The sequence below is a fragment of the Coffea arabica genome, chromosome 6c, assembly GCF_036785885.1.
Source record: "Coffea arabica cultivar ET-39 chromosome 6c, Coffea Arabica ET-39 HiFi, whole genome shotgun sequence".
In the NCBI taxonomy this organism is placed as follows: Eukaryota; Viridiplantae; Streptophyta; class Magnoliopsida; order Gentianales; family Rubiaceae; genus Coffea; species Coffea arabica.
In genome coordinates this window covers 15,342,491-15,401,293 of record NC_092320.1, presented here as the reverse complement: position 1 = coordinate 15,401,293, position 58,803 = coordinate 15,342,491, and the positions used below count along the sequence as shown (strand labels likewise).

The following is a 58,803-nucleotide window of genomic DNA, read 5'->3' as shown; positions in this document are numbered from 1 at the left end:
TTTGAATCCTGTTTCTAGCTCTTGGGAGGAAGATTGTGGAGAGGGGCGTGAGAGAAATTTTTTTTTTAAAAAAAAAAAGTATTTTTTTGGGAGCATTTTTCCTTTTTTCCAAATTCAAAAAAAGCTAGTATTGCATAATCAGAAACACCACCTCCAATTCCCAAGAAAGCATATAACAACGGAACGGAAGGAACAAAAATTACCACATAGGCGTCAGGAAATGTTAACCCCTTCAATCAAAGTCTAGGTTGCAAACACCTTGAATAATTGAATTCATGCATAAAACCGCGTGCCTTTTTTTTTATTTTGTGGACTCGAAATGATTTGGGTAAACTGATGGCAGCTTTTTTTTTTTTTTAAATCATAAATTGTGTAAATACAGATTAAATTTCAAAACCGATGTTAATCGTATTGTCAGCACTTTGAATATAGACTGAGGTATGCACACATGAGGGACGGTAGGCAATTGCCCCTAAAGTTTTGAAAAATTGCACAATAGGCTTGATATTAAAGGATATTTTCAATTTTGTGTCTTATTCGCCCCCTGTCCCCTCAATTTTGTAAACTTCATTCCTTAACCACTTGACCCCTTTAAATTTTAAAATGTCCATTCCTTTGTCTACACTTCCTTTTTAAATTGCATAGGATTGTCTTCTCCATAAAAAATAAAAAATAAAAAAACGCATAGGATTGTCTTCTCCATAAAAATAAAAAAAAAAACTTTGTGATCAATAAACCAACAAAAGTATTGGCGGCCATGCTTGGATTGCTTGTTTCCGTCGGAAAATATTGTCATTTTCCGTGATCACATTTTCCTATCATATTTTTTTCTCACATATATCAAATCGCTACAGTAATTTTTCCATGAAAAATGACGGAAAATGCAATCCAAACACAATTTATTTTCTATCAAACATAGACTTGTCTTTTTGGGGAAGAAAAGATTCGACCCTTTTTAACTTAGACAATGTAGTCACCAAAATAATTAAAGCCAAAGGCAATAAATACTAGAATACTATATAAGGCCTATCAGAGTGAATCATTGAAAAATACGCAAGGCAAGCGATGATCATGTAAATCATCCGAGTTATCAGTAAATGCCCTTTTCGATGAAAATACAACCAACCCTGAAGATCTCTTGTTGCTATCATAGAAGGCATCTGGCCTTGCATTAACAATCATAAAAGCAACAGAACAATTGCAGCCCTTAGTGAAGGAATTTTGTGCAAAAGTAGCACAGGTTATGAACATTCTCGGAACTCAAATAATTCAAGAAATTAAAGATATAATTGGATCGGTTTTAATAATTCAAGAAACTAAAGATAGCATGCATTTCAACGTCTTCACAAACAAGCGACTGGAGAACAATTCTGAAATTGTGCAAGCAATACTACGATCATGATGGCCTATATATGGCGATTAAATATTTTACGTAGCGAAATATATATATATATATTTAAACTTGAAAAGAAATTATCCCCAGGTTTCTTGAGTGCTTCTTCAAGTTACGAACCCAGTTTGCCTTTCTGCGTGAGTGTTTGTTTTGGTAAGCATGTTGTTTTCATTATCTTTTGAAGATCAATTAATTCTCAGTTGGCTGAATTGATTAGAAATTCTGCTTAAATGCCTTTAGAGGGTTGGATGATTCCATCTTCTTAAAGGCCTTTCAGAAATGGATGGAACTTGAAACTGTCATTTAACAGCATAAGACGTAACTTGGTGTCCTGCTTTTCCATCAATTTGGCTTATCTCATTTGTCTCCAGTAACAAATATCAGAAAAAAAAATTTACAGGTTCTTTGTTTTTGCGAAAATAAATGGAGATTCATCTTAATTTTTTTTTTAGATTCATCTTAAATTATATGTTATCAAAGAAGCAGCCACGACAGCTTTTCGGGTTCCATTCGAACATGAGATGAGCCCATCTATCTATTCAAGAACATAAATTTACGTCTGGGGATTGTGATCCTGGTAACATTCTACCTTGTGCTTTTTGTATTACATTTTCAGGCTTGTTACAAACTGCTTAATATCAAATTGGCCCATTTTATTAATTTAAGGGATGGCCAGGAAAAAAAATAAAAAATAGAACCCTGTTGTCATGGAGAACATTATATCAATAAATTAATAAATCTAATATTTTTCATGGAGAAGAAGAAAAGAAATTCCTGTTGTCAAAAGAAATATGAACGTCTACATTTGGCTTAGGCACTCGCATTTGCATTAGCTATCTCTTTGAAATTGCTTTCGGTCAAAGTCAACCGCTACCGGTAGCGACTGACCATTTTATAATTGTCACTCGCATTTTCATTGGCTATCTCCTTGAAACTGCTTTCCGTCAAGGTCAACCACTACCGGTAGCGACTGTTCATTTTTATAATTGTCACTCGCTACCGTGCACAGTCAGCACGGTCGCGGCAGACTAAAAAAAAAAAAAATCCATGCGCTGCAGGCTGCAGCGATTAAAAAAAAGATTTTTACTGTGCTAATTGGGCACGGCAAGAATAATTTTGTATCATCCGTCCGTCAAACTTTTTTTTTCTGTGCTGATTGGACACGACAGATACTCCCTCCGTCCTACTTTGATAGTCTTGTTTTTCTTTTTCATCCGTCCCAAATTACACCCCAGTTTCCAATTGAAGAATGTAGTTGTATTTTAATTTTTTTAAAATATCTTTATTGAATATAAGTTATTGTTATTATAAACCTACCCCATTTAATGAGAATTAATTTTTTTTTATCATCAATTAAAGTTTTCATAAAATTATATTTTAATTAATGTGAAAATATTTTAAAAAAAATAGTTACCTAAATTGATTGTTTCAATAAAAGTAACTATTTTTTCTTAAATTATGTGAAAAAGTAACAGTATTATTAAAGTTGAACGGAGGAGTATAATTTTGTACCACCCTCTGTCACGCATACATTTGACGGAATTTTTTTTTTGGTATATTCTGAGAGATTAGCCCGGTTGACTCCAAGTCGGCCCTGAGTTCTCGATAACACGGTTAGTTAGACTGGTCAGATTACCTACCTAACACTCGTTCCCTCCCTTCTATCCTTCTCTTTTATGCAGTTTCTGAAGACGAAGAAAGAAAAAATCTCGTATCTTGTTGTTTAGCCAAGATGGCTGTGGCGGCTGTCAGTTTTGCTGCGGAAACAATTGGCAACCTGTTGATTGAAGAAACGAAGTTCTTACAAGGGGTGAGTGACCAGGTGGAGCAACTTCAGCTAGAGCTAAAGCGGATGCAGTCGTTCTTAAAAGATGCAGATGCAAGGCAACATGAGGAGGAAAGGGTCAAGGTGTGGATTTCACAAGCAAGAGATCTAGCTTATGAGGCCGATGACTTGATTGAAAGATATGCTTTCAAAGTCGCGTCACGAAGGAGGAAAGGCATTAGAGGCATCACAAAGAGATGTGTTGGTATCCTGAATGAGTGCTATGCTAGGCACACCACAAAAACGGGTATTCAGACTCTGAAAACGAAAATCTCTGATCTTACCAAAAGTTTTCAGGAATATGGGATCGCAGCTGTGATGGAAAGACAGGACGGCGCAAGTAGTTCATCGCATCAACAATTGAGGCGGACATATTCCCATGTTGTCGAGGATGACTTTGTTGGATTGGAGGATGATGTTGAGATGCTGGTAAAGCATCTGTTGAGGGGAAGCGATCATGATCATGCGATCGATCAACACTTTAGAGTTGTCTCCATCTGTGGGATGGGTGGCTTGGGAAAGACAACTCTTGCCAGAAAGGTATACAATCACCCTGAACTGAGGCGCTGCTTTGATGGTCTTGCTTGGGTATGTGTCTCGCAAAAGTGGCAAAAGGAAGACATTTTGCAAAGGATCTTGCTAAGCCTAATCCCAGAAAAGAGAAAAGAGATACTGGAGTGGAGGGATGAGGAGCTAGTCAGGCAACTTTTTCAAATCCTGCAAAACAAGAAATGTCTTGTGGTTCTTGATGACATTTGGGCCACAGAACCATGGGAATGTATAAAGCAAGCATTTCCAATTAGAAACGACGGAAGCAAGATCTTAGTTACCTCTCGCAATAAAGACGTGGCTTTGCATATTGATCCCAGTGGTTTTCACCACCAACCGCGCTTTTTAAGTGAGGACGAAAGTTGGCAGCTACTTCAGAGGAAAGCTTTACGGGGCAGGTTTCATGGAGGTACATGACTTCTTAAAACACTTTTTATTTTATTTTTTATTAGTTTGCTAAATTGATCTAGGGATGATAAACTGTAGATCTTGAGGGTTTGTTTGTTGTGGCTATCCTTTTTAGTACATGGTAATTAAAGAAAGGAAATTAATCAACTACCTCTTGAGTTGTTGGCTACCATCAATATACCTAAGATTTTTATCGGGCCGTCGGGGTGAGAGGTGTTTTAGTGCTCTCAGTTGGATCTGTCCCCTCTTCTATAATATAGGTGTATGTATATATTGTTGACCTTTGATAAAAAAAACAAAAAAGAAAAGAAAAGAAAAGGAAAGAAACTACTAGAGGATAACAGGAGGAATTACATTGCCATGCAATTTTAATTACTGTATCTAAAAGCCAAAGGCAAGAGAAGAAAAGATGAATATTAATACTGATTTCTGCCAAAAGGGTCCGTTTGAATTGCATTTTTTATGATTTTTCATGAAAAAATTACTGTAGTGATTTGATGTATATAAAAAAAATTGTAATAAAAAAAATGATCACAGAAAATAACGTAATTTTCTAAACAATCCAAATAAGACCGAAGATTGCATGGGAGTCAAACAAGAATTATTAGAGCACAAAGTAAAGTTTTTTCTTTTTCTTTTTCTTTTTTTTGGTCATTGTGAACTGCGGTGTCTAGACCGGGTCTCACAATGGTTGAGGGACCTAAAAGTGGACCCCGCCTTTTTGTGAGATGGTCGTATACTTTGTACATTCACTGCGGTCTATAGGAGAACGTCACTTTAGTTGAGTGAATGGACTATATGAGTGTTTGATAAGGAGTTCATAATTAATGGACTATAAAGTATGGGAGTATTTTCCCCTCTTTTTGGTCTATGCTCTTTTTTTTTTCCCACTTTTTTGTTAAGCTCACAACTTTTATTGATTTAAGCACACAATGTACAGGAAGAGAGAAATTCCCTAAACACGGGCAAAACTTCTGTTTCTCCCAAAAGTCTAACATCCCTTTACATATCTTCTGTTTCAAATTTTATTGACTAAACAACAACAGTAGATGATCCTTCCTCAATGGAATTGGCTAAATTTTTCTCAAAGCTTCTTAATTTTTTCCTCTAGAATAGTTTCAATTAATTCAAAAAAATTGGACAAAACAATTTTACATTAGAATGGGAAGCAACTCAGTTAGGTTTTACTTTTGTTTTCTTTTTTGGATTATTCATAGTTTTCATACGTGAAATGCTATGGGTTGGATTTAGAGATTTAGGGTAGAGAGCCATGTTTTTAAATTTGGACCGGACCGGTCGAATTGGAATCAGCCAAGTGTCCGGTCAGAGTTATCTTAAAAACTTGAGTTGGTAGATAAATACTCAATCAAACCCGGTCCAAAAACCAGAAGAACCGATAAAAATCGAATTTTTTTAGTTTTCCTTTTTGTTGAATTTTTTTTCTTCCTTACCTCTAGCCCCAAATCCTCGTGAGCTCTCCCCTCCTCTGCAAATCCATTTTCACTCTTTCATTTCAATTCAACTATCAAAAATCAATGATTTAACCTTTTTTTTAAAACAAGATCTAATCTTGAATCTTGAATTCAAAAGAAGAAAAGAACCAAAAAATGCAAAAAAGGGAGTGGAGGAGAGAAAAGTTTGAAAAAAACAGATAAAATCTTGATGTTTCATGAGTTTCAGAATAAATAACCAACAAAATAAGAATGAAAATCAAATTAAAAAAAAAGTAGAAGAAGAAAGAAGTTGCAGTTTGGCAAGAGAAGGAGGAAGATGAAACTCTGGTAATTCTGCTCTAAGGAATGCGTCAGGGGTAGAGAAAGAAATGGGAATGTGATGTAGGGTTAAAGCATTTTTAATATTATGTTTTGACCCTTAAATTGTTAAAAACTATTAATATATCTCAAGCATTTCATACTTTATAAATGTTGTCTTAAAGTTTGTTGTTACTTTTCAATTAAGTCCATAATTTTAATTCTAAACTTGTCAATGTTTATTGAATAATATAAATTGCTACTTGATCGTTCTAATTTTTTTATATTTTCTTGTTCAATATATTTAAACATCAAATGTATATGAATATACCTTTTTGATATTAACATGCTCTTAGGTATTTTACATATAATATTTTAATTTTTCAATAATTTTTATTTATAACGTCATCCGATTCGATCTTGATTGAATCCATTAACCCTTAACTCCTGAGGTTGATCGAAACGATACCCAATCCGAGTCTGAAAACATAGGTAGAGGGAGGAATGGAATCACGTTTAACTTGAGTTCTATCTCATAATTAAAGTAGGGCGCTTGTTATCATGCTGGGATGTATAACTTATTATACTTTTTGGTGTAACATAAGATTCATAGTCCTAATCACGTACAAAAGAATAACAAGAGTGAAATAATCTAACTAAGATATACAAGCATCAGGCAAAAGTACATAAAAATAGAATTCATCTCATCATATAGCTTCAAATAGGGCGCAAACGAGTCGAGTCAAGTTGAGATTTGATCTAATCGAGTCGAGCCTTCAGTTAATTTTATGAAACTCGAATTCGAATTCGAGCTCGTGTTCGACGAGTTCAAAATATCAAGCTCGAACTCGAGTTTAAAAAAATAATTATTTTATTTTTAAAAATAAATAAAATAATAAAATTTCTTAATAAATAATAAAATATTAAAAATATATATGTAATTTTACTATTAAAATAAAAATAAAAATAAAAAAATATATAATCGAACTCACGAGCCGCTCGCGAGTCAATGAATTTAATGTTTTTGAGCTTGAACTAGAGTTCGAGCTCGACTTGATTAGCTTGAGCTTGACTTGAGCTCGATATTGACCGAACTCGTATTCGAGCCGCTTGCTAGCGGTCCTGGCTTCAAGGCCTCTGGAGAGTTTCCTTGCACCGTTTCTAGCTAACAACAGTGGCCTCAGCATTCTTCTATCTGCTCCACTTCTATTTGAGGATGAGCCACAAGCTGTTTGAACGCATCCAAATTTCTAGCTTGTGAACAATAGCAGAAAAATAGCGACCTTTCTCATTAACCATACAAAAAGAATCCGATGAGCAGATAAGCAATTCAAAGTCACCCCACGCAATTTTTCATCGAAATTAGTTGCTGCTCTGTACACCAAAAATTGTCTTTTACACAACCTTCTTAATAGCAACAACAAACAGAAAATAGAAAAACATCCGTGATAAAGATTCTAGAGCAAAGCAACAACATTGACAATCGGGATCAACTGTCAACCCTTAAAGAGCAGTATCCTCTTACGTTGTTTATTAGTATAACTCTGCCTTCTCAGTATCCTAAGAGTTCTATCTCAACATGAAACGCTAACAAGATAACCATTATTTAGAATGTTTATTTATGCATAAATATTTATTTTCAATGTGCGCATATATATACTCATGATGCTAGTATAAACTAGGTAAACAGACATGTTAAATTGTTAATTAGTTGGTACACGAGTTAATTCAATGTAGTGCACATACATTGAGCAACTCGACACTTCTATAAGTAATAAGACTAATAGAACTCATCATCTCTCTTTGACAGAACATGAAGATTTCAAAAAATTGGAAAACTTAGGGAAGGAAATGGTGAAAGCATGTGGGGGTCTTCCATTGGCTGTTATAGTACTCAGCGGAACTCTTGCCACCAAGAAGGACCTGAATGAGTGGGCGACTGTCAATAGAAACATTAAAGCTCATCTTGGAAGAGGAAACAACTTGATCAAAGAAGAAGGAAATCTGCACAAGATATTAGCTTTAAGCTACAATGACTTGCCCTACAAATTGAAGCCTTGCTTCCTTTACCTGAGTAGATATGAAGAAGACTCTGACATAGGCACAGAGAAATTGTACCAGTTATGGATTGCAGAGGGTATAATATCAACAAAAGATCAGATTGGTGAAGAATCAATGATGGATGTAGCAGAAAGATACCTGGGAGAATTAGTAACTCGGTGCATGGTTCAAGGTAAAGCCCCTGATGATGATGATGTGATGCTGTCCTCCGTTGGAAGATCATTTGCATCGTGTCGCCTTCATGACTTAATGAGAGACCTAAGTTTGCTCAAGGCTAAAGAAGAGAATTTCTTGTTATCCATAAGCCATTATCATGATGGAATTCTCGATGAGCATGGCAATAATGATCACTCACAAGTTTACCGTCTAGCCGTCCATTTTTCTAAGGAGGATGTAAGGAAATATGTCCCTCCAGCTGAGAAGAGAAATACTAGGCACCTGAGGTCACTGGCGTTGTTGCTCTTAGGTAATGAATTCTATGAGGGGCGTCTTCCTAAGAAAATGAAGTCTCAATTCAATCGGTTCAAAATGCTCAGAGTGTTGACCATTGAAGGGATCCGTCCTGCTTTCTCGGAAGATCACATACTTAAAACTGTATTTCTCCTAGTAGCAGATCACTTGAGGCTCCCAAAAGCTGTTGGGGAGCTGATCCACCTGCGATACTTGAGTTTGAGGAATTCAGTTTTCGTCTGTTTGCCATCATCCTTGGGCAACTTACAAAACTTGCAGACACTTGATTTACGAGCCGGAGTGTGTAGAATACCTAATGTGCTTTGGAAGATGAGACAGCTTAGGCACTTGTATCTTCCGGCTAATTACGCTGACCGTATGGTGGGCAAGTTTAGCTTAAATTTGTGCTGCAAGAATTTGCGACTCAAGGGATTGGACAAGCTAGAGATCCTGGAAAACTTCTGTCCTCCGACTTGTTCATCTCAAGATATATCCACATTGAAGAACCTTCGAGTACTATCCGCCGTGGTATTCATGGGGAACTTTGATGACGAGTACTTCCCTGTAGAAATCCATAGATTAATGGCAAACTCAGACCACGTGCGTTGCACATCCCTACGTATTTATTCAGCAGCCAGTGCCGCCTCAAACAAGGAGAAATTGTCGGATGCTGTTGGTCAATGTTTCTCTAGTCGCAATCTTCAAGTCTTGGAGGTATATGGTCCACTGGCCAATTTCCCCAAGCACGAAGCCCAGTACATGTATGCAAGCCTTCTTAAATTGAAACTAACCACAATGGAGATAGAGGAATATTCCATGGAAACTCTGGAAAGGCTCCCTAATCTCCGGTCGCTTCACTTGCAAGATCTATATATTCTCGGGAAAGAGATGAGGTGCAAGGCAACAGGTTTTGGCCAACTTAGATTTCTTCGTTTTGAATTTCTACGGAACTTGGAGAAGTGGAATGTTGACGAAGGAGCCATGCCCAACCTTTCGGTCTTGACAATTGTATATTGCACGAAGCTGGAGATGGTTCCCAATGGATTGAGATACGTTAAAACGCTGAAAGAGTTGAACATTGCATCGATGCCAAAGGAATTCACAGATAGAATCCAAGCAGTAAATGGTGAAGATAAGGGACAGGATTTTGACAAAGTCTCCCATATACCCACCATTAGCGTGCGTGATATTTTATCCTGACTCAGCAGATGAGGTACCTCTGATTAATTTCTTTTTGTTTAGCATCTCAATTTTCGGAACATACATCCATTTGATTCGTCAAGCCTTGTGTGGTACTTAAAACTGATCCTAATTGATTTTAACTTGTGCTGTTAGGATCAATTTGACGGGCATGATTAATTCACTGCTGGAATATGATGCTCTCAAACCTTTTCCATTTCCGTATTAATTATGTGTCTCGTGTCTATGATTTTCACTCAGCTTATACTCTGCATATTTCTTGATGTAATTTGTCTAATTAGAGTTTGTGCTGTAATTTAATGCAGATTATATTTTTAATTAATGAATTTTTTTTTTATAATACCTTTTTGTTTAAACAACAATGGCTTCGCAACTGATATCGTGGGAAGGAAAAAGAAAACTTAAGGCTTTGTTTGTTTCAGGGGGGAAACCGTGTAAGAAAGTATGCCGTGGGAAGAAATGAAGTGCAGCCATGTAATGGAAGGAAACTAATTTTCCCACATGTGTTTGGTTAACAAGAAAATGATGCAAGAAAATACAAATTCTTGCATTTGTTTAACCGGAAAGTCACAAAAAAAAATTGGGTAATGTATTCGTTAATAGAAAATATTCAATATTAAACTTCTTTTTGGTATTTAATACATGTAAAAATATGTAATAAACATAACATTTTGCATAATGGAAGAGTTGTTGTTACCTCAAAATCAATCACATTCTTTAACCACAAGTTAATATATAGACATAAAAGAGGGAGCATAAAATGCAAAACAAAAAAAAGTACTAATGTCATAAAAAGTCAACAAATTACTAATTCATTAGTTGTTAAAATAAGAATAAAATGTCTAATTACAAGCCAATTTTTTGAATTGTAAATTCTAAGATATTCTAATTTAGAAAGAAAGGAGTTGTAAAAGATAATTAGTTGAAACTTTTCCCTGAGTCACTTCCATATAAATTTCAGCAAGGAAAATTTTAAGGAAAATGAGTGGAATGTAATGGGTCCCATAAATTTCCTAAGAAACAAATATTCAAAACTGGCGTGAAAGTCATTTTCGTTCCCTTTTCTTGGCAAACAAACACTGGATATCAAAGACCAATTTTCTTATGCATCCCAACTTGGCAACAACACAATAATAGGTTATCTCACTGGTGGTTTGCTTTTCCATTTTAGTCCATTATCATTGTTTAATGTTTTAGGTACAGATTTTTTTTTATATTTTTGAATTTTGCTGACTAGCTTATGCCATTATGTTCAAGTTGTCCATAGTCTCCAGGAACTAAAATAAAAAAAAAAAAAAAAAAAGAGTACGAATAAGTTCATTTGGGCGAAGATTGGATTTAGAGGCTAAAAAGCCCCCAAAGGTACATCCCCAAAAAGTTTAAAAGTTCAATGCATGAGGTCTTCTAGGTTTTGGTCATTGAATGTTTAATTTTCTATGTGGTAAATTGTTGGGTTGGATGTAAAAGTGGGCATTCTCTCTCTCTCTCTCTCTAAAACGGATTTCTAGAGGTTGTCAAAATAACTTAAAAATTATGTTCATTTTTTGCAAGATGATTTGCACTTAGAAATCAAGAAAGTCTTGATCTAATAGTTAAAAGTTGAGACGTTGCGATTCAAAGGTATCTCCTCTTCATCCTCTCCATTTTTTAAACTCCAACTTTCCCCTGTTAAAATTAAAAAAAAAAAAAAAAAAAAGAAGTTCTGCACTTAGAAAGCAAGAAAAAGCGTGGAAAATTAAATGCTATTAGATCAGAGGCCCTGAAATGAAACGTAATTAACCATGGGGGGACTTGCAATCAACTCCTTTCGTCAAGAATAGTACAGTTGACAAGAAATATCCTCTACTTGTGCTAGTTTTGTTTTGTTGCCACTAACTTTTTCGCGTAGTTCATGCATGGAGTAAGACAACTATTAGGACAGGGATTAAGGGATAGAAGGCACGCAGAAGTGGTATGTAAAGATCGGCAGACGAATTTTGAAATAAAATCCATTGCAGAATTTATACTCTTGCTACGCAGCAAAAAATGCAATTTGATTGGCTTTCATTGAGAATATGTCTGTGGAACTATACGTGCATACATAGAGTTATAACAATCGCATTAGCCACATGGCTATAGATCGCAATCCTCACTAGTAAAGAAATGTTTCAACCAAAGTATTCAATAGAGAAGAGGGTCTTCTTGCCTTCTTTAGATAGCTGGATGAGGTATGGAACATCTGGTCAATATGAAATAGAGACATGGATATAGGCATAAGGAATTTAATTTGATACTATTTATACTTTCCTTCGTTATCGTACTTGGTATCAGAAAAATCCGCTATTAATTTCTTTCAAAAGGATCTGAGATGCATTTCTTTTCTTTGATAAATCACAGTATCTATATGGAAGAGGATGCTTTTCTTCTGTGGGGAAAAAGCTTATTGCATCCCGAATCAGGGACAACTTATTGGGCTGTCTAAGAAACTTGTAAGCAATGTATTACCTAATTAATACTCTTTCCCTCCCTCCAATCCTTCTAGTTTATGTAGTTTAAGAAGATGAATATAAGTAGGAGGTGTCATCGCTTCCTCAAATGTACTACCCTTAAACCTACCTACACGCTTCCTTGAAAAAAAAAAAAAAAGAATTCATCTTTTTGTCTAGCAAAAATGGCTGAGGCCGTTGTCAGTTTTGCTGCGGAAACAATTGGCAACCTGTTGATTGAAGAAACGAAGTTCTTACAAGGGGTGAGGGACCAAGTGGAGCAACTTCAACTAGAGCTAAAGCGGATACAATCGTTCTTAAAAGATGCAGATGCAAGGCAGCATGAGGAGGAAAGGATCAAGGTGTGGATTTCACAAGCTAGAGATCTAGCTTATGAGGCCGATGACTTGATTGAAAGATATGCTTTCAAAGTCGCGTCCCGAAGGAGGAAAGGCGTTAGAGGCACCACAAAGAGATGTGTTGGTATCCTGAATGAGTGCTTTCCTAGGCACACCACAGGAACGGGTATTCAGACTCTGAAAACGAAAATCTCTGATCTCACCAAAAGTTTCCAGGAATATGGGATCGCAGCTGTGATGGAAAGACAGGATGGCGCAAGTTCATCGCATCAACAATTGAGGCGGACATATTCCCATGTTGTCGAGGATGACTTTGTTGGATTGGAGGATGATGTTGAGATGCTGGTAAAGCATCTGTTGAGGGGAAGCGATCATGATCATGAGATCGATCAACACTTTAGAGTTGTCTCCATCTGTGGGATGGGTGGCTTGGGAAAGACAACTCTTGCCAGAAAGGTATACAATCACCCTGAACTGAGGCGCTGCTTTGATGGTCTTGCTTGGGTATGTGTCTCGCAAAAGTGGCAAAAGGAAGACATTTTGCAAAGGATCTTGCTAAGCCTGATCCCAGAAAAGAGAGAAGAGATACTGGAGTGGAGGGATGAGGAGCTCGTCAGGCAACTTTTTCAAATCCTGCAAAACAAGAAATGTCTTGTGGTTCTTGATGACATTTGGGCCACAGAACCATGGGAATGTATAAAGCAAGCATTTCCAATTAGAAACGACGGAAGCAAGATCTTAGTTACATCTCGCAATAAAGACGTGGCTTTGCATATTGATCCCAGTGGTTTTCACCACGAACCGCGCTTTTTAAGTGAGGACGAAAGTTGGCAGCTGCTACAGAGGAAAGCTTTACGGGGCAGGTTTCATGGAGGTACATGACTTCTTAAAACACTTTTTATTTTTTATTTTTATTATTTTGCTAAATTGGGCCTTTTTTACTTGATCAAGGGATGATAAACTGTAGATCTTGAGGGTTTGTTTGTTGTGGCTATCCTTATTACTTATTAGTACACGGTAATCAAAGAAAAGAAACTAGTAAACAGTCCCTTGAATGGTTAGCGGCCACTAAAACTTAAAGATATTTGTGGAATGGGAGGTGGTTTAGTTCTCCCAATTTGATCTGCCCCCCCTTTACTATAGTGTAGGTGTATGTATATATTGTTGACCTTTAATAAAAAAAAAATAATGAAAAGAAACTACTAGAGGAATTACAATGCCATGCAATTTTAATTTTACTGCCTCTAAAAGCCAAAGGCAAGAGAAGGCAAGACGAATATTGATATGAGTCAAACAAGAAATATTAGAGCATAGAGTAAAGTTTTTTTTTTTTTTTTGGGTTTCTTATGAACAGCGGTGTATAATAAAACGCAACTTGAGTAAATCTGACAGGCAAATCCTTTTTTTCACCCGAAATGTGAGTGGTTGATGAGCAGTTCATAATTAATTGGACTATAAAGAGTGGTTAAGTATTTTCCCCTCTTTTGGGGCTATACTCTTTTTTTCTTTTTGCCCCCTTTTTGTTAAGCTCACAACTTTTATTGATTTAACGACACAATGCACACGAAGAGACAAATTCCCGAAACACAGGCAAATCCTCTGTTTCACCCGAAAGTATAAACATCCCTTTACATGTCTTCTGCTCCAAATTTTATTGACTAAACAAAAACAACAACAGATGATCTTTCCTCAATGGAATTGGCTCAATTTTTCTCAAAGTTTCTTATTTTTTGTTTCTCAATGGAGAAGTTTCAATTTTTCTCAGAGTTTCTTATATATACACACACATATATTCATGATGCTAAACAGAAATGTTAAATTGTTAATTCAATGTACTGCACATACATTGAGCAACTCGACACTTCTGTCTATTAAGTAATAAGACTAACAGAACTACTCATCATCTCTCTTTGACAGAACATGAAGATTTAAAAAAATTGAAAAACTTAGGGAAGGAAATGGTGAAAGCATGTGGGGGTCTTCCATTGGCTGTGATAGTACTCAGCGGAACTCTTGCCACCAAGAAGGACCTGAATGAGTGGGCGACTGTCAATAGAAACATTAAAGCTCATCTTGGAAGAGGAAACAACTTGATCAAAGAAGAAGGAAATCTGCACAAGATACTAGCTTTAAGCTACAATGACTTGCCCTACAAGTTGAAGCCTTGCTTCCTTTACTTGAGTAGATATGAAGAAGACTCTGACATAGACACAGAGGCATTGTACCAGTTATGGATTGCAGAAGGTATAATATCAACAAAAGATCAGATTGGTGAAGAATCAATGATGGATGTAGCAGAAAGATACCTGGGAGAATTAGTAACACGGTGCATGGTTCAAGGTAAAGCCCCTGATGATGATGATGTGATGCCGTCCTCCGTTGGAAGATCATTCGCATCGTGTCGCCTTCATGACTTAATGAGAGACCTAAGTTTGCTCAAGGCCAAAGAAGAGAATTTCTTGTTATCCATAAGCTATTATCATGATGGAATTCTCAATGAGCATGGCAATAATGATCACTCACAAGTTTACCGTCTAGCTGTCCATTTTTCTAAGGAGGGTGCAAGGAAATATTTCCCTCCAGCTGAGAAGAGAAATACTAGGCACCTGAGGTCACTTGCCTTGTTGGTCTCAGGTAATGAAGGTTATGAAGGGCGTCTTACTAAGAAAATGAAGTCTCAATTCAATCGGTTCAAAATGCTCAGAGTGTTGGCCATTGAAGGGCTCTGTCCTGCGTTGTCTGGAGATCAAATACTGAAAAGTGTACTTATCTTAGTAGCAGATCACTCGAGGCTCCCAACAGCTATTGGGGAGCTGATCCACCTGCGATACTTGAGTTTGAGAAGTTCAGTTTTCCACTGTTTGCCATCATCCTTGGGCAACTTACAGAACTTGCAACACTTGATTTACGGCATGCCAGAGTGCTTAGAATACCCAATGTGCTGTGGAAGATGAGACAGCTTAGGCACTTGTATCTTCCGGAAAACTACAGGCAAGATATGGAATTTCTGGGCAAGTTTAAGTTGAACTTGTTCTGCAGGAAATTGCGAGTCAAGGGATTGGACAAGCTTGAGATCCTAGGAAACTTCTGTCCTCCGACTTGCTCATCTCAAGACATATCCACGTTGAGGAACCTTCGAGTACTATCGGCCGTGGTGTGGTTAGATGACCTTGATGAGGACTTTCCCACAGAAATCCATAGATTAATGTCAAACTCAGACCACGTGGGTTGCACATCTCTACGTATTTACTCTGACAAAGATTCAGCAGCCACTGCCGCCTCAATCAAGAAGAAAGTGTCGGATGTTGTTGGTCAGTGTTTCTCTCGTCGCAATCTTCAAGGCTTAGAGGTAAGTTGTCCCATGGACAATTTTCCACGGTACGAAGCCCAGTACATGTATGCAAGCCTTCTTAAATTGAAGCTATCCAGTCTCGAGATAGAGGATGATCCCATGGAGACACTGGAAAGGCTTCCTAATCTGCGGTCACTTCACTTGCAATATAGATCTTTTCTCGGCAAAGAAATGAGGTGCAAGGCAACGGGTTTTGGCCAACTTAGATATCTTCGTTTTGAAGGTCTACATAACTTAGAGAAGTGGAATGTTGATGAAGGAGCCATGCCCAACCTTTCGGCCTTGACGATTGTATATTGCCCAAAGCTGGAGATGGTTCCGAATGGATTGAAAGTCGTTAAAACTCTGAAAGAGTTGAACATTGTGCGGATGCCAAAGAAATTCACAGATAGGATCCAAGCAGCAAATGGTCATGAAGATCAGGGACAGGATTTTGACAAAGTCTCCCACATACCCACCATTAGTGTCCGTAATGTTTCATTGTAACTGAGCATTGTTGATCAGGTATCTGGCTCTTGTCAACATTTCTAGTTTCATTCTGGAATTTTACTTTAATTTATCCTTAATCAATTATAGTTTCTCTCTGGAATTTTATTTCAATTTATCATTCAACCAATGATGAATGACCTTATATTCAACCACACCATGCTTACAAAGTCACAAGTTGCATATCTCTGATTTTAGGAACATTTATTTGACTCAGTAAGCCCTATATAGTACTTAAAACTGATCCTAATTGATTTCACTTGTGCAGTTAGGATCAATTTGACGGGCAAGATTTATTCACTGCGGGAATGTGATACTACCAAACATTTGCCATTAATTATGTGTCTTGGTGTACGATCAATTTTTTTTTTTTTTCCGTCAAAAGTCGAGTCTCCAGTTACTATACTTGGACTTGTATTAATTATGTGTATCATAACCATCATTTTCACTCAGCTTATAGTTTGCAGGTTTCTTGGTGTAATTTGTCTAATAAGAGTTGTACTGTAATTCAATACATATTGTATTTTTAATTAAAGAATTTTTTTCACACTTTTTTTCTACAACAACAGCTTTAAACCCATCACGTGGATGCCCTAGATAGCTCAGTTAGTAACAAATTTGTATTACGCACGTATAATACAAGTTCCTATGCATAATTAAATTTTTTTTTTTTTGTATTTCATATAAAACACTCTGAAATACATTTGTCATATAACAAGAATTCAAATTTGGAATCCAAATCATGTTAGTATAAAAAAATCACTACATTTTCAGTGGATAAAACGTTAATCCTTGAAAGATATTCATACTTTTTCGTTAATCATACAAAACACGTAATAATCTTTTTGCTATTGTACTTCACGAATAATACTTTAATTATTGGTAAAACTTAAAATTTGAGTAAGCATGATGTTATTATATATACAAAACAACCATGATATATAGCATAATTTTTTTTTTCAAATTTGTATATATAAAACTAATGAGACTTTAAATTTTTGGTCAATCTAATATCGCATGTATAAGGAGAGAGCTCTTAGACTTTTCGTCGCGGTCGGATTCAGGATTCAAATCTTGCTTCTAGCTTTTGGGAGGAAGGGTGTGGAGAGGAGTGTGAGAGAAAAAAATTTTAAAAAAAGTCTTTTTTTGGAAACATTTTTTCTTTTTTCCAAATTCAATAAAAGCTATTTCATATTCAGAAACACCACCTCCAATTCCGAAGAAAGCAAATAGTAACAACGGAACGGAAGGAACAACAATTACCACACTGGCGTCGGTAAATGTTAACCCCCTCACCAAAGTCTAGGTTGCAACGCGGTGAATAATTGAATTCCGTGCATAAAATCGCGTGCGTTTTTTCTTTTTCTTTTTGATTTTGTGATTCCTTGTTTGGTCAATTTTTCAGCACCTTTTTGTGGACTCTAAATGATTTGGGTAAACTAATCACAAATTTTTTTTTTAACTCATAAATTGTGTAAAAAGAGCTTAAATTTCAAAACCAATGTTAATCATATTGTCAGCACTTTGAATATACGCGGAGGTATGCACACATGAGGGTAGGTAGGCAATTACCCACTCCTCCCTAAAATTTTGAAAAATTGCACAAAAGGCTTGATATTAAAGAATATTTTCAATTTTGTATCTTATTCGCCCCCTGTCCCCTCAATTCTGTAAACTTCATTCCTTAATCACTTTGCCCCCTTTCAATTTTAAAATGTCCATTCCTTCGTCTACACTTCCTTTTTGAATTACATAGGATTGTCTTCTCCATAAAAAACCAAAAAAAAAAAAAAAATTTTGTGATCAATAATCCAACAAAAGTATTGGATTTATTTTCTATCAAACACAGACTTCTCTTTTTGGGGAAGAAATGATTCGACCTTTTTTAATTTAGACAATGTAGTCATCAAAATAATTATTGTTTCCAATTTCTTACTGCGGTTATCTGTTTTGCAGGAAAAACCAACTTCCAGACGCCTGCCCTGGCTGGCCACAAGTCTAAATTTAGTGTTTTACTTTTCTCTGGTCCACAATCCTACTTCCACACTCTTACTACATTTCCTTATTTACCAAAGATTATGGTTGTCAAGAACCCCTTCTTCTGGTCACCTAATCCTTGAAAACTTACAAGGGACCGGACCAACTTGGTTATGCATCCCAGCTTGGCAACCAGGGATTTATTTTTTCAAAAAAAAAAAAATTAAAGAAAAAGGAAAAAGACAATAATGGGTATCATAATAGTCAAGTTCCTTTGGTGAAATTGTCAGTAAAAGAGTTAAAGGCCCCCAATGATTGATGCTAATCCCCAAAAAAGGACAAAAGACAATGAGGCCTTTTGACGTTCTGGTCATTCGGAAGGCCCAACCGCCCACTAAACCAAAACAAACCAAAACACAACTCCGCCTTTTGACCCCTCCCATCAATTCATATCCGAGCAACTTCCTTGATAGGATTGTCAGAATAGGTTGAACATTTAGGCTCAATTTTTGAAAATTAAACAGGAGGGAGAGTTAAATGCCTATAGATTGGAAGGCACTCAGATGAAATGAAATTTGACCAAGGGGACTTGACAATCAACCCCATTCGATAAGAATTACAAGTACAATTCATGAGAAATTTGGTTGCGTTTGGATTGCATTTTTCATGAATTTTTCGTTGGAAAATTACTATAGCGATTTGATGTATGTAAGATAAAAAGGTGATAGGGAAATGTGTTCACGGAAAACAAGGCCATTTTTCGATAGAAAATGGCAATCCAAACAAGCCTGAGTCTGCTTGTGCTTAGCTTTGTTGCCAATGGCTGAGTAACTGAACCATGTATCCTGAAATCTTCCTTTCACCTTAACCAATTATGCAGGTTTGTAATAAAAACTCTAGCATGCCAATTCCTCATGCAACAGATTTGTGGTTCAAACAGATGCAAGAAATGATTCCTCAATAGATCAGACTACTGATTATCATCCCACTAATAACTAATAAATCCATCTGCAAACTTTTGCAAAGCAGTGAAGTACCTTAATATCCTTCATTTGCTGCAACAAACTGCAGCAAGAAAAGAATACGAGGCACAATGGTTCCGCACGCATGTGCAGCTATCTAGACATGCCTGCATACGTGAAAACAGATTCAAATTGTTCAATGAGAGAAAACCAATCTTTTCACAATGTTTCGTGTGTAGAACTTAGTACCTGTACAATATTAGCCAAAAACATCAATGCAGCCAAAAAAATCCAGAGAGAAGATGCAAATAGAACTTCATCCATTTTCCCCAAGCCTTTATTTTGTACCATCTCATTTCATGCAAAATGTCCCAGCACAAACTATATGATTGAACAATTTGCACTGTAGGAAGACCGAGCTTCAAAATAATTTTTTTCCTATATCACAAGCAAGCATCGGTGACTGTACAGACTGTGTCACTGACATCATGAAAGGTCAAAAATTCATATATCAAAAAAGCCAAAGAACCTCAAGGTCTCTAAATCAAACAACTAAAGTGAGCCTTGCAATTAAGTTATCTGAAGTAACAAACAGGAAGAACACTTGTATGTTACCTGAAATCTCCACTGGGGCAAATCTCCCAAGTTCTTCTGCAGTTTAGTCAATCTTGAAACAGAAATATTGGCCAGAAAGAGCAAAGATCTTCTTGTACTTTACCTGATATCTCCAGGCAGGAGAATCTCTGCACTCATAGAGTCGTTTGCACCTGAACCTATGGCAATAATCTTCCTTTTTTTTTTTTTAATAGCCAACCACCTGGAATTTTTTCATACATGCTTCATTGCTGTACACAAACGTGTCGAGCAAAGCAATGAGCAGGCTTCAAGAAGATTATACAAGGGATGCTAAACCAAAAGAAGCTACTTAAACCATGCCAAAACAAATTGCCATCACAGAAGAACTTGCACCTACGTTGGATTCAGCTTGCTTCAGACTTCAAGTGCAAAAGGAAAAGATTAGACAACATATCTGACATGATGATCTGGTAATTGGTAAAACCAAAGGCTTCTTGATATCATCACAGAATATTGATTGATAATAAAATTTTCAGTTGAGACTATCAAACACAACAAAATACGAGACAAATGGCAAAATAAAATGGAAAGCCAAATTTTGTGCTCTCCAATAATGAGCACAAAATTCATCTGCACTCCACACCAACTTCAGCAGCCCGACGAGGCTTGTTCTTTCTTCTGCTGCCATTCTGTCTGAATCCAACAGACTTCACTGCTTCATTAGTGTTAGTCTTGTTTCCCACACCATTTTCCTCTTTGATAGAATCTAAGTTTTCCTTGACTTGCGAGGCCCTTTTCCTCTTCCGGCCATTCTCAACGGCGGGTTGATTCTTACTATCTTTATTTAAAACAGAGCTCTTTGCACTTTCACTGTCTTCTTCTTCTTCTTCTATCTTCTCAACATCTTCATCTTCCTCAATGTCATCCTTCAGTGGTTTCTGTGGCCTTCCCCTTCTCCTCACCGGTAATTTCTCCTCCTCACCACTTCCGGCATCTTCACGAGCAGCAATACTCAATTGTTTCTTACCCTTTCCTCTCCCTCTACCCATTTTTCAGAAAAAGCAAAAAAAAACTTCGGCAAAAATTAATTATCTCTGCAGAAGAACCTGCCCGGAAAAAGAAAATCAGATAACTTCAAACAACTCAACAAATTTCACGACTTTCTATTGAAACTATAAATACTGAGAAGGATCAATCACAATAACTCAACAAATATAACCACACACTAGAAAACGAACCAAAAATAAATCTTGGAAACGGATATCTCCTCAGATTCACCAATAAGCAAACGACTATAAGAAAACCCAAAAAGCTCTGTTTCCTGGCAAGCATACAAATCCATATTTGCTCTCATGCCCAGGAAACACATAAAGGTTGGAACTTTGACTACTTAGTGTAAAAGCATCATGTGTATTCGGATGTTATAAAATAGCGCCTAACTAATAAGCAAAGCTGTAAATCCGAAACTTCAGAGCCTAAAGAAAACAAGCCAATGGCAGTTTCAAGAAAATCACTACATAATCAATCCAATACAACAATAACATCCAAGACAAAAAGCAGATCATCCTATGATTGAAACCACATACTGAGAAAAACAAAGTCTGCATAGCAACCATACAACAAAAGAACTTAAGACTGCTTTACTTAAACATGCTTGAAAACAATCAAAATGGAATCTTTGAAGCTCAAAACAGACCACCCAAACAAACTGAAAAAGATCAAATCTTTCCAATAAATCCATTGCACAACCTTTCATACAGAATGAAACATACCAACTGAAGCAGACCTCATAAGAAACGGAAACAGCCACCATTTGCATCTTCAACCAAAACCCTCTTTTTTCAGCACATCTTTATCACAATTCCAATCAAAGAAAACCAAAATCGAGATGGGTTTTCCTATGTGCAAAAGTAAACAAAGTAAAGAAGCAACAAGAAATTGTTCAACTGATAAGAAAATGAAAAGGCTTTGATCTGACAGAGAAATAGTAAAAGCCCAGATCAAAAAACAATCAAAAGTGAGGAATGATTCAAGAACTGGATTGAGATTTGATGAGGTTAATAATCCTCACCATTTGAGGTTAAGAAGTTCAGGCAAGGGAGAGAAGCTGTGAGGCAGAGAAGGGAGGCAAAGGTAGAGAAGACTGCAAACAAAAAACAAGTGAAGTGAAGAGGAGAAGAGAAGAAAAATATGGATGTGGGATACTACTACTAGTATAGTTGCAAGTGGGGTAAGGATATTTAGCATTTAGGGGATTCTTATGGGCTGTTTGGGAAAATTATGGTAGAGGTATTGATGAAGGTAAAATAAAACACAACTGATTGAGGGGGGAAAAAAGGAGAAAAACAAAAAATGAAAGCACATATCTGGCAGAAATAAAAGAGAGGGAAAGAGAAAAAAGAAAGGAAAAGGCGTGGTGCTTGAGCTTGACATCAATGATCAATGTGACGCTGGCTCAGAAAGTCACCTCTTGTGTGCCAAAAGAAAAAGGTGTTAAATTTTTACTTCTAGAGCCTGCTAAAAGATGTTTTGTTATTTTAAGGACTATGAGAAATTATATATCCCATTTGGATTGTTTTTATATAAAAGTTTTATAGGAAAATATACTGTAACGATTTTATGTATGTGAAACAAAAAGATGATTGAAAAATATATTTATAAAATTATAAAATTCTTTTTAAAAAATTACAATTCAAACAAAACAAAATGTGTTTGGATAACATTTTTATCTCAAATAATATTTTACTTACGTTACAAACACAATTTGGAATAACTTTTTTTTATATCTTTTTTAATAATATATTTATTTCACATACATCAAGTCCTAAAACGTGTTACAATAATTATTTCAAATAATCCTCTATTCAAACGTTAACATTAGTGTACTGAAACCATGACCACGGTAAAAGTAAATCATAAATGTGATCAGTGACCCCCCAAACCATGAACATTAGTGTACCAAAGTAAAAAGGTCGGTTTTCAGACCATTGATGCAATTAAAGTAATGATTAAGGATTTTCTATTTCTTCTACTAGTTAATTTTCTAGGTGTATTTAACCATTCAAGTTTTCTTGATGAGAACACACTAAAAAAGGCTTTGCTGTACAGGAAAAAAGAATAAACCTCCTCACTTAATCCGTGTATTAATCCAAAAGCAAAATGGAGGAGTTTTCAAGATAAATACAGACCACTTTCACTTACCACAAATATTTTCACATAATGAAAATTTTACCTAAAGAAGTTTCTTGGCACATTTCTTAAATTTTCTTTTTTTTTTTTTATAATAATAACTCATGTGATTTTGGGGTCAGCAGGGGAGAATCACTGGTTATCGCCTGGGTCATTGACTGAGATCACGTGCCCATTTACGGATGTACAATAGAACAATCTTGATATGGCCCCACTCTCTTTTGCATCTTTGCTAAAATTCATTAAATCAGCCTGTTTTATTTTTTTTCCCCTTTTTTTGGTTTTTTAAGGTAAAATCAGCCTAAATTTTCACTTGAAAAACTTTTTACTGTCAACGTGCTTTATTAACCTGGAATGCAATTCATAAGTTTACTCATATCTTGCATTCTTAACAAGTAGTATTTCTCCAAATGAATACTCATGCTAATTTTTTTTTAAATTCTTCAATTTTTTATCTTTTTTTTTTTGGGTAAAGTCAATAAAATTTGAGTCCCTCCATTAAAGCATAAAAATTTACTTCAATTTGGAATCCATTTCCTCGTAGCATTTTCAACATAACTGTTTTGGATCCTTGGTGAAACATATATTTCTGCAGTTGGAATTTTGGATTGGTAGTTATTTAAAAAAATTTTGTGAGAATAATAGTGTAGGATTTTTTGTGATATAATGTATGATGATAAAACGAATGACTGAGAGAATAAAAAAATAATAATATTGTAAGCAAGACTCCTTAAGTGTCGACAAAAAAGGAGGATAATTCAAACAAATATTAGACAACTCTATCTTCATTTCTCTTTATTCCCCCCTACATTTTGCAAATAGAAATTGTAGATGGGCAGTTCAATTTGTATATAAAAAATATAATCACATCCTTCGCCAGATGACCGTCACTTATGAGGGTTTCAATTTTTCAAAGACAAAGATTTCACCAGCTTAGGATGTAACTCCAAATGAGTCAAAGCAGCCCTTATTTATTTAGAAGTCCGCTAATGAATTGAAGGGAAGAGAGGCAAAAGCAAGAACAATTATAAATGACAATTGTTCTTGAACCATTGAGCCAAAAACACAGGGGCCAAGTCCCTTTGTGGACTATAGTTCAGGGGTTTGAATCGCACTTACAGTGAAAAAAATTCAAAAGAATTGTCAGAACATTCTTTTGATCTAGTCAGATTCTTATATCTACTAGCTTTTTATACATAGTCTCTTTAGGCTTCCTTTTCTGTAAATTAGGATAGATTATGTTATAGAAATATTATAATTACAGTAAAAAAAAAGAAAATTATTCTTGAATTTAGTATAAGAAATGCATTTGCAGTAACAACTATTGTTGTAAACGTTTATGTGCAAATTCCTGATAGTACTGTTTTGGAATTAATCTTATATACACTTACAGTGTATACACTGTCATCATTAGATGCATGACTCATAATTTAAATTTGAATTTGAATTTGAAATTTAAATTTTGCATATGTATTGTATATCTAATCGTAATAGTGTATACACCGTCAGTGTATATAAGATTTACTTATTGTTTTGTGAAACTCACAATTGAAAGATAAATAAATCGAGAATGTCAATCATGCCACTCAAGTGTAAAATTTCAAATTAGAAACAAATTTTGCCAAATCAACGTAAATCCATCCCAATGGTTGCAGATAGGATCCTTGAGCCTAATTGAAGGTACATACCTGGAGTCAAGAAATATTTAAGTATAACAAAAAAAAAAAAGTTCGTAACTCATTATTTAACTTGGCTATTACTCATCACGGGGGAGTAGTGATGAACAGTAATATTCATTTCTTTCTTTATTATTATTATTATTATTATTATTTTACAACAGTAATATTCCTTTCTTGGTAGTCAAATTTTTGAAATTCAAGCTTCCCTCATCATCCTTTCACTTTTGTTCTTACCCTTTGAATATTTGTTGCCACAAGAACTTGATACTTTCGAAAGTAAATTGACGAGAAGGCCCCTGCATGGTTGGGCAGTCTGTGTCTGATCTGGCTGGGGACCACAAGTTTAGCTGGATTGCTCAAACTCTGCTGTGATGACTGGACCCAGTCTAGTTGCTCAAAGCCTAACATCTTATTGGTTTAGGGTTTGGTCGACTACGATCGCGTCCGTAACCGGCAAATACCCTACAGTCCAAATGTTCTCACTGGGGCCTCGTTGATGGAGCCCAATATGGCGAGAGTCCAGTGTTTCCTACGTCAATTGGTTGAGCTTGTATGCTAACGTTGGTTGGGAAAATTTTTTTTTTTTTTTTTGGTTGAAGTTGTAAAATCTCATCTGATATGTTTCTTGAAATTACTACTAACAAATTTCAGAGGAAATAGGATGCATTTTGTATTTTACTTTCCTTCTTTAATTGCATTATTGAACATGGAGAGAATGATTTTAGCTTAAAGTACAACACTACTATAATGCCTAATTGGATTTAATCATTGTCACACTTGTACCATGTAGATTTTTTTTTTCTTATACGAGAGGGTTTAGATGCATACTAGACATGCTTTATTTAAATTTTGAATGAAAATTATTTATCATGCATGAGTAATTGCTAGTATAAAATAATTTTACACTTATGATGCAGGAAAGATTAATACTATTTACAACTAGTGATTGACACACATTCGATATATGTGACATGATTAAAAAAAATTATCTTCTAAAAGTAATGAATCCGGAATCATAATTGATGAATCATTATACAACTTACTAAATTGAAAAGGGGAATGAGAACGTAAATAAGAGGTCAGATTTCGAAATCTTCCACTTACATTATAAAAAAATAGTAAAAAAAATTTTTTTTAATCTATTTGGGACATTTTTACCCTTAAGATTGGGGTAATAAATGAAAGTTAAAAAGAAAAATGACACAGTGTACTGATACTGCCCCTTTTATCTGTTGTATAAATATTTATCCATGAATAATTATGGTTCAATACCTTGTCAGCTGGATACAAACGACTGATAACAAGGGACGAGGAAGCCATTTCCTTGTGTACACAGGATCTAAGTAGACGATGGCAGTAAAAGTAGTACTATTATTCTTGGATTGGATCGGAAGCGACTAGCCAGACATGAAAATGATTAGGACATCATTTTTCTTACCACGCACGTAGTTTATCTTGCCCCAATGATACGTAAAAGTCAAGCAACGCCCAGAAAAGTCGGCCATTAGGTTTATCAGCAAAGCATCGGTTAGGATTTTCCCAAATTGTTTTTCACCACAAAAAAAAAAAAAAAAAAAATCCTACTTGAGAAAAGGCAGAAGCCAGCAGAACTTGGATACAAAGTCTTCAAGAAAAAGCGTATTCTATTGAACGCAAAGGTTGACTGGCTAAATCGCGTTAAAACTAGCAAACCATTCTCGATGCATAAGATACCAGAGGCGTACATATAGTTTTGCAGAAACCAGCTGGAAATCGAGCTGTTACTTTGGATAATATGTGTAAGAAGACAAACTTGCCTAACTGCGTGATTTCGGGCAGCCCTTTTTGATCGAGCGGTTTCTTTTTCGCTCGAGAGTTTTTTTTTTCTTTGATTTTATGTTTCTGGTTTCGTTGGTGGGATATTGGCCATTAATTTTTTGAATGGTTCAAAGAAAATCACGAAGCCAGCCCTTTTTCCTAAGTATGCATCCTTCTCTTATATATTAATCCTGGTTAAAGCAAAAAGTTTGTTCCCAATAATAAACATTTAGTCGTCACGATTTCAACTGTTGAAGCTGTAAAAGCCTGTTTAGGTTACACAGCTAGTGAGATTAGGCAACGGATCATAAGGAAAAACTTGAAAAATGGCTTTGTTTGTTTTCCGTGAACACATTTTCTTATCATTTTTTTTGCCTCACATATATCAAATCGCTACAGTAATTTTTCAACGAAAAATCCATGAAACATGCCATCCAAACACAACGTTTATCTCAAGTTTTGATTGAACTTGACTAATAACAAGAGACGACTTCTTGGGGTGAAATGATAACTTATATGAGCTTTGGTTTTTGGTCAACCTTATCGAGGGTGTTGCTGCCACACAAACTTTCACTCTAGTGAGTTTCTGGTCAAATTTCCCCCAAACAAAAAAAAAAAGAAAAAGAAAAAAGGGTTTCTGGTCAAAACTAATCAAGGAAATGAATTCGCTCTAGTGGAAAAGCGTCGGTGCGAACAAAATCAGAAATAAAAAACGCGCAAAAATCCCTTCTTCTGTACTGCCATTGCCACATGCACTTGCACAAATTGCGAAACACTACTAATATGGACTTATTATGTATTTCCGAGGCTGGACCCTGTTGATGTCTGTGGAAATTTCCTCGTCAACACAGAAAGGAGCATGGAGCTAAAGTTTGCTTGAATATTTTAGTATTTTACTTTTCCTATATCCAAAACAAGAAAGTCTAGCTTTAGCGGTCCTAGCATAGGTGCGTGCAGCAAATTGGTAATCACTAAACCAGATGAATTCTCCATCAAACAAATAAAAGATTAGAGAGATTTATGTTGAGTTATGACAGCAAGTGGTGTTGGTGCGGGTAGTTCCTTTGAAGGTAGAATGTTGTTAATCAATTGCAATAAAAAATTATAAGATTCACGTATTTAGATGGATAGAGTGAGCACAAGAGGAGATGGATAGAGTCACTGGTAGAAACCGAAGAATTGTTGATTGACTTGAGTCGGATATACCTAAGCTTCGATACCTCCAAGCTATATGCAAAGAAGCATTTTGGAAGCACCTTTCTGCACCGCTAAATCTTCCTCGAATTGCATCTCAAGCATGTGAAGTAAATGGGTACTGCATACCCAAGAACACTGGACTTAGCGTGAATATTTGGGCAATTGGAAGAGATCCTGATGTGTGGGAAAATCCACTAGATTTCCACCCTGATAGGTTTCTTAGCGGAAAACATGCAAAACTTGACCCCCCACCCCCAGTAAATGATTTCGAGTTGTTTCATTCCATTTGGGGCCTGGAGGAGAATTTGTGCTGGAGCCAGAAAGGGGGTAGTGCTAGTGTGGAATACGTACTAGGGACGTTGGTGCACTCATTCGACTGGAAACTGCCTGCTGAAGTGATTGAGTTGAACATGGAGGAAAGTTTTGGTTTGGCTGTGCCCCTTAAAGCCAAGGTTAGTCCAAGACTGGCTCTAAATTCTTATTCAGCTTAAGCTCCTTTGCCCGTGTCCAAGACTTTCAATACAATCAGTCTTTTGAATTTTGAATGAGTACGAATTTTGAATTTTGTTAGGTAGGAATAGACAGGCTAAGAGATTTAACCACCCAAGGCCAAGATCTCTCTTCTTCGAGAAGCGAATGGCCCAATCAAGAATAGTTTGTGTTGCAGCCTCACTTCGGTGCAATTTTGGTTCGAAATCCTGTAAGCACAAGAAGAAGGAAAGCACAAAGAGGATCGAGGCTTTCCCTCCGGTGTCGAGTGCGACTCCGATAGATACCTAAATTAGCTTCTGAGGTGTTAGGAAACTCGGTTAAGGAGAGTTCTGATGATTTCTTATTACCTGTTATCCAGGAGGAGAGGGATATTTGTATTGGGTGAGAAGAGGTGCCCATCAATTTTGTATACTTGTCATGAATGTGTCTGCCTAATTGCGAAGATTCAATTTCATAAGCAGGACACAACATGAACCACACTCATTTACTGTTTACTGAAGCTCCGTCTGTCCATTGTTGCCGCACCAAATCAGATGGTTGTACATTGCAAGGGAAGACGCATCATCATTTGACATCCAAAATTTTTTCCAATACTAGTAATAGTTTACATGCTTTGCACGTGATTATAATGTTCTAAAATATATTCTTCTTTAGATACTACTTTTTTTTTTTTTTTTTTGTAAAATTTTGATCATCAACATTATAATACAGTATTTTTATGTTATTTATTTTCTTAAACTAGCTACTTTTAAAAATTTTATTGAATGGAAAGAGACAGAAAGCATTCTAATGTAGTTAACATGTCCCGTTGGATTGAATTTGGAATCATGAACCAAACATTTTTTTTTTTATTTATAGCTTGAACTCTAACATATCAAATATTGATAATATCATGTTTTACCAAAATTATTGTATATTCATGATTTTATTACATATAAATCAAAATCATTACAATTTTTTTTTATAAATGAAGAATATAATTAAGCTACAAAATAAACATACATGTAATTTGAATTCTTTGTATTGTTATTTTTGTCAATAATAGAGTGCAAATGATCCGCCACATAAAGTTGTGTTTTTTTTTTGACTTGTACATTCTCACAATTGAAATTTCATAGATAGAGATAGTTGATGTTTTTTTATTTTCCTTTTTCTTTTATTCATATATTTTTGCACAATCCAATTCAAAGCAAAAGCAATAAGTCTATTTTTTTTCATATGAGCACAATTTTTTTGGTTTTAGTATCAATGTATTTGATGGTCATGAAATTGGAATAAGAATTTTGGCTAATTAACAATTTTAATATCAATTTTTAGTATATTGCAGTATTTTATTTTTTCAATTGCTAACTTTGAATTTATAACCACTACCATTATTGTCAAATACTGGAATGCATTAAATCTGTCTAATTACAATTGTCTCAAGAAATGAAATTTACTTAATTTTAAAGCTTTCCATTTCATAACTACTCCCATTATTCACTAATATTGCAATACGATAAATATACGTAATCATTGGAAAAATAAGGGTATTTTGGGTATCAATGAAAATAATTTGGAAATCATTCTTCATTTTAAGTTTACTTATATTATAATTTTTTTTTTTATTATTGGAGATGGATTTTTGACTTGATGGATGGATTTAGTTTGCTTAAACCAATACAAATGAAGCATTACTATATTGTTGCCAATAATGTTGTTTGTCTTCCCCTGAATATCAATGATTTGGATATTATTTTTGGTATTATTTGAAATATATTCTCAATTTTTTAATTCATTTGCTATTCAGTTTATGTCATTTTATGAATAGTTTTCAATTTTTTTTTTTTTAGTTTTTCTTATTTTGAGAGGTTGCTATTAATGATAATAATGATTTGTATGGTGCTATTTCTGATTTTATTTTTTCCTGTTTGATATACTATTTTAGTGATAAAGGTGTCATAACTTTTTGTATATTGAAATTCCATTGGTGCGATATGAAAATTCTTCTCCTTCTAAATTGGATGTCTACAACTTATATAATTCATCCAAGAAATGTTTCTCCAATCATTTATAATATGTTTCTTAAATCATTTCACTATTTTTAATTTTATGGCGACTTTTCTTTCTAAATCAATATAGTATGATGCAATACAGTGACCTTAAAAATCAACAATTATTTTCTTCTAAGCCACCCATAATTAAAATTATATGAAACTTTAACCACAAATTAAGAAAGTCACAATTGAAATACCAAAGACTAATATCACAAGAGTGCTTACACTTGTATTTCAAAGTACATGCTTACACTCGGCACTTCAAAGTACCAAAACTCATGGTACCTTTTATACAGTAATGATGATATTTCAATTCCGTGAAGTTTTGGCTAACGCCAATCGCTTTCATGTGTATACCTTTCCATTAGAATCTGTTTGTTGTTGGGACGGACACGTCTTCAAGAGTTACAAGAGTGGGCGCTCGCGGAGATGCTGAAGACTTCTAACATCCTCCAGCAAGCACAAGAGGAGATGGAGAGTCATTGGTAGAAATCGAAGACTTGTCGAGTCAGATATACCTAAGCTTCTATACCTGCAGGCTATACGGAAAGAAGCACTTCGACTGCACCCTTCCATACCCACAAATGTGCCAAACCCTGCTTCAACGTTACTCTGTTTCACCCCTTTACGTAGGTAATTATCCTGCAGATTTTTTGACAAAGAAGCTGGGTTTCAAGGGAAATGTCTAAAAATGTCAAAACACCGCCAAGAAATTTGCAAATCTTCAGCTGACTAACAAAAACTATGAGCAAATGATAACCTGTCACTCGATTGCATCACATAAAGAAATATGGCATCCTTGAACACTGCAGCAATGCATAAGGTGATAAGGCATACATACTTCCACGAAAAACAACTATTTGATACACATCTATCTTAAGATTTCGGCCAGAGAGGAGGTCATGTGATTGTCAATCTAAGCATGTCAGGTCATAACAGCAAAGGTGTCAAGAAGGCAGTTTACAAATAACATGGCATGTGAACATTTTGTTTATAGAACACCAAGGCAATCACCCTTTCACAATTACACTTTGTCATGAAAACAACATGGCATATGAGAATTTCTTTTATCAAACCAGAGTAATTGGCCTTTTAAAGTTAAGCATTTTGTCATGTTATGAGAACATTATTGCCTCAAGGCAGTCGAAGGGACGATTCCTCTACATGTTTAATGCAGCACAAAAGATAAATGTTCAAAGCCCAAAAGAGATCATGTATGAAATGCCACCACATTCGAACTGACAGAAGATTGGGCATCTCTGCAAGACAGTCCCAACCTACAGTACTTCATTATCAGTTTCACTTCTTCCTCAATTGGTGTATCCTTTCCAAGGACAAGAAAATAATAACGGCAGACTCACAATGAACATCAACATAAGGACCAAACAAGCAAAACCAGCTTACACACTTTATGAAAAATATCTCAACATTAAAAGCCATTTCGGCCCTACTAAGAAATATCCATGTAGAATGCTTAACAGACGTGAAGATATTTGTCTTGTTTCACCTTAACTACTCCAGTGATGTTAGTCTCCAGTAACGTCACATCATATTATTCTTCTACATGATGCATATGCAATTGGATTGGTTAACATTATCATTAGCAAATTCACAAGAAATGGAAAGACATATATTAACGGAAGAAGCAAAGCCAAACCAAAAATGTATGTAAGGCTATCAGGTAAATTCTTCTTCCAGGAACCACTATGTCTCCATTCATTAGTGTGATGCTTACATAAAGACCCAGGCAAAGGAGGGCATCAAGCAGTCCACAAATAACTTTCAGCGGCACAGCAGTGTCCGAGGGAGCCACTTAAGCCCAATTCTTATCGTTCTCAACTTAAAGAACAGTCAATAAAGCAAAATTGGTGGGCACGATCAATAAAAACTGGAATTACCTGATGTCAAATCCTAACTCGTGTTGCAGATATAATGATGCTTTGTAAGATCAATAGAGGCATTCAATATCTTTGCATTTAATTTGATGCAGGATGATTCCACAAGGATGAGCTGGCAAACAGTCTGTACATCCCAATTGCAAGGATAGAAAATTCAAGCTAATAATAGAAAAATGACCATGTCTAATGTGAACATATTGTTTGTTTTAGCCTTTCATAAACTGCAGGGCCTTCAGGATGCTGCTCTACGTATGCCTTGATGAACAACTTGTCAGCAGTTGCTAGCACAGTGCTTAATGCGAGATTGGGCTCCACAGCACCCTGGTCCTTAAGCCAATTATACATTGTAAGCCTAAGTTTGATCCTTTCTATCTTGTAGGAGATGCATGGTGGAAACTTTCTTAAAATAGACACAGGATAGCCCAAATCGTTTACAAGAAACTCAATCTTTGTCTCAATGGCATCCTTAGACAGATTAAGGATATTTGGAGAATCTTTGACCATCTCAGCAACATCCTTTTTGCTAAAACCAGCATTTACAAAACAATCAAACCTCTCTTGAAGATTCAGTCCCTTCCCTCGAAATAACTTGAGTGCTCTTTTCATTTCCTCCGAGTTTTCAACAAATCCAAGGTCCAATAAGAATTCAGTCTTCATCCTCTGTGATCTTAGCTCTTCCTCCTCAGCTGTCAGGTTTGGGAGTCGCTTAATTTTCTTTCCAACAACCCAGTTCTCCATTACTTCAGGATTTTCCTTCACGATTTCACAGAGCTGATCCTTTGTAACTCTCAAAGCAGTCAGCAATGTTTCAAGTTTCTTTATAGTACATGAACCTAGTAATATAGTCTGTGAACAAACTATCCTTCCAACATCTAGCATAGCCATCTCAATTTCAACAAGAAAATTATAGCAATGCTTTAAATTCCCCAGAAACTTTGCAATTGGGATTTGTGGAAACTGAAGGAATGTACTGCATATCTCATCTGGTCTCAATCCAAATTTTGTCAAGACCCCAATCAGCAATAAGGCATCGGATCCTGAATTCTCAAATATGAGTTCTGGATGCTTTCGAATTAAACTTCCCAACTGCTCCTCACTGCAACCCATCTTGCCAAGCAAGCACAAAATCTCAAGCATTTGCCTCCAATCATACGAATTTTCTTCCATTAAGTGCTCAATCCAATCAAATGCAGGATCAGCACTCCTCAATTTATCTAAAACATCAAAGAACTCCAGATTTGCATCCCCAACCAAAAGATAAGGACTTGAAAGAACAGCTCTGATCACAGTAGATTGACTCAGCCCCACCTTTTCAAAAGAATCAATCTTTTTCTGCAGGACCCCCTCACCGTATCTGAAAATCTCAGGCACTTCCTTGTAAAATTTTCCTACCTTATTCCGTGCAATACCATAATTACACAAGACATGATAGTTCTCCAGCAAAACAGGATCATCATTCAAGAACATCAGTTGCCTTGGAAGCAACGTAGAGTACTCAGAAGGTTTCAATCCCATACTCTCAAAAAATGGTTCAAACTCGTTGATAGGATGGTACCTAAGAAACCGGGTTATAGACCGCCCAATCTCAGCCTGATTATCCACTTTTCCCAACAACTTCCTGAGAAAGTGTGGTGAATTTCTACTCATATTATCAGCATCAGTAAACAGCAAGCTTCTAGTAGAATGCAAGTAATCTAACAAAGCAGCTTGGGCTTCCTTTTCAGCAGCAATTTCCATCATCCTGGCCTTTTTTCTACTATAACCGCTAAAGTTTTTGGCAATTTGGCACGACCCAGTTCCCCAAATTGCCCAAAAATTGCTTCTTGATACTCTAAAGTTGTTATTAACAAAACCAATAGAAACCCATTTGACAATGGATGGTTTTCCAAGTTTCTGCAAATGGGCCAAGACCATTTTTCTTCTATAATGCACAGAGAATCAAAATAGCAACAAATGCTGACTAAATAAGCGAGGAAAAAACTATTATTCTAACTAATAATGCATATGTTATTTTGCATGGGCTTTATTGAGAAGTTGCATACCTCAAGTTATGCAGAAGTTTTTGATGCCTTTGGCTGATGATGCAGCAGTAGCCATTAGAGGAGCAAGGAGTTCATTGACACCAGGAGACAAAAACACAAGGGTTTATAGGCTCTGAAGACGAAAGTGCTTACAATAACGTCAAACTCAAGGCTATTAAGGTAAATATGGACTTTATGCAAAGGGTATTGCAAGTATTGGGTTTTTTTTTTTTTCAAAATGTATTTAAACCAATTAAGAGGCCGTACATTTTTCACACTTTTGACTTTGACTTTAGTGGCAAGAAAAAAGTTTTTTGATATTGGAAAATTTTCGCATATTTTTATTTATCTTTTGAGTACTCTGGAAAACTATTTTAATTGAAAAGTTTTGTGACAAGCTTGCCATTCCGCTCCAAAAATAAAATAAAATAAAACAAAAAGTTGTTTTCTGATTTTCTAACCTTCGAAAGCAGCCTAAAAACTTAAAAAAAAACTCCAACAAGGAAAAGGTTACCAAATTTTTAGGTTCCATTTGGATTGCCATTTTTAATTATTTTTTTTTGTAAAAAATGCACTTTAATGATTTCATGGATATAAGTTAAACAAGGTTAATGGAAAATGTGTCTATGAGAAAAATAAAAAATTATCCTTAAAAAACTACATTCCAAATAACATCTTTTTTCAGCGAAACAATTAATACAAAACCAATGTCATGCAACGTGAAACAATTAATATGCTCTTCTTGCCGAAACCTTCAATTTCACCCTTTTTCCCTTTTTTTTTTAAAAAAAATATTAAAACAGAAATACATTCTTCTTACTTTTCATGTATCTTGAATTCCATTTTTGGAACCTAAACAAATAATACAAATCTCTAAATAATACAAGCTCAGCCGATCGCAGGATAGTCCTCTGGTCCTGTGACATGGGTTCGAGTCTGGCCTTTCTTATTGCCTGGATGCTCTTGGGGATAGGGTACTTCAGGTCCAGGGAGATTAGTCTCGCAAAAAGCTTGAATACACCTTGAGTTGACAAAAATAATAATAATAATAATAAAAAAATAACTTCAGATCAATTAATAAAGCAAATAAGAAACTCAATACTTTTCGTTTGGTGCCATGCCAATTGTGCCACAACCAATACGTTCTCTTCGTAATCTCCTAATCTCAACATTCCAATCCCTCTCTTTTCAAGCCGCATACATCCAGCAGATGACGATACATATGTGACTAGTCTACCATTCAGCTTTCCACCGGTGGCCGGCGCTTTAGAAGTTTACCAGACTGGAAAAAATGGCGTCTAGTTTTTTGGTCCAATTACCGAGAGATACCTCAATAGGAAACACTTGTATTATGGGCAGATTCTGATCATTTTCAGCGGCAAGACCATTATTGGCGTGCAATGAAATGTGCAAAAAGTTAATTGTTCCCCGGCAGTTCAACTCAAGCAAATAAACACCATAACCGCATCCAAAAAAGCAGGCAGAACAAATCGAGTTGTATTTGAGGAAGAAAATCAGACAAAACGAAGGACAGCTACGTCTTTATCAAAGCTAAGATACAGAAATTAAATCTGCCACCCGTAACATGGCATCCTTATAACATCTACAACTACAAAAAATTTGTCCATTACAATAATTAGGTGCTGCAACAATAAAACATTTAATTTGCATATCGTCATCCAAGTTTGCTCCTTTCTCAAATGCAATAACCTAAAGCTCCTGAGAACCTGGGTTACAAAGAATAGAAAGGTAAAAGAAAGAGTAAGACAAAAATTAACATGTAGCAACTATTAAGCAGCTAATAATTCGTTAAGAATCCTGCAGGGGCCAAGTTATCTTAGGAATGTGCTTAGGAAAGGGGCAAGGAATAGCAATCAGCTGGCTGAAACATGCTTACAATGAGGTTATAATCATTGCTTTGGCATGTAATACGGGTACCCTCCTAGTGCTGAAGGTGGAGTTGGAGGATCTTTCTTATGACCAAACTGGGGATACGAAGTCGGTGATTGGCCTGGGTATGCACCAGCTCCTACTACAGGTGGACTTGAGTATGCAGTACCAGGATATGCTGCCAATGGTTGAGGATAAGCATATCCAACCGGATTTCCAGAGCCAGAATGAACATTATGAGGGGGAGGGTATGCAGAAGCCAAACCAACAGGTACTGGAACAATTGGTGATGGTAACTGTGTGTGCATAACTTTGCCTTTGTGGTTATCAGCAAGCTTCACAGTTATATTTCTTCCCTGCAACCATTTTGAAAAGACAAAATTCCTTCATAATGATCACCAACAAAGACACACATTTCGTATTTACACAGATATTACATGCACCAAAAAGAGGGCTGCTGGTTTGCTACCTAGGGTAAATAATCATACAATAAAAACAATTAAAAAAAATGATAGAGTGGCTTCTGTTGTAGCTCAATCAACACCATTCAAAAGTAACATCCAAAGAATTCACACTGGATCTGACTTCCTGATGTACTGAATATTAATATCAGAAATAATTGTTAACATTTAAAATTTTCTGAAAGCTTTTCCTCTGTTCTTCTGATATCATGTAGTTGTAGCCTGTCCAATCTTAATAGTTTTAATGTTAAAAGAGCTTTCGAGTATATCAGAGTAGCAAAAAAAAAGTCGTGTCTTTGCGAGTCTAAGGATAATCATTCACAGCCACAGTAGCACAGAACTGATGCATCAACCTTTTCTTGCTATCAGTCTATCCACGGAACGCATGATGGTGTGGTGGCTAATGCATGCAACTGTTAACTCAGACCAGTCTTTAACAAAAGTATCAAGCCCACAACTTTTTACATTCTAGATGGTAGTACAAAGGCATATATGGCATGAAACTCCTTTGGCTACTACAACCAGACTTCACATTAGCATTAACTTGAGAAAGTATCTTTCCTTGGATAACATCCTCATCTGCACATAACTACATGGAGTACATAGGACAACGCATATGCTAACATATTTGAATCGTAATGCCCCTGCACATTGTCCTAAATCAGATTTTGCTTGGAAAGAGCTTAGGATTTGCTAATTTATAACACATTTTACTTTGAACGTCTGATATACATCTAATTCTTACACATATCTGGCTGTACACAAGCAGAACACCTGTCCTACAAGATTGAAAGTTAAAAGACTGCAATTTCAACTTCACCAACAAGAACTACATAACTTGTATAAGCACAGAAGTCAGATATGAAGTTGTGCCTACTCACCCCAAGCATCTTTTGTGGATCATCTATAGCTCTCTTTGCACCTTCCACAGTTTTGAAAGTAACAAAGCCAAAACCACTGCACATGTACAGTCAGATTCATCACATTTTGCTCATAACAGATTCCCTAATTTTAGTAGCAACATAGAGATAGGAAGGTTTCATACCGTGATCTGTTTGTTTCCTTGTCATATGCCACTGAACCTTCTTCTATCTCACCATTCTTTGCAAAGAAGCTCAGTAGCATTTCACTGGTAGTTTCCGGTGACAAACTACCAATATAGAGCTTTCTCTGGGCCTGATCAGGTGTAGTGCTGGAGCTGCTCAAGCCCTCACAGGCTAGGTTACAGACAGCCATGCGACCCTAAAACCAACAGATAGAGAAAGCATAAAATCAAAAGATGGTTTGTTTAAGTAACGGGCAGCACCAATGCACTAAAGTGGTCAATGAACTAATATTCAAAATGCACGAAATAAATGAGGTTAAAATCAAGTAGATCAGGATAACACGTCAACTGTACTCAATCTATGAAGACTTCGGTGATTACACCAAGTTTTATTGTTGCAAAATGGAAGCTAAAACATGAACTCTCCAGAATAGTCTCTCAGGAAGAATGAAGCAAGAAGTCTGAAGTCAAATTTTCAACACTACTGCAAGCCAGTTAAACTACACAACTATTGGCCCAAAAAGTCAATCAATTTAACTAAGTAAAAGAGGGCTTAAAATATCACAGAATCAGCTATATGCAATGTTAAACATACTGAGACACAAACAAAACAGAAAGAGAAACACTCCATTTACTAAATTAGCACAACAAATAAGATACAAAGCTGTATTCTGACTTTGTGTCCTCAATTAGACAACAATAGCATTATCAACATAGCCTTAAGGCAAACCAAAAGTATGAGGCTAAGCTCATGCAGCTTTGCCTTTTACCTAAAAGAAGAAATTCTCCTCCTCCTAGTGACATGTCTTTGCAAAATAAAAGAAGCAACCTCTCATTGCACGAAGGTTGAACCCAGTAAACTATTAACTTTTCTGTCTTTCTTCTTTCCCTGGAAGTGTCAAATGCAACTACCTTATTACATTTTGGTCTTTCCTTTTAGAACCAGTTTGCAGAAACAGAAAGATTATTACAAAGCTCTCTCTTACTAACAATTAGGCGACACTTGAACTTGATGATGTAGATCACAGAAAAACATAAGAAGCCAAAAGTTAATTTTTCAACTCTTTTTCCATTTTACACAATAGGCAACCATAGCAAAGATCAGTGAGCCTAATGAAGGAGAGTGGTAATTGCTTACATCAATCATTTTGCTTGGCGCTTTTAAAGCTCTTTGAGCTGACTCCATGTCTTTGTATGTGATGAAACCATAGCCACGTGATTTTCCTGTAGCTTTGTCAGCTATTACAGCACCCTCTTCAATTTCTCCATGCTCTTCAAATGCCTGAACAGTAACAACCACATGAGATTTTTCTGTCATTAAGCTTATTACTTTTGCTGGAAAGTCTTGAAGCCATTATGCTGGGAAAAGAGAACCATAAGCAAATAAATTTTCTCTTGTGATGGCCATGTCACAGGCAACTTTTACAAAGGGAACCTAAAACAAGCATACAACAATGCACTCACAGCACACAAGGTCTCTGAAGTAGTATTCCAGGATAAACCACGAACAAAAAGCTTTCGAAGGGCTGGATCTGCTCTTGCAACACTTCTAATTTCTTCAGCAATAAAAGGATATTGGAACCCTCTTCAAGCCACAACATGCAAACAAGCACACATGCATAATGTCAATTCACGCAGCATCCCACCAGGAGGACAGCAGGATATGGCCCATTTGACCAAAGGCACATAACTCACACATGCAAAATGAACTATGGTCAATATACAAGAAAAAATACACATAAATAGGAGATTAAGCACACAATCCATCAGCTCACTAACAAGAAACCTCTTAGAATTACCTATAGACAATTATATGCACATGATGCAAAAGAACAATGCACATAACTCACGCATGCAAAATGAACTATGGTCAATATAAAAGAAAAAATACACATAAATAGGAGATTAAGCACACAGTCGATCAGCTCACTAACAAGAAACCTCTTAGAATTACCTATAGACAATTATATGCACATGATGCAAAAGAGCAATGCATAACGGATGCACTAAAAACAGGATCCTAAATGTGAATGGGGCAGAAGAATGGTTATTAAGTTGAATAGATTGAACAAAAGCAAAAACGCCAAGAATCACATAGATCAACACAGGTTTTGCACATCTTTGAAGACAATATTTATTTTTCAAAGTTTCAACAGGAAAGTAAGAACAAATCAAGCCATGTGGTAACTAATAAAGAACAGTACAATATGGTCCTTTCTTCAAGGCCTCAAAAATTATTTTCCTCAAAACGTACCATTGGAAGTAAGGACAGATTGAAGAAAGATAGACACACTCAGACACCGATTCAGAAGCTAATAAAACAATTTCCAGAAGTTCCACTTGTGTCCAGAATATTATCTATGATGCTTCAAAGCAGATTTTTCACATCAATCCAGTATGACATAGTTCAACCACTAGTTAAATCCACAATGCTAAGTACCATGTCCGTACAGTCCACCACTAGTTAAATCCACAATGTTAAATACCATGCCCGTACAGGCTTCATCTCCCTCTCCCTCCCCCTAGACATCTAGCTATCTATCCCAGAGAAGTAAGAACACAAAACAGGGGAAAAAGAGAAGAATCTAAGTCATTGCTTTTTTGAGTTCCAAAAAATGTTGAAGACAAAAGATGTAATCAATTCAATCTTGTTCTCAGTACAAGTGAAAGACAGTAGTACCAAGCACAAGGTAGAAACGTCTGAGCATGTAGTTGCACAAGAATGATGATCAATAGAGACCCATAGTAACTCTCTCTCTCCCCCCACCCCCCCCCCCCCCTCCTTCCCTCTCCAAAAAATTTATAGAGACATGAAGAAGAGTCCATCTAACCACAAACAAGCCCAGATATAAACATATACACATCCTTTTTATGTACACATTTTTGTGGGTAGGCAGCAGGTGTCATGTTCAGGAAGTACAATGCCATGCCATACAATTTGGACCATGCTTCGTATCTATGCATTCCAAATCTGGCCGCATATCAAGGAAAAAGTTACACATTAAATAACTCAAAACTAGAGAAAAGAAGAATTACATGTTCACCAAATTACTGGGTGAACTGCGATAAGACTAAGGAAGAAGCCACAAGGACTCATAAACATAATCTAGGTTCTACTTAATTCAATTTAAAACTTATCCACATGTTCTGAATCAACCTTCATTTATAATCTATCGTGATTGCATAATATGGCTGCAGATTTCTTTCAACAAATAGAGACTTGTTTCTGCTGGCATTAGCTAAATCAACTAAATATCGTATCCATCCATTTATTACTTCATCATCTGCTATATGACAATTTTAAGTAGGGAAAAAGCATTTTTTTGTGCTATCACTTGTAAATCCAGAAGTTTTGTTCATAGTTCCTCCATAACTATAGCGGCTTAGCTTCATCTACTAGTTAGTGTCGTCATAGACTCTCCAACATTTAAAATGGCTAACAGACAGAAAGTGATCCAGGTACCTTCACCTAAAACTTCATCTGGCTTCCCAAATTCCACAAACACCTGCTGCAAACCTAGACTATATCTTTGGTCCTTTAGGGACCAAAAAAATTTTAAAAACAAAATTAAACAACATCTTTGACTTCTAGTGTCAGATGCAGCTAATTCTTAGCGATATTTTCAAATCACAGGCTCGCTTCAGGTGCACAACAATGAAAACAAACTTACAATTTAACTGTGCCCTAACTTCGGATGATCTGTTCTAATTACCCACTTTCCAGGAATGCATCAGCAATTACATGGGGCTGCAGTGGTTCCTCTACTGCTGCCTGTTCAGCTATCACTCTATCAAAACTAATATAATTTCCAGAAGCAAAAACAAGCATTTACTTACCATGATTCCCTTAGTCAAAAGTTCACATAAAAACTTTGCATATCCTCAGCAGAAAATCTGGGGCAGTGTAATTAAAGCCTAAATGCTCCTCTACTTTTGGTTGTACTACATAAGATAACTTGACATTCAAAACAGCAAAGAAAATCTCCTCCAAAGCCCTCATGCATTCAATTATCTCTCACCACTATTTCTGTCTATGTCTTTATCTGCAGTCGAACGGAAACTCATTCATGTCATAGAAGTAAAACTGCAAAAAAAGATGACAAATTTACTTCTTTCTTGCAATTGTACACCAAAAAGGGTTCTAAAAAGTCCATGTCAACGAGCCTAAATGCAGGATAAGAAGAGTTAATCACCAAAACCGGTTTCCAAAAGGACAGCTTAGTAGCCATGAAACCAACAATAATGACATTATTAGTTGGTCCAATAAAATTACTAACTTGAATGCAGCTCTCAGCCAAAAATTGAAAATAAATAGATATAAGAAACTAGGCCAATAATCAGGTTAAACTTGTCTGACAAAACTTGCATCGAAGCAATTTATACAATCCAATAAAAATTCATCCTCTTTGAATCAGAAGGGGCGAAGAAAGTCACGATATAAGTTCAAAGAAATTGAGCACACGATAATTCAAACCAACCCAGAAACAATTATAGAACCAATTTCACCAAAAAAGAAAAAAGAGAAAAGCAAAACTCTACTCAACTATCTCGAGCACCAACTGTTCGAAGAAATTACAAAGAGAGCACAAAAAAACAATCCCACAAATATTCAAGTACCAGCAGCATATAGAAGCAAAACCCATAAAACTCACACAACTAAAAACGCTCATGCAATTTAAAACTGATCACAAATATCGAAAAAAATGAGGAAGAAGAAGAGGAATTTGGGGATAGAGCATACAGTTTGACTAGGAGGTCAGTCAGTTGAGGCTTGGCTAACGGTTCAAGCAGCGTGCGCAGCTCTTCTACTGATGCAGATGAAGAGGAAGACAGAGATAAAGTCAGCGAAGTGGGTTGTGATAAATTCAGATCGAATTTTCCGTTGCCCAATTGGTCCAGCTTTCGCTTCTTTATCTCCTCCATCAGTTTATCCTCTCCTCCACTTGGTTCTTTCCCTCTTATTTTCTGCCTCAATGAAAGTCTTGATTTTGCTTCGCTTCGCTCGCTCGCCCGCTCGCTTTTTAAGACTATGTAGTGCGTGTTGGTCTACAGCAGACTACCGTAGTCTTAGCTTGCTTGCTATAGCCTATAGGGTAAGTTACGCTAGGGATTTTAAAGGAAATACGTTATAGAAATTAAAAAAAAAAAGAGAAAAAAGAAAAGCTATTTTGTCGCAAAAATTCCCTGTAAATCTCTAACCCTCGCTATACTAAAAGTGCGAGTTGGAGTTGCTACAGTGCTCATGGACTGGTTATCCAGTAATTTTGAGCAACTTCGGTGGCATTTTCATAGGCAGATATACTGGTTATGCTGTAAATTTCGACAATTCCAGTGGCATTTCATAGGCATTTGTTTGGGCTTACCCTCTTAGTCCCGAGTTCAGACGCTAGAATTCTTTCCCCTCTCTCCCTCCAGTGGCATTTTTTAGGAAGCATATATGTGCCATATATAAAGCTTGATGCCCTTTACGGTGTTGCATTGTTAGTTCTTTCTTCTTCTTTTTATTTTTTTCTTGCCTTTATTATAAAGGATAAAATAGATTTATTCTGTAACAAAATAATAAAACAACAATTTTACTATAATTTCGAATATTCCCATATTTTTACGTTCAATTTCTCCATATTTATCTACTATATTTAACACACATTTCTTCAATTTTTCTTTATTAACATCACCCAAATTAAGCCCTTGCACTTGTTTTCCCTATAATACTTCACTTTTATAAGAGAATTATTGTTACAAATATTTTTATTCTAATTAGTTATATACACATCTGAGTGTGCCTTAATCACTATTATGTATAACAAGAAAAGATTTATTGAACATGTTTAAACTAATTCTTGATAAGAAATTTCATAAAAGTAATGTACTACCTAACCTTTAGCTTTAGATACTTTTATTCGTATTTTCTTCATTCAAAGTTTTAGCTCTCTTGCCTATGTAATTTTGAGAGAAAACCATTTGAAAAAGCAACATATTGGATGTGTTTCTTTCTCCAATTGAAGACCTGGATTTGGCGGTTTTACAAGGCGAAGTCTTGACACTCTCATCTAGCTGATCTTGTTTAAACTTATTTCATTATTGATTAGATACAAATAGTATGTGCATAATTTTAAGAGTGATTAGCGTCACCATATTTATGATATTTGTATGTACTCGTACATTTTAAATGGATGCATCATTTATTTATAATATCAAGAATTCGCAAAGATCTTAAGCCAAAGACTGACTATCTAAGAGAAAATTACAAATCAAATGAGTAAACGAGTAACGGCAATATTCAATTTACCTAAAGTCAAATTCTCCACATTTATTAACACCTATCATGTTTTAAATATATAACCATTTTACATTAATCCACTTGCCTTCATTTGATCTTGATTAACATAGACTTAGGGCATCCTCACGCATTGCGTGAGGCTGAAAAAACTAGTGATTCAAAAAAAAGTGGTAAATAATACAGTTGGTGCAATTATTTGCACTTGAAATTTACCCCAAAAAAAAAAAGAAAATGATCCCAATTTTTTAATCTATTTTGATTCTTTTGTGGCGATATATTTGTACGTGGGAAAACATCTGTAATGTACATGCATATTTACACAGGTAAAATGGTAATGGACTTTCCAAACTAAACTTAAGTTTTTATATAGAATTTAACAAAAAAGAAATGTGCATAAAAATAAATTTGGAAAGTCTAAAATTTGAAGTATAAGTCCCTCAATCAAAGTCGAATTTGATTAAGAAGTAAGAGCTGAATAGGATTCCAAGAAATTGGAATGACCTAAAATGGCAGCTGACACCAAGGCGATCACAATCGTAGGGCTTTTCTTTAGTTCTAATTTCAAATTCCCTTGCCGTTAATCTTTAGTTACCTATTTATACTTCTTGTTTGATGGTGGCTGTTTTTTTAAAAAAAAAAAAAAAAATCCCCTTTCTCTTTTTAATTTTTTCTGAGTTCACTCTTCATTGTTTTGTGCATATTGTATTTACAGCAATGTCCTTATCCAATTTTTAGTGCTTTGGTATCAACACTTGTTATTAGGACTAATTTTTTGTGACCAAAGATTGCTATCTGGAACTTAGCATCAAAAAGTTGAAAACATTCCTGTGACAAAATCTCATCCTGTACACAAACTTGTGATCATTCAGCTGTGAGTATAAAACACAATCTTTTATACCATATATAACTCAGAACTCCTCAAAGATTTCGATGCAATTTATGCTTATCATGCGCAAAATTTCAAAATCAAGAAAGACCATACACAAGCTAATCATGGATGTTCATCAATTTTCAGACTTTGATTTGTTGTAATACAATCAATATGTATGTGAAAGTTCCTATTGCCTAATGGTGTGTAATTTGCTCTTGCTTTCCAACCAAGTTATGTTTCAAGAAAGCTCAACTCAAGGGTCCCTTTTAATTCCCCATCGTCGGAGTAGCAAAGTTGTGGGGCACTGATATCACTGAAGCAATTCTTTTCTTCTGCAGAATTCTACAAGCAGGCTTATAGGACAGATATTGACTTGATTATGATCCCATTTCATCTAGCTTATTTTAGATGAGAAAGGGGTACTCTCAGAATCTTCTGAAATCAGAATATCTACATTTTCAAGTGTGGTAGACAGGTAAGTGGGAGATGTAATTGCTGAATTTTGAGTTTCCAATAGGCTCTTTGCAGTTTCTTGCTGCTTATCAAGTATCAGTTTCAACTGTCTTGCTTGTTCTTCAATGCTCAACTGTAATTTGCGCTGTACCTAACCACACAAGGGCAAGAAGCTTAAAAGGATACTCAAGAATTAACTGTGACAGTATCAGTTGTAGAAGTAGAACTGCTCCTGATGGATTATTCCCGGGAAGAGAAAGATTCTTGTAGGAAATGCACTATAAAACTGAATTATGATGCAGATGGATATGAATATCTGTAAATGAGCATAAACAGTTACTGGATGTGTCATTTTGATTCCCTGATCTATAAGATTCTGCACATTTCCCTCTCGTTAAGAAACTTAACAGCTGTAAAACGTTTTGTATTTTATCTGCTGTTTTAATTAGATTATGATGATGAAAAGAGGAATGAGAAAAATAAATTTGATTTCTATCAGTACAGAAATTGTGAACCTCTTTGTTGGATCTCTAGCAAGTTTATTAATCTCATTAGAGTACCAAAATGCTACCTCTAATTGATCGTGAAGACGCCTCTGGACATCCAGTTGCAGCTGTAACGCTTCCTTGAGTTGCATTCCACTGCCAAAAAGAGTCAGGTTTCAGATGCTAAACATCCTCTCTCAAAAATTCTGGAGAGTTGAGTGCGGGAGTATTAGTTTCATTACTGATGATCCATCGTTACTCCATTTAGAGAGATTAAATGAACATGAATGAGTAGCATTAAATCAGAGAGCTAAAAGAACATACAAGACAAAGTCTTGGAAACCAAAACGAACAGACCAAATTATATCATGGGTTCTTGCTAAGAATGAATTATTACTTTTTTATGTCAATCTGTGCTTCATTGCTTGTGCAAGGTCCTTTGTCAGATTTTCCTGCAATGACAAGGATGATCAATTTAAACTAGAATCAGTTTCGTAAATGCTGATAACATACGCAATTTAAGCAGAGATGCTTTCTAGCCCCAAAATTATTTTCTCACTAGCTGCTTCTGTAGGAGAAGCCATTTAAAACTTCCTATCTTCATAGCTCCAAGTTACCGGATGCAAACGTTTAATAGGAGAAGGATGGTGAAAGTATATTGCTTGTCCAAGTTTACAAATGCTAATCTTTATAAAGTGTTGGTTCAATAATTGATGTAAACCCTTTAAACCATGTTATGGCTTTGTCGAGATTGCAATACTGATCTTTTTATACTAATTACACTGCAAATGAATAACCTGAAGCAATCTTAGGATCAAACATGACAACTTTCCTAACATATTGTGCAAAATTGTTTGTCAAGCGCGTACCTTCTGCAGATGCTGGGATGTACTTCGCATTTCGATATTTCTACAAAGAAAACAAATGAGAAAAGAAGACACCTGATTTAGAAACGGGTACAGAGTGCAGAAACCAGCTTAAGAATTGATGTCATCGAGAAAGAAATACCTGCAAATGACTTTTGACATGGAAGATGGTTAATCCCTCCCATTCCATCAGCTTTAATATTGCCTTGGGTGTAGCCTCTGAGTATGATCCAAAAAATTTTCAATAACGATATGTTTCTTATAGACAGAAAAGGGTCTGTATTTAATGACTTACTGTCAGCACCACCAAGGTGGTTTACACACTCGACAAATCGATCATGAAGCTCCTGAGTCCATCTGATCCGTGTCTTGTTGGTTACAGCTCCTGCAGCAGAGGCAGGATTGGTAGAAATAGGAGAAATACATCCAGAACTTCTCCCAGACGGCTTCACATTTGGGAAGTGAGGGTCATACAAATTGCACGAGACCTGTGAGGACATTTCTAGCAACAATCAGAACTAATTTTCTCGTTCGAGAAAGCAGTACATAAAAGAATTCGTGCTTCACATCTAGAAATGAGATTATTCCTCTGAAAAAAACTTACTCCAACATCTTGATTTCTCTGAAGAGGCATGGTATGTTGTCTCTTATTGGGATTATCAACGTCACCTAACAGTTTCTTTTTGAGTTGCCACAGCCTCTCTTTCTCTGTAAGATCGCTAAAAGGATGTCTATAGGATGCTTCTGAACTGATATATTGGCTGTTTGAGGTTTGAGAGTTTGGAACCGCTTGCAAGGTGGTATTCGCTGGGAAACTGCAGGGCTCTAGCTTTCTTGGAGGTGAATCTGTAAACAAACAATTCTCAGATTGGTCATATGATGGAATATGTACATCATGATTAATCTTGGAAAGCTGGGTGCTGCAGGTGGACTGATTATCTCTGGCACCAAGTTGTGTTAATCCCATGTAAACTTCCGCTGCATAGAAAGCAGAAGCTGATCCAATTTGGCCCATAATGGTGCTAGATGAGTTATTAGGCCAAAAGTTTTGCCTCTGTGAGCCTTCATCTCTGTCTGCAGACTGAAAACAAAGCCCCATGTCGGAGGCCTCCGGCGGATTACCAAAACTCTGGGGAAACCTGTATGAAAATTCTGAAGCATAATCACTTGTGTGTCCACAGTTCTGCAGCATTCTTTCATAGCTCCCAATCTTTTGGATATTCATTGACGGTATTATGATTATGCTGGTGAGATGCAACAACTCAAAACTTTGGACCAAGAACAGCAACAAAAGGTGAGTTCCACTGAAGTTATCAAGACCAAAGTTGCAAGAAATAACTGTAGGGAATCGATCTTTTTTATTAACGAACTCCTTAGAAGTATAAGCTGTGGCAAAAAGGACAGAAGGCATCAACAAGAGCAGGTTAGACAAAATGAACAGGAGCCATCTGTAATATCAGAAGTGAGTCATCAAATTCATATATATATATATATATATATATATATATGCTAGAACAAGACTTCATTAATAAGATTTTTTTTTTTTTTTTTGAAAAAGACTTCATTAATAAGATGTCTTGCTATTGTGTCAACAGCTTAATCTTTAAATTATTCTTTAAATGGATAAGGAAGGAACAATGATCTTTTGACAAAACCAATGCCAAAGCTTTTAGAAAATAAACAGAAAACAACATCCTCCTGGCCCTGGGTCAAGTGTTACTTTAATAATCTATAGGAATGTTGTCTTTTCCATCAATTATAGTGCCACTCAATAAACTGATTCTTCCCCTCTCCACTCCACACCCCGAATTTCAATTCCATTTTCATCACATTCGCCTGGTGGCCCTTTAAAACTACTATCATCAATTGAAAAAAAAAAAATTAAAAGAAGATATTTGATGAATTTTTACTTTCAACTGGTTAAAAGGAAAAAAAAAATGCTCAGTTTTTGACAGCAGGTTAGGTTTTAGTTACCAACTTATTATCAGATACAGCTGAAGAATATAGTGCAGGGCGGGCATCTGTAACTCAATAATTTCATCCGGAATACTGGCATATGTTCAGTGATTTAACTATTCATTTTTATTATCCACTACTGATGCTTATGAAATTAATAATTCCATGAAATGCTGGCACATATTCACAACTCCAGAAGATTTATCAATTATTCCTTAGTTTAGTGATGACTGATGAGGATGAAAAACATTTTTGGTGACGAAAGAAAAAAAGAAATCTGTACTACCTAATGTTATCAGAATCCTTCTTGCCACTAGTTGCAGCTCATAAAGCAAGTACCTGAAAGAAACTTGAAGAAAAGAAGCCAGATTTTAGGAATTCATTATCTTGAAACCAAGCAGTTTTCAAAATCTCAAGATTAATTCCAAAAACGTGCTTGGGAAAGGGGAATGAAATGGGATTTCACTTTCCCAGAGATAGATATAGGAATCAATTCCTAACATGCACTGCCAAAAGGATACATAATAAAATCATAAGCCACTAAAATGAGTAGTCATACGCCATGCAATTCTAATTAATTACCAAGTTCTGCAACCTTCATCCAGGCCTCAACACACCATTATTTCAACAAGGGCTTTTTTTTTTCTTGATCGAAATTCATCCAATTGTCAGCTCTTCGTTTTCAGTTGATGTTATTTTTAGTGTTATAGATTCCTCCATTATATCATAGCTAAGAAATTCCTTTTCTTCTCAAATTTCAGCTACGTACTATTATCAATTTAGCATATGCTTATCTCTCCTGCACAACTTGGCCAAGTTTGTAAGGTATAATGGTTCGACACGAATTCGGCAGCCAATTTCTTTGGACCAATTAACCTAGAAACCACCATGCAGCTTACACGATATACAAAATGCAACTCTTTTATTCTCATGCCAACCAAAAGTATTTTTCTTCATGCCTTAATTTAATACCATCAATCATACTAGCTAGCTAGTGATCCATTACTAAAGTCTCTCAACGTGGAATCAGGAGACAAATCCATTGCTGTATATTCTCTCTTACCCTTCAAGACAATAATAACAGCATATATGTGGCTTCATTAAAAAGCTTTACAAGACACAAAGAAAGCAAGTGATCGTGCTAATAAATTAAAAGACTAGGACAAATGAATTTTGTTGGATTATATAACCTGCATATAGAAATCTCCGAGATGGACTACGTTTTCATCACGCTGCAGCAAGAATAACTGAATAAAGTACCCCTCACCCCCCAAAAAAAAAAAAAATTCTCTGGAAATCATTAGTATTATATATATCACTTAAATATGCTGTTAAAAGCTTGTAGCCCTTGTAGAGTACAAAATTATTTCTCTGTCACGTGTCCTGGGGAATCATGTTATTGTTAATGCAGCTGGTATCGATTGACAGATAAGGAGCCTAAAAGCCTCGACGCTTTGTAGATATCAGCATCTGAAGATGACATGAGAATTACTTACCCAGAAATAGATGACATGAGAATCAATGAATGAAACCTTTCGGCCTGCTCGCACCAGCCGGTAGTCAACAAAGGCCATATTCATCTTAACTAGTCGTTATATGATATATATATACATATATATATAAGATAGGGAATGATGTTCAATTTTTTCGTTCCCAAAATCCATTGTATCAAACTAGGCTTAGATGGACAGTTTGTTGCTGTCCTGCCCGATACAATTTTGACGTTTGGCAGCAGTCTGAAAAATGAATTTAAAAAAAAAAAAAAGACAGATGAGTAAGAAGTAGCTTTCCATTATAAAAGAAACAAAAAGAACAAGAAAAACTCAACAGGGTCAGAGTCATTTACAAAATAGTATCCAAAAAGTGTTTTTGTGGTGTAGCCACCAAAGGTAGATGCTGGACATGTATGTTGCTGCTCACTCCCTGCCATTGTTTGTGCCATGTAACCGGTGTCATACATCTTTCAAATATATTGGGTTAAATACGTTTACATCCCCAGAGATTCAGAATATCAAACGAACTATGTGGTTTGACTAAATTATGTTCTAACCCCTAACCCAACTGATGGAAGAGAGAAATGGTAAAATGCCCTCTCAAAAATTAGATTTACATCCCTCACAGTTTGATCAAATTACAAAAGAAATCCCTATTGTTTGACAATTAGAATGCAATCTAATCATTTCAATCATCAAGTATCGAGAAAACTTGTTATACGGTCCTCCTCTTTTTTGTTTTTTATACTATGGATTATTTCAGTCACTATCATACTCCAATAATGTTGCTTACTCTATACAACAATCATTCATTACATTTAGATGATAATTTGATGTAGAATAGCGAATTTTAACTAAATCATATACTCATTAAAACTTGTTAGGCTTTTCAAAATTGTCTTCATTTATCCATGATACACTGTTAAGTTTTTATTACTCTTTCTAGCTTATAAGTGTCTTTCTTGGTTTTTAACTTTTGATTTCCAATTTGGCGTCTTTGTAAAAAATTCTTAAAATTTTAATGCTTAGAGGTGTATTTACAGTTAATAGTTTCATTAAAGAAACGAAATTTGATCATTTTCATATTTACATGGAAAATTTTTTTAACATAGAGTATATAACACTGGTGACTTGAGAAACTGTACTGCAGATAGACACACTAATTGTAACTTAGAGGGAGATAAACAATAGGGTTCACTATATCATTTGAACAAACTTTTAGGGCGGTAAATGTGATTTTCAGAAACTTTAAGAGAGATAAATGTAATTAACTCAATTTGCAAAAGGATAATGTAGGGCTTCCAGACATGTATTTTGGTGAACTAAGCATAACGGTTATTAACATGGAGCCATGCAATAAATATTTTGCCATTAAAGAGTTTTGCCTGCATTTTGACGACATTACAAGATAAATTTAGTAATTTGGCCAAACCTTAATCATTACGAGAGGTAAATGTAATTTAACCCTTTTTAAGTTTTGGAGCAAACCTGAATATCCGTCAGTTTGATTGTCTGCAGAATCAAACTTGCTGCTGTCCATTCTTGTAACTATGCAATTTGACTTGAAATCCTTAGATTTCAAGTCAACTTTGATTGGTGCAAGCTAGACGATGTTGAAGTCGATACCTTTGAGACGTAACATTACCCTCAAAGCCTCAAGGGATAATTTCAGAAACCTCAAGCGAGGTTTCTGACTATCTTAGGAAGTTCTATTCTATTTTAAAAAAATTACACTTACCTTTCCTATGATCAGCATTTCAGTAACAATATAAACTTGGTATGCTAAATTTGTCCTCAAAAATCTTAAAATACCCCTTTGTTACTTAGAAGGAGAAAAACTCACTAAGAAATTTCTTACACGTTGCAGTTATTGTAAATGATATAATCACCACTCTAATGAAATCAATAAACCACTTCAACTTAATCCCCATATTGTCACAATTTTGACAACCTACTAATTCCCCCCCCCCCCCCCCAAAAAAAACTTTCCATGCAAATCAACTGTGACATTTAAAGTTTCCATTCAACCTAATCTTTAGTCTCATTTTTTTTTTGTTTAAATTAAGTGTTTGAATTGATCAATGTCACTATCCAAACTCAATTTAAATTGTTGCAACCTTGTTGATTCTAAAATTATCCAACCCACCAAGAGTATCAATACGGAGCAACCAAAAGCAACACTAGAGACCATATCCCATGTCTTTAGGCAAATCTAATTGCAGTTTTTATATCCCAAAATTCTTTCTTACGCAATTGGCGTAATAACATAACCTTTTTCAATCCATGTTCCCTTTTTAGCTATTATTTTTATTTTTTTGTCTATACTTTGTATCACTGCCATCCTTTTCATCTTTATTTAGTTTGACAATAAATTTGATTTGGTAACTTGGCATTTGGCAATTTCAATGCAATAATACTTACAAAAAAAAAAAGGAAAACAAAAAAAGAGAGAGAAGATCTATTTGCATAATAATGAGGATTCAAGATGTATTAAATGGTTATGTAGATGGCAATTTACGAAAAAATAGTGGATTATGAGGCGTAGAAGAATAAAGGTAGGAGGAAAAGTCGGAAAGAGAAAATAAAAGTTTATTTTGTGTGGTAACAGTTGCTTTAGAATGAAAGACTAGTTATAATAGTAGGGATTTTTTTTGTAGGAATTATTTATAAGTAAAGGATAATATAGTCATTTTACTACATGAAGAGAGGTTAGTATAATTATATATTCAAATCTGAAGGGAGGTGAGTGAAATTGTTAGAAACCTCAGGGGAGGTTTTTCTGAAATTATCCCAAGCCTTAAATCAGCTGCCCTATGTAAAGGTAAAAAGCTCCCAACTACATTGAAACCATAATAGAACCTGCAACAGCCTCAGCAAGAGGGCAAGACTTTTTTACACTCCTAGTGCATACGTTAGTGAGTCCAAATATATGTGTCATATATGTAAAATTTAAAATTTGAATTTAGAAGTTTAGTTCTATTTGAATTCAGATTTTGCATGCATCAAACCTTATAATATATATCAATATAGAAAAACTAAACTTAATTCTTTTTACAATACCTTATGAATGGTACAGACCTACAAATGCAATTAAATTTCCAAGGCACGAAAAGGTGAAAATGTTGTGCAAATTTCATTTGTTATGCTGACACTGCTGACAAAGTGGAGCGTTTTACAAGGTGTTGAACCCTAAACGATGATCTATTTATTCTAAGGCACGACATGGAGTTGGAGGCAATACAATACAATACAACTCTATATATACCACCTTTTTATTGAATCTCCTAATAGAATTTCATGATTAAGCAATCAAATAACACCTTTTCTATTGTTTGTAAGGTTTGGAAACTCCCTTTAATTTAAACCAAAAAGTTAAATAATACCTTGTATAATATATCAAATTGGGGAACGTCATGGTGTTTCAAAATGATCATTCCAGAGAAAACTTGCCGTCGCTGTTTTGAAAACAAGTTGGGAAAAACTTGCGGTTTTGAAACAACTATGTATGCAGTTGGAGGCGTTGAAGATTCTCAGACCGGGGACGGCTTGATGATTTTTTTTTTTTTTTGGCCGTTTGTGGATGGATGATCCATAGATAAAAAGACCTTTGCAAATTTGTGCTTGGCACGTTGGGCACATCCTGTGCAAAGCGGACAAGGGACAAAAACGACTGTCATAACAACCGTATTTAGGCCTACAATTAGAATTAAAGAAAAGTATTAACAAATGAATAAAATATAGCGCTACATCTTTTGTTATTTACAATCCCACTATCATTCTAATCTTATAGTTTTCACTTTTCATTTATTAAAGTATATGATAAAAGGGAGTTTTATTAGACTATAGTATGATAAAAGGGAGTGCAAATAAAAAAAAATGGAATGTAAATAATATTTCTCTAGACCCATACATTATAAATTGACACCATTCTCCTGACATCATCACCGATGACTACCCGTATATAGACAAAATCTATGCTGTGGTAAAATTTGGACCACATGATCTACATAGATCGGGTCTACCCAAGTGTTTGTCATTCATTGGTAATATGTTTCACTTGAAAAGCATCTGCAATCAACACGACTAATCATAATATTAGGGCAAGGCAGTGCATGTTGGTTGAGGTTGAGTTGGGAGACTTTGTACGCGGTAAATTTCGTTGAATTTGTTGAGTACTAGTTAAGAGTACCTCGTCAATTTGTTTAGATAGATAAACCCCATTAAAAATTAGATAGAAGAGATAAGATCCTAAGCAATATATACTGCATAACCTTTTACTTTTTTTTAGGGGAAAAGCCCTATATGAATCTAGAACTTTAACACACACACACACACATAAAGTATCATGATTTCATTAAAATCTGTACAAATAACAAAAGTTACATCATCAAATATACACAAATATCAAATAATAGATTTGAAAAACGGATATTACAAATCTGAAAAACAAATAAATAAAAATTAAACTATAAAACTCCAAATAAATATTTTAAAAAATGAGAAAAAATAAGTTAGCCCTACGAACCTCCGTGTATGTTTCCAATTATCAGATCTGTTAATTAACTGCTTTAACTCCAAATATTATAGTGAGATCTGCTGAATAGACCCCAAAAAATTTCAAATTTGATAATCAAAATCTTAAAATACTCAAACTTAATAAAAGAAAAATGAAAAAACTACCTAAAACTATCTCCAAAAATCTCTTGGAGAGAAGAAAATTTTCACTAGGAAATATTAGGAGAGAAGAAACTCTCAATAAAAAATTTTAGAAGAGATTTTATTCACATAAATGAATAGAAACTAGAGAGGGGATTCCTTCGATGGGAAAGGATAAAAAAAATCTAATCCCTCCCATTGGAGAGTTGAATGAAGTTTTGACTAGAGAGTTTTTTCAGAAAGAAGAAAGACAGTTGTCAAGTAATTAGGTATAGTCGACTTTTCAACATTTTTATATTTTTTAAATGATAGGAGTACAAGTAACTTACAATTGTGGGATTACTACAATTCGATTGCAGCCAATCAAGCGATCAACATCACAACTACTTCTTGAATTGATAACGTCTAATTTTTAGGGTCTTAGTTTTAATTGCTAGACTAAAATCTCGTCAATATTTCACAAACTATCTTATTATCGTGTGAATTTTTAAAATGTACTCCTATTCCATCCTTTCCGCCGGTATAAAAACTACAAAACTTACCTTAAATGATGTGGTTTTGATGTTGTTGTTGTCAGCTTTAATAGTTCAAATATACTGGGTTGCATGTATACGTTGTCTAAAATTTAGGAGGCTGAAAGATATATTTAACAGTTTAAAGGTCAAAATATGAATAAATCTTTGATACACTAAAACTGTATCATGATTGGATGCATGACACATTTACAATATTTATATTTTATATTAAGATTCAGATTAGTTGTTGTGTATTCAATCATATATAGTGTATACTCTAATAACGTATAAGAGATTAATTCTAAAAGTATACAAATCTGAAAGTTTGAGAGCTAGATAATCCTTATAACCTCTTATTTTTATAGTGTTGGAAATTATTTACGTCAAAAGAAATTAATTATTAACGAACCAAATGTTCAAATTCTATTAGCCTGATGCTGGATTGATTCGCTCTGAAAGAATGTTTACGAAGTCAAAGGAGGAAATATGGTGTCTTTTTTCATATCAAAAAAACAAGAGGAAATATGGTGTTTCAAGAATACGAAAAGGTAATGCGTTGAAAATCTGGACACCAATGCAAAGTGACCCTCGAGAGGCCGAAAAGACGGAAATACAAACATGCGCGTAGTAGGAGTTTGGATTTTAAGACGACAAGAGAGGAGACGCAAACCTCATGCATCCAACCTAATCGAAATATTTCTGAAGGGGAATAATTAGTTTAGTGGCATTTTATCCTGATGATGGGGCAAAATTCCTTTTGATTTACTGCTGGTTTTTATGAGTTTTCTGCTTATTTAATCTCGATTTATTTGAAAAATACTTAAATCTGTTGCCAAAAGGAGGAAATACAAACACCCAATTTCAAGTAGATTTTGGAACTTATTAGGCTACTAATCACTCACTGATGCAAAGTAATCACAAAATCATCAGTAAGACTGAAAGATGAATCAAGTTACTTGATACACGAATTGAGCTTGGTTTGTTGAGAATTCGTTCGAGTTTGATTCGCTAACTAGTCTAGCCAATTATAAACAGTGTTTTATATTCGATAATATTTAAACTCAATAAACTCGGTTCCATAATAAACAAATCATGTTTGAACAAAATTTCAAACTCGTTAAAAATAATCAAACAAATTTAAATACTAGAGTGTTTAGTTTGATTAGGATCGTTTACACCCCTAATCACCAATACTCTTACAATATATTTTCTACTAATACTTTTGGTACTTTTATTGCTTTTTTCTTTAGCTTTCTGTATATATCAACGGAGAAGTTATCAATAATGCTTTTATTCCATTCAACAGAAACCATCACTTTGCCACAGCATTTGTCAAATAAATGGCATAAAGAGAAAAGCTCAGAATCTGATATAATCATACATGAATCAGGATCGATCCATCAATTTTTTTTGTTCATAATTATTTCCCATGGCATCAAATATTGTATTAACATTTTATATATACAGCAGTAGGAGAATTGGATTCTGTCGCTCATACTATTCCTTTTCCTTTTTTAATTATCTGTTGTAATTTTCATATCCACATTCTTTTTATCTGCTTGTCATAGACTGCCAAAATTGAACAATTCTGTGCTACCGTTTTCTCCAAATTTGAATCGACAAGAAGAACAATTGCCATTCAAGAAAATTTAGCCCGTCATTGATTCAGTATTGCTAACTTCATTACTGTCTTGACAAGAACATCAAATTATGCCCACTATGATCACCTGCTTGTCTGGTTCGTAAAATTAACTATCTTGAGAATGGAAGGGCATGTATGTATGTGTGTGTGTGTGTATATATATATATATATAATTCATGCCCACCATTTGTGGGTTAGTTCTTTTGACAAAAAAAGAAAAAAAAAACACTTCAAAATTTCATTAAATAATGAAATCTGTAAGGATGGTAGAAATTAAATTAAACAAACACAACAAATTTAAAGTACAGATATCATTTATGAGTTAGCTTGAATCCTAATTTATTTGTATTATATTTACCATTATGAGTTGCTAACAATCTTACTTGTAAAAAAAAAAGGGGGAATAGAATTGTTTTAGTCGTATACATATAATTCATGTCCTCCACTACAAATAATTATTTTCATAGATAGAGGACACCTTATATAAACGAAATCAAATCCCATTTACAATTATTCATGGGATAATTCCAAGGATGAACTGAATTTAAATTCCTTAATTTATCCTAATATAACGCCCTTTTTATGCATTAAAGCTTGCATGGGTTAATGATAATTAGAATCCATCAAGTCACAGAGGTAAATTACGAATGCGTAAATTCAGCCCCTTAATTAGTAATTCATTTTTACACTAGAAAAGCCAAAAAAAAGAAAGAAAGCATTGTGGTCTAATCAAACATGACACTATGGACCAAAGGGGATTAAAGTTTAGACAGAAGCGTACAAATAATTGACAGAGATATGCCGATCCAAAAGGAAACTATTCTTGTTTAGGTTTTCTAATGGCATTTCCAAACGTGAAGGAAGAATAATACCCTCACTCCCAAGGAGGGAAACTACTAATGAACTAGCAACATTCTTGGCTACTTTTCATTTTCATGGTTGGTTAGTATTTAAAGAGGAATATTTGAAAACTCTCCAAGCATGTTCTCTTTAATTATTTTATCTAAAAAAAAAAAAAGAATACAATGTCCCAATTACATTTGATGGAACCTGACAGACTCCAATTTGGAGACAAATATTCATTCAACCACTAAAATCTTACCTTCAATTTCGTTATCATCCCTTCAGATGTATCCACCTCAATGTAGTGGCTGCCAAGAAGAATGATTCTGTGTTGCACCAATGGTTTGTTAGTTACTTATTCTCCATGCAAATGTGTCATGGATCAGGACCAAACACATCTACCGATCGGTGGTTTCTTTTCTTTTGATCTACAAAATGATACTATTTGTACTTTAGAATCCCACCATTTAACAAAATTCCCAAACTAAATGAAAACAAGTCACATTATTCAATGGGCAATGTGAAGGCCAATTATGAATTTGTCTGTCTCGACACTGTCTTAGGCTAGGGTCGTGGTAGTGCTTGGAGAGAAGCCTCCCCAAGATTCGATCCCTGGTTCCTTGGATTCGAATCCTGGGGAGACCCCCCTCCAAGCACTACCACGGCCCTAGTCTAAAACGGTATCGAGGTGGACAAATTCACAATTGGCCTCCACAGGCAACACACATAGAAAAATGGATATATTACTTGATTTGTGATTAACTAATTAAAGCTGAAAACTGTACTTTGATCTTGTTGTTCCAATATGCCCAGAAAATTAATCCATTTTTAAGTTCCTATTATATTAATTTGTGTTAGTAACTGAATTTACTTTGCACATATTTATTTTTTACTTTTGATCTTTCACTCTGGGGTTTTCTTCGTCTCAGTTTCCAAAGCGTTCCATTTGTTTCTCTAAGTTTATCTTTTATTTTATACATCAGCAGCTAAATGACATCAATAAGCAAAGAAAACAGTGATATCTCTTTTTTTTTTTCCCTAATTTTTTGAAAATATACTAAGTTGTACCTTAAAACAAAGAATTTGTGGTCTATTTTTGTTGAATCAGTGTCCAACCTTATCTAACACATCTAAATTTGTTACAATAATAGTATCAAGAACCCATGAAAATTCTACCTTCAATCAAATATATATGCATCATATAAACTAGAATTGTAAAAGGGA

At 35.2% G+C, this 58,803-nt stretch overlaps 6 protein-coding genes across 12 annotated transcripts; 2 read left to right on the top strand and 4 right to left on the bottom strand.

Moving 5' to 3' along the window:
* The first annotated feature begins 2,970 nt into the window (after nucleotides 1–2,970).
* On the top strand, nucleotides 2,971–12,140 carry LOC113692293 (putative disease resistance protein At1g50180). Of its 2 annotated transcripts, none has more exons than XM_072053094.1 (3): nucleotides 2,971–4,176; nucleotides 7,737–9,650; nucleotides 12,014–12,140. In XM_072053094.1, exons 1-2 carry the CDS (start codon nucleotides 3,126–3,128, stop codon nucleotides 9,635–9,637), a joined length of 2,952 nt encoding a protein of 983 aa, XP_071909195.1. In that variant the 5' UTR covers nucleotides 2,971–3,125; the 3' UTR covers nucleotides 9,638–9,650; nucleotides 12,014–12,140. The 2 variants fall into 2 exon arrangements, with proteins under 2 accessions (XP_071909195.1, XP_027066488.1); XM_027210687.2 differs by lacking the exon at nucleotides 12,014–12,140 and adding an exon at nucleotides 9,773–9,977 and having other exon boundaries at nucleotides 2,972–4,176.
* Nucleotides 12,141–12,285: 145 nt separating this feature from the next.
* Nucleotides 12,286–16,802, top strand: LOC113692433 (putative disease resistance protein At1g50180). The gene is made up of 3 exons (XM_027210845.2): nucleotides 12,286–13,335; nucleotides 14,379–16,317; nucleotides 16,568–16,802. Exons 1-2 carry the CDS (start codon nucleotides 12,288–12,290, stop codon nucleotides 15,413–15,415), a joined length of 2,085 nt encoding a protein of 694 aa, XP_027066646.2. The 5' UTR covers nucleotides 12,286–12,287; the 3' UTR covers nucleotides 15,416–16,317; nucleotides 16,568–16,802.
* A 3,486-nt stretch (nucleotides 16,803–20,288) lies between these two features.
* LOC113694169 (uncharacterized) lies at nucleotides 20,289–22,193 on the bottom strand. 2 transcript variants are annotated; one of them, XM_027213033.2, is made up of 2 exons: nucleotides 21,587–22,193; nucleotides 20,289–20,920 (listed from the first exon to the last, which is right to left on the bottom strand). In XM_027213033.2, exon 2 carries the CDS (start codon nucleotides 20,861–20,863, stop codon nucleotides 20,441–20,443), a length of 423 nt encoding a protein of 140 aa, XP_027068834.1. In that variant the 5' UTR covers nucleotides 20,864–20,920; nucleotides 21,587–22,193; the 3' UTR covers nucleotides 20,289–20,440. The 2 variants fall into 2 exon arrangements, with proteins under 2 accessions (XP_027068834.1, XP_027068835.1); XM_027213034.2 differs by having other exon boundaries at nucleotides 21,601–22,193.
* Nucleotides 22,194–30,377: 8,184 nt separating this feature from the next.
* On the bottom strand, nucleotides 30,378–34,291 carry LOC113691671 (transcription termination factor MTEF18, mitochondrial-like). Of its 4 annotated transcripts, none has more exons than XM_072053092.1 (3): nucleotides 32,103–34,291; nucleotides 30,965–31,010; nucleotides 30,378–30,846 (listed from the first exon to the last, which is right to left on the bottom strand). In XM_072053092.1, exon 1 carries the CDS (start codon nucleotides 34,014–34,016, stop codon nucleotides 32,286–32,288), a length of 1,731 nt encoding a protein of 576 aa, XP_071909193.1. In that variant the 5' UTR covers nucleotides 34,017–34,291; the 3' UTR covers nucleotides 30,378–30,846; nucleotides 30,965–31,010; nucleotides 32,103–32,285. The 4 variants fall into 4 exon arrangements, with proteins under 4 accessions (XP_071909193.1, XP_071909192.1, XP_071909194.1 ...); XM_072053091.1 differs by lacking the exon at nucleotides 30,965–31,010 and having other exon boundaries at nucleotides 32,103–34,023; nucleotides 34,145–34,288; XM_072053093.1 differs by lacking the exon at nucleotides 30,965–31,010 and having other exon boundaries at nucleotides 32,103–33,995; nucleotides 34,145–34,285.
* Nucleotides 34,292–35,637: 1,346 nt separating this feature from the next.
* Nucleotides 35,638–42,580, bottom strand: LOC113694174 (UBP1-associated protein 2C). The gene is made up of 7 exons (XM_027213039.2): nucleotides 42,261–42,580; nucleotides 38,984–39,104; nucleotides 38,658–38,801; nucleotides 37,520–37,716; nucleotides 37,356–37,431; nucleotides 36,021–36,369; nucleotides 35,638–35,850 (listed from the first exon to the last, which is right to left on the bottom strand). Exons 1-6 carry the CDS (start codon nucleotides 42,440–42,442, stop codon nucleotides 36,034–36,036), a joined length of 1,056 nt encoding a protein of 351 aa, XP_027068840.1. The 5' UTR covers nucleotides 42,443–42,580; the 3' UTR covers nucleotides 35,638–35,850; nucleotides 36,021–36,033.
* A 2,144-nt stretch (nucleotides 42,581–44,724) lies between these two features.
* On the bottom strand, nucleotides 44,725–47,931 carry LOC113692515 (uncharacterized). 2 transcript variants are annotated; one of them, XM_027210936.2, is made up of 7 exons: nucleotides 47,079–47,931; nucleotides 46,770–46,962; nucleotides 46,617–46,693; nucleotides 46,478–46,517; nucleotides 46,006–46,060; nucleotides 45,695–45,764; nucleotides 44,725–45,274 (listed from the first exon to the last, which is right to left on the bottom strand). In XM_027210936.2, the coding sequence occupies exons 1-7, from the start codon at nucleotides 47,883–47,885 to the stop codon at nucleotides 45,065–45,067; spliced, it is 1,452 nt and encodes a 483-aa protein (XP_027066737.2). In that variant the 5' UTR covers nucleotides 47,886–47,931; the 3' UTR covers nucleotides 44,725–45,064. The 2 variants fall into 2 exon arrangements, 1 of the variants encoding a protein (XP_027066737.2); XR_011815899.1 differs by having other exon boundaries at nucleotides 45,171–45,274; nucleotides 45,695–45,814.
* Nucleotides 47,932–58,803: the final 10,872 nt, after the last annotated feature.

Excerpts from the sequence above, each read along its gene's own strand:
- LOC113692433 (XM_027210845.2), top strand. The coding sequence starts at position 12,288 with ATGGCTGAGGCCGTTGTCAGTTTTGCTGCGGAAACAATTGGCAACCTG. Across the intron at positions 13,336-14,378 it reads ACGGGGCAGGTTTCATGGAG|AACATGAAGATTTAAAAAAA; the intron begins GTACATGACTTC and ends TCTCTTTGACAG.
- LOC113694174 (XM_027213039.2), bottom strand. The coding sequence starts at position 42,442 with ATGGAGGAGATAAAGAAGCGAAAGCTGGACCAATTGGGCAACGGAAAA. Across the intron at positions 37,717-38,657 it reads CGCCAAGCAAAATGATTGAT|GGTCGCATGGCTGTCTGTAA; the intron begins GTAAGCAATTAC and ends TGTTGGTTTTAG. Across the intron at positions 37,432-37,519 it reads AAGGAAACAAACAGATCACG|TGGTTTTGGCTTTGTTACTT; the intron begins GTATGAAACCTT and ends GTACATGTGCAG.
- LOC113692515 (XM_027210936.2), bottom strand. The coding sequence starts at position 47,885 with ATGCCTTCTGTCCTTTTTGCCACAGCTTATACTTCTAAGGAGTTCGTT. Across the intron at positions 46,061-46,477 it reads CATCCCAGCATCTGCAGAAG|GAAAATCTGACAAAGGACCT; the intron begins GTACGCGCTTGA and ends TTGTCATTGCAG. Across the intron at positions 45,765-46,005 it reads GCACAGATTGACATAAAAAA|TGGAATGCAACTCAAGGAAG; the intron begins GTAATAATTCAT and ends TCTTTTTGGCAG.
- LOC113694169 (XM_027213033.2), bottom strand. The coding sequence starts at position 20,863 with ATGGGTAGAGGGAGAGGAAAGGGTAAGAAACAATTGAGTATTGCTGCT.
- LOC113691671 (XM_072053092.1), bottom strand. The coding sequence starts at position 34,016 with ATGGTCTTGGCCCATTTGCAGAAACTTGGAAAACCATCCATTGTCAAA.
- LOC113692293 (XM_072053094.1), top strand. The coding sequence starts at position 3,126 with ATGGCTGTGGCGGCTGTCAGTTTTGCTGCGGAAACAATTGGCAACCTG. Across the intron at positions 4,177-7,736 it reads ACGGGGCAGGTTTCATGGAG|AACATGAAGATTTCAAAAAA; the intron begins GTACATGACTTC and ends TCTCTTTGACAG.